Raw genomic sequence first — 72,089 nt, 5'->3', positions numbered from 1 at the left:
GGTCGACAAGCAGTCTTTAATGGCCGGAGGCGTCGCTGGACATGGGGGCGACGGACAGCAGTGGTCGTCGGAGGCTTGGTGGTCGACGGACTGGTGGAGCTGGAGTTCCGACGAGGGATGACTGACGGGTCTGCTAGGTTTCGGTTGAGGTCGACGGGACTGGGGCTGCGACGGGGGGTGGGACTGATTTTTCCTCGGAGATCGGTGGTTATGGCGTTGGGGAAGGTGGTGTTGAGTTGTGGACGTGAGGCAGTAGAGGTTTCACGATGGGAGGGTCATTGACGGAGGTGGTTCAAGCGTTGGGGGGAGTTGGTCGTAGTGTTGGGTTGTGACGGGGTGATGTTTGGGAGGAGGAGGGTGGTCCGGTTATGGCGGGTAGCGGGCAGCAAACAATGGTGGTGTTTGGACTGGTGGTTTCCGGCGAGGGGGAAGTGGGGAATGGAGTTTGGGAGGAGGAGGGTGATGGTTTGTTGGTGGTCGTGAGGGTGTGGGACTGGTGGGTTTGGGTAGGGTTCCGCTAGGGTATTTGCTTCTTCTTCTTCTTCTTGAAGAAGAAGCGTGAACAGTAGTATCGTTTTCAAAATTTCCAAAGTCCTCCCCCATGCTTTTGCCTTTGTCCGTGTTTTGTAATGCTTTGCCAAGAAAAATGAGCCCCACGCGTGGTGGGGTTCAAGGCATATGTCCCCCACGCGTGGTGGGGTTCCCCACGTGTCCTGGACACGGTTTATTATGGGTTAGGTCCGAAAATTAGGCCTAAAACCGGGTAGTTTGAACCCGAATATTATTCTTTTGCCCGGACCCGAGAAATAGGAACACGTTGCTTAACTAGTCCTATGTAAGCAAAATAACTACCAAAAATAAGACTAGTATTTAAACAAAACTATATCTTTTTTTTTAAAAATATTTTTCAAGATTTAAAATAGCTACAAAATATTAATAAAACTATTTTTTGTAATTTTCGTTCTTTAATAAAGACAAAAATATGAAGTAATATTTTTTGTATTTTCAAATTATAATGACTGCAAACATTAATAGAACTATATTTTTTTGTAATTTTTGAATTTATATAAAGTACCAAAATAAAGTACAATTTTTGTATTTTTCAAGTTTATGAGAGATACATAAACTAAAATTTATATATGTATTTTTGTGATTTTTCTTTTGCGAGAAAAATGAAGTAAAAATAGTTAAAATAGCTATACTAGACCCAATTTCACATATTCATGCTAAAAATATGAAAATTCTCGGGGAGGGTCAAAAATCACGTGCTTACACATCATATAAGGAAAGCATAAAGATTACACATAGTAGCGCTTGACTGCATGAATTGATCGGCTTTGGCCATACTTCTCCGTCCATTTCTGCAAGTATGAGGACTCCCCTTGTCAAAACTCGGTGAACCATGTATGGACCCTGCCAGTTGGGAGAGAACTTCCCTTTGGCTTCATCTTGATACGAAAAAATTTTCTTTAACACTAGCTTCCCCGGTGTGAACTGTATTGGCTTGACTCTTTTGTTGAAGGCTCTGGACATTCTGTTCTGATAGAGTTGACCATGGCAGACTACGTTCATTCTCTTCCCATCTATAAGGGCTAGTTGCTCATAACAAATTTTTACCCACTATGCTTCGTCGAGCTCAGCTTCTTGTATGATCCTTAGGGAAGGAATTTCTACCTCAACGGGAATGATAGCCTCTGTACCATAAACCAGCGTATAGGGGTTTCCTCGTTGATGTACGGATTGTGGTGCGATACCCCAATAGAGCAAATGATAACTTCTCGTGCCATTGTTTATGCTTCTCTTTCATTTTCCTCAATATCTTCTTGATATTCTTGTTGGCGGCTTCTACAGCTCCATTCATCTGAGGCCTGTAGGCTGTGGAATTCTTGTGTCTGATCTTGAAAGTTTCACACATATCTTTCATCAAGTCGTTGTTGAAGTTGGAGCCATTATCAGTAATGATTGACTCTGGAATTGTGAATCGACAAATAATGCGGTCACGGACAAAGTCTGTTATGACTTTCATAGTTACTGCTTTGTAAGATGCTGATTCGACCCATTTGGTGAAATAGTCTATGGCTACCAGGATAAACCTGTGTCCATTGGAGGCGGTAGGCTCGATTGGTCCAATAACGTCCATTCCTCAGGCGGCGAATGGCCACGGTGAGCTTGGAGGTACCTTTATCATGTCTACATGAATATGATAGCGATGGCATTTCCGGACATACTGGATGTAGTCTGTTTCCATAGTCATCCAAAAGTAACCAGCCCGGAGTATCTTCTTTGCTAAGACAAAACCGTTCATATGTGGACCGCAAGTCCAAACATGAATATCCTCTAGTATCTTGGATGCTTCCTTTGCATCAACACATCTCAATAATCCCAAATCGGGAGTCCTCCTATACAGGATTCCTTCGCTGTGGAAGAAGTTGTTGGACAATCTCCGAAGTGTGCGTTTCTGAGTAGGATTTACAAGTTCTGGGTACTCTCCTTTTGCCAAATATTCCTTGATATCATGAAACCAAGGCTTTTCGTCTGTTTCCTCTGTGACATGGGCATAGTAAGCTGCCTGATTATGGATTTTCACCGGAATGGGATCAATGAAATTATTGTCGGGATGCTGTATCATAGATGATAGGGTAGCCAATGCATCGGCAAACTCATACTGGACTCTGGGAACATGATGGAATTCCGTCTTCGTGAACCTCTTTCTCAATTCCTGTACATAATGTAGATACGGGAGTATCTTGGAGTTCTTGGTTGCCCATTCCTCTCGTACCTGATGTATAAGTAAGTCTGAATCTCCAATCACTAGCAGCTCTTGAACGTTCATGTCAATGGCCATTTTGAGCCCTAAGATGCAGGCTTCATACTCGGCCATATTGTTGGTGCAGGGGAACCTAAGTTTGGCAGACACCAGCTAATGTTGACTGGTTTCTGATACTAGGACTGCTCCTATGCCAACTCCTTTGAAGTTTTCTGCTCCATTGAAGAACATTCTCCAACTGCCATAGGATTCTGCAATGTTTTCCCCTATGAATGATACCTATTCATCAGGAAAATACATTTTCAGAGGTTCATATTCTCCATTCACGGGATTCTCAGTGAGGTGGTCTTCCAGTGCTTGTCCCTTGACTGCTTTCTAAGTTACGTAGACAATGTCGAACTCACTCAACAGGATTTGCCACTTGGCCAGCTTGTCGGTGGGCATGGGCTTCTGAAATATGTACTTCAAAGGATCCATCCTCGATATGAGATATGTAGTATAGGCACAGAAGTAATATCTCAGCTTTTGAGCTACCCAAGTCAAAGCACAATAGGTGCGTTCCAATAGAGAATACCGGGCCTTGTACGGGGTGAACTTCTTACTGAGATAATAAATGGCTTGTTCAATCCTCCCCGTTTTATCATGTTGTCCCAGAATGCAACCGAAAGCTCCATCTAACACTGCAAGGTAGAGTAGTAAGGGTCTACCTGGCTCGAGTAGAACTAAGACTTGTGGTGTTAATAGGTACTCCTTGATTCTGTCGAAGGCCCTTTGGCAGTCATCGGTCCATTTTGTAGTGGTGTCCTTCTTCAACATCTTAAAAATTGGCTCACAGATAACTGTAGACTGTGCTATGAATCAGCTCATATAGTTAAGCCTTCCCAAGAAACTCATCACATCCTTCTTGTTCTTTGGCGGTGGTAGTTCTTGAATGGCTTTGACTTTTGATGGATCCAGCTCTATTCCTCTACGGTTTACGATAAAACCAAGCAATTTCCCAGCAGGAACCCCGAATGCGCACTTTGCAGGATTCAATTTTAGGTTGTACCTCTGCAATCTATTGAAGAACTTCCTCAGATCTTCCATGTGGTCAGTGGCCTTCCTGGATTTGATAATAACATCATCTATATACACCTATATCTCCTTGCGTATTATATCATGAAAGATGGTAGTCATGGCCCTCATGTAGGTGGCCACTGCATTCTTCAAGCCGAATGGCATCATCTTGTAACAGTACACTCCCCACGGCATAAAGCTGTTTTCTCATCATCTTCCTCATCCATCCAGATCTGATGATAACCAGTGAAGCAATCTACAAATGACTCTAACTCATACTTGGCGCAATTGTCGATTAGGATGTGTATATTTGGCAAAGGGAAATCGTCCTTCGGACTGGCCCGGTTGAGGTCCCGGTAGTCGACACTAACTTTAACCGTCCATCCTTCTTAGGCACCGGTACAATGTTAGCTAACCATGTCGGGTATTCTACCACCCTGAGAACCTTAGCTTTGATCTACTTGTTGACTTCTTCCTTGATTTTCAAACTCATATCAGGCTTGAACATTCTGAGTTTTTGCTTTACTGGCGGACACATTGGATCGGTTGGCAGTTGGTGAGCCACAATAGACGTACTCGGAACGGTCATATCATCATACGACCAGGCAAATATGTCCTCATATTCTTTGAGAAATTATGTATATTCTTTCTTCTCTGATGGAGATAGGTGAATGCTGATTCGGGTTTCCTTGACATTTTTTGCATCTCCCAGGTTGACAACTTCGGTCTCGTCCAGGTTGGACTTAGGTTTGTTCTCAAAGTTCTCAACTTCTTTGACGATCTCGTCAGGTATGTCATCTTCCTATGAATCAATGTCCATTTGTTGCGTTGTCTCATTGCATATCACAGTCGTTGGTTCATCAAGATAAGTAATAGTAATGCTGTATTGATAAAGCAAGAAAAGAAAATGATAGCAATAACATTAACTCATAAGAAAAAATTAGATATGCTTTCGATAAATTGAATAACTATTTGAACATTGAATATCTTATTGCGGGAATTGAAAAAGCTAAAAGAAAATCATTTAGTAAAAACAATGAATAATGCTTGTTTTATCCTTGTTGCCCCGAGGCTCGTCGGGCTTTGGTTGTCCTGATGGTCAAATTCTTGAGATATGTCCCTTTTCTCATAGCCTGTATGGAAGGGCCTTCCTCCCATTCCTCCTCGAGAATACCATAACAGTCCATATCACTGTCCTCTAGAAACAAGTTCTTCACTGCTGCAAGTGGTTCTTATTCATCTGACCCATAAACAATGTTGGCATGTTGGAAAGTCAACTCCAGATGCGGTATTGGCTGCTCTAGTGGATAGTAAGGATCGCACCATGGTGGCGACCAGTTGTTGAATTCTTCCCAGGTATAATCATATCCCAGACCGAAAGTAGTGCCATGTTTCTTGAGTTTATAGGTTTAGAGATTCCTTGGAGGTTCTTGTTGAGCCCTTTCCCAGGTTCGTACCCACTCCAATTCAGTATACTCTCGATTTTGCTATCCCACCATTTGTATTTGTCGATAGCATTGACCCGCTCAATGTTGTGGTAAGTCCCCCCACCTAGTTTCTTTCTTCCCTCGATCGCCAGAATGGTCTGGCGACTGTATATAGGGTTGCTACCGTCGCCGTGAAGGATCACCTCCAAGTGATTCCATTCAAACTTTACTGCCTGATGCAGCATTGATGCTACGCCCTAATAGCATGAATCCTTGGCCATCCCAGCAGCAAGTTGTAAGATGCTGGCACATCTATCACCTGGAAATCGACCACGAACCATGTTGGTCCCATCTGCAAGCATAGAATAATCTCACCAATGGTGGACCTCTGAGAACCATCGAAGACTTTCACATTGATTGCTCCATCTTTTATCTCATGCAGCCCTTTACCCAGCTTTTTGAGTGTTACAAGTGGACAAATGTTAAGAGTGGAACCTCAATCGATCAGGATTTTGGTGATGAAATAATCCTCGCATTGCACGGTGATGTGTAGTGCTTTGTTGTGCCCCAACCCTTCAGGTGGCAGCTCGTCCTCATGAAAGGTGATCTTATGGCTCTCCAGCACTTGTTCTACCATGTTAGCCATTTCTCCGCCTGTGATGTTACTTGGTACATATGCTTCACTTAGCACTTTTAACAGAGCATTCTTGTGTACCTCAGAATTTTGCAGCAAAGAGAGAATGGATATTTGTGCTGGTGTCTTGTTTAATTGGTTGATGACCGAATATTCCTTGGCATGTATCTTCCTCCAAAGGTCGTTCGAACCTATCTCAATGAGGGGCGGCCGGTTGGAAGCCTGCTTGCTTGATTCAGCTAGGTGTTCAGGGGTATAGACTCTACTAGATCTTGTCATACCCTATGCAGCGACAGTTTTTTCGAACCTGACCTTGCCTTTCCTTCTTGTCTCATCTGTGTAGTCCCAGGGTACAGAATTTGTATGGAATGGTGTCATGGTTGACATCGCCACTAGGATTGGCATGGTTATCCTTACTCCGAATGGAACACGTGCCTTGGGTGGCAAGACTGCAACCTCAAATGGTGCGGGTGCATTTTCCATACACACGAATTCAACCTCAATTGGTGCTGGTGTCTTTGCGGATGATGTCGCTTCAAACTCAAGTGGTACAGATATATTCATCTCAGCGTCCTCAGTAGATTGAATCTGGACTATGATTGGATTGAGAGTAATTATTGGTTTCTTTGGGTCATCACCTTCTGCGATCAACCCGATTGATCCCTTGGGATCCCAGTCATCTTCTACTTCAATCATGTGGATACCTCCACCCTTATGGTCTGGCAGAGGGTTGTTGCGGACATTTGGAGCGGGTTCTTTTGCCACAATGATCTTGTTATCAATCAAAGATTGGATCTTGTCTTTCAAGGAATGACATTCATCGATGGTGTGCCCTTTCATGCCGGAGTGGTATGCACAAGATTTGTTTGGGTTAACCCACTGGGAAGGATTATCAAGGGTTGTAGCAGGGATGGGGGTGACATAACCAGCAGCTTTGAGTCTCTCATATAGCTTGTCACTGGGTCCAGCGATGGCTGTATATTATTTTGGAGGTCTACGATCAAAATTCGGTCGAGGTCTAGGGATATTTTGGCGTGCAGGGGGTGATTGATATTGGGATGGTTGAGCATTATAGGTTTGGTAGACATGAGTGGGTTGGGAGTATCTGGGTGAAGTAGGTTGATATGTAGGAGGTGAAGATGACTGATAAGTTGGTGGCGAAGCTTGGTATGAGGGTAAGGGTGCTTGGTAATTTGGGGTTAGCTGGTATGTGAGTGGAGGTATTGGATAAGTTTGGTATTTGAGGAGAGACTTGGTCCTTTGTGCAACCATCACGGCCCTTACGTCCCTCTTCTTGGACACACCACCGGACTGTAAGGCCTTATTTGTAGCTTGCAAGGCCTCGAAGTTTGTAACCATACCGCTTTTAATACCTTCTTCAATCTTTTCACCCAATTTGATAATGTCGGAGAACTTGTGGTTCTCAATCATCATCAGTCATTCATAGTACTGTAGGTCCTAAGCTCAGACAAAGAACTTGTTCATTAGCTCCTCTTCCAAGGGGGGTCTGACCTTAGCAGCTTTGGACCTCCAGCGAATAGCATACTCGTGAAACGTCTCTATGGGCTTCTTCTTCAAATTCTGAATATAGAACACGTCTGCCGCATTCTCTATATTAAACCTGAATCTATCCATAAAGTCAGATGCCATGCCTACCCAGCTGGAGCACTTTTTGGGATCTTGGCTGAAGTACCACGATAATGCATCTCCTTTCAAACTCCTCATGAATAGCTTCATGCAGATTCTCTCATCTTTCCCTGCTCCAACCATTTGTCACAGTATGTCCTCAGATGGACCCTTGGAACACCCGTACCATCAAACATTTCCTCGGGCAGTTCGACATCAGGTTGTATGCAAAGATCTTCATAGTTCAGCCCTTCGATTCCTTTGCCTCCCTCAACGCCCAGAATCCGGCTAGTCAATTTCTTAAGTTCCTCAGCCAGGTTCCTAATAAGCAGATCTTTTTCATCAGACTCATGTGTGCCTGAGATAGGTTGGGTGGGGTGTGGCATGGTCTCCATGCAGATAGGAGTGTTATGGTGGCCTGGTATGTAGGTGTGGAAATGGTAGTCAAGTTTTGGGGTTCTGGGATGAGTAGTTGAGTGTTGTTTGGGGTATGGCAGGTGTTGCATTGATTCTTTGGTGGAGCAACGTCATGGTGAGGAGTGGGATGATTCTGTTGTTTTGGGATATTTTGAAAAGGTGCAGGGTTTTGAGTGTTGGGGAAGTTGATATCTGGGGTGCTGAGGGAAAATGACAAGCTTGCTAGATTCCGAACCTAATCGAGCTCTTCTTGAAATTTTAACAGCTTCTACTCAAGTTGTGACACATTCTCATTTGGAACCTGCATACCCTGGCTATCAGTGGCCTAAACCCGTTCAGTTGGGTCCTCCTTCCTGACGTTGTTCAAATCTTCCATCTTACCTTTGTTCTTGCTTTTAACAAGACTAAGAGGAGGAGTGGGTGGAGGTCCCCTGGATCTCGTGGAATAAGATGATGATGCCAGAGTGCACAAACTAACCTTTGGGAAGGGTAATAATAAAAACAAAAGGTAATCAAGTTAGTGAGGATTATAAAAAGTACCGCAATATTTAAACACATAGTGTGGTAATGTAAATCGTGTCCTAATTTGGGAACCTCTTTGTGCCCGAGGTAGGCCTAGCGACAAATTAATTTGGAGAACTTAGAATAGTAAGTGCCTCATTTTATTGATAAAAACAGAAGAATCCCAAATCGACACTAAATAAGCAAGAAATAAAAGTCACTAATGGTCATTGGCCTTATTACATTTATAAAGCGAAAAAGGTAACCTCCTATCTACTTGATCCCAGAAGGACCTTCCTCAAGTTGAATGCTCTCATTGATCAAATCCTCCAGCTCGTGTAGGTTCACTAGTAAAATACCTTTGCCAGGTGTACTCCTTCGTTTCCCTCAGCATTCAGGCAGTCAGCGACTCTCTTCCTCACTTTTCCTTCCAATTCCAGCAGGTTGTATTCTAGATATTTCAACTTTTCGCTAGCTTTGGCGGCCCTCTCTTTCCACTCATTGATTTGGTCATTTGATGGAAGACTCCTCCACTAGTCTAGTAAGAGTGGGGGTGTGCTAACCATACCGAAGCTGGGGACCTTGTTCTTCATTTTCTGTAAAACAAAAGGGTTAAGACCATACCCCCACCGGATTCGACTATTTAACATCAACAATTATCATGAAGCATTTAGTTCTCTAAATAAATGCACAGAACGTGATGACATTCGTTTGGGTTTAGGGAAACCCAGTGGACTTTTGGACAAGGCTGTCTTAAAGGATCATTATGTGGATAACATAACTGACCCGGCTAGATTTGACCATGATGCATGCACAATTTAACAGAGTAAGGCTTCTATGGGGTTTTAGACTGGTACCCTTGAGCGGACAACTCAAGGGGGAAGGCACGGAACTGTTGATTGCACCGCTGATCGACCAGTTTTACTGCAAATATGCATTTCCGAATTTAGGGGGTAATGATATAGGAAGTGTGCAACCACTCATCAAGCGTTGCTATAGTATTTGTTTGGCACGAGTGGAGTATGATGTTGAACATGATTATGCAATAATTAAAAGCATGTTGACATGTATTTTCATGTTAAGAAAGTGATAAATACAGTTGTTTTATAATTTAAAGCAGTAATAAAGGAAGGAAACAAGAAAGAAATGTCAGTTTTGCTTTTGAAGAAGAAATTAAATGCTTAAAGAAATTAAACAAGTAATTGCACATAAGGGAGGGGTACAAATTCACAAGAACAATCTGAAATGGTAAAAGCCTAAATATCCCCAGCAGAGTGACCATGCTACCGTGCCCACTTTTTCCCTTCACGGAGAGGAGTCCGGGTTTCAACATTCATGAGGTGTGATGACTCATTTACTTTGGGAATTGGGTATTGCGTTTTTTGAAGAGTCGCCACCTAAGATTTTTAAGGTGCGTTAGGGCACCTATAGGGTTTATCTACAACTATATTTGATAACCAAAGATAGGGTAAGGGCTTGAAATTATCCTAAGGGGAAGGTGTTAGACACCCCTCAGGATCCACTAGTGTGGTTCCCAGTCTGACAGATTTTGCGAATTTGTGCAATTAGCAAATAAACAAGTAAGGCTCAAGTAATAGGGGATTTAAGTTTAAATACACAAGTGTTTGAAAACAATTATTGAAAGGCAAAATTTTGAAAAGAGTTATAAGCTAAGGCATGCTTATGAATATAAAAAGGGGGTGTCCTAGGTTTGTTTGTAATATGGATCACATCAATGCAATACCCGGTATAACATTCCTCAGAAGAGGGGATACACGTGGTATTAGCACACCGGTCATCATATCCATATCTACCCTTTTCCGCCCCATTAAGGTAATTAAAGCGAGAGTTGGTCTCGATCTCTATTGCATGTTGTTACTCGTCCCATTCGTGTCAGTCCCGGAGGGATTTAGGACTCCTATTCCTATGGGAAGGAAGTTCTAGGCAGACCCCCTCAGGTTTAAAGGCAAAAATACTAAAGCGATATACAAAACATATAAGACTGCAATTAGGGGGGAACATATAAGCAAGTAGAAGGCCCAGTTATACCTCCACAAACAGTGCACATAGACAGCATGACTTATACACAGTTAAGGTATGAATTTAAAATCCTAAGCATGGTGTTTAAGTCAGAACCAGATTTATCACATGACTTAGAAAAGAAGTCCGAATCAGGCCTGCCTGCTGGTTGTGACAGTCGAGAAAGGCAATTCCAGTTTTATTTAAATAATTACCTAAGGCTTCCCTGGGCATAAGCAGTATTCAGAATTGTTAAGATAGTTTGGAGATTATTATTCCCTAAAACATGTTGTTCTAGCTGCAGAGATTACTACCAGTTATTTAGAAACTCCGTAATACGAAAACTATTACCTTACTACCCTTTTCATGAATCAGTAATTAACTAGGCATTTTTAAAAAAAATGCAAATAGGATCCTAGAACATGATATCTAATATGCACATGTAGACGGAAGAGTTCCTAAGGCATGATTTCTAAATATACGAAAGAGTTGCAGAATTATTAAGAAACAACTTTATGAGGAACAGTTTTTATTTATTCGTCTTAAAAGTAGGATTTCTAAGTGTTGGACACGAAGCATGGATTAATGAATGAGATGCTGAAGCAGGAAACATGAATCCTAAGAACAAGATTCCTAATGCATTGTATGAATCCTAAACATGATTTCTATTGCACAACTTGGAATATAAACCTAATAACATGTTTTCTACCTTTTAACTATAGTATGTATATTTCCCCATCCTTTTTCACTAACCACCCCAATATTTGTCCGTGTCTCGTTAATGAAAGCATTAGGGTATTTATAGATTTTAAAATGAGTAGAAAAATAAGGTAACAAGTAAAGGTTTAACACAAATATGAAAGTAATCACAATCAAAATCAATTAATACAAGTATTCCCTTTAATCAAGGGATTACTGCTCAAAGGATACTAAAAATCAAGTTGAGGAAGATTGATTTCTGACTACATAAGGGATAGTAAGACAATAGAGTATACAATTGAGTCTAGGTACAAAATATACTTAATTGGGGAAAGGATTCAGCAGGGGTGAAACATCATATCAAATAAAAGAAGGGAATCAATCTATTTAAACAAATGAGTAAAATTATGGGTTTATAAGAAAACCTTGCAACCAAACCGTAACTTAAGGAAATCAAGATCATCAAGAAAGAATCATGATTCTGCACTTCGCTATATAAATAGAGAAGAATGAACAAGAGTATCAGACATGCAAGGCCAACCATATTGGCAAAAGAAGCAACTAGATAAACATACGGCAGTAACACAAGTAGGCTAAGGATTTAGTAGTAAAAGAACCCATTCGAAACATGTAAATCAACAGGTCAAGTAGTCACATAGAACCAAAAATGAAGGAAACAGTCTAACATATAGCAACAGGTAGAGGAGATTAGACCAACACACTGAAATAAGTAAAGGAAGTCTCCAAAAGCTCACAGTAACAAGTGGGGAGAGTTTTAAGAAATTAGTGTTTTAATAAAAATGGTAAGACCTCAGAATCAGTCAAGACAAACAAAGGAAAGGATTTAACCATGAAGAACTTAATCGAAACAGGCATACATACAAAAAGACATTTTCAGAACCCCGGATAAAACCAAAAATACTTAGGGTTTTAACACGATGAACTAGGTAGAACAAAAACATAAAAAAATCGTTTAAACATAGTTAAATCATAAAGCAACACTGAAAATCGGAGAAGAGATCTTTTTAAAAGAGGATAAGAAAATCCTAATCGTTGAAGACGAAGAGTCACTTTGAAAAATCAGAAAACCTTTAAGGAAAACACTTAAGAGGTTCATAACATACATAGATCTAAGACAGATCTGAAAGAAAAATCGAAAAGCCTTTAGAGTTAGGGTTTCAGAGAACCCAGAAAAATGAGAAAGACTTCAAAAAGTTAATGATCTAGCCGGAAAAGTCAAGGATCTAACTCGAACAGCCATGGATGGCCTGAAAGAGACCATGGATAGAAGTTGAGCAAGGTATGGACTAGATCTCTTCGAGATCTTTCCATGAAATCACGAAAACAGGCAACCAGTAGACATAGGAGACCGGTATATATCTCAACAGCCTTGGGATTCCATGGATTGGGTGAGGATCGAAAGGGATTAGGGTTAGTTTTGGTGGCGGCATCTAGGGTTGGTTTTAGGTTTCAAAGATAGTTTAAGAGGAGAGGAGATTCAACGGGGCAGTTGATCTGAATGATCAACGGTCTTGATCAAATGGGTAGGTAGGGATCTGGTTTTGGGCTTGGTTAAAATTGGGTTAGGTTCGGATTTGAATTGGAATTGGGCTGGTGAATTGGGGATTCGATTTGGGCTAGATTTAAAAGCCAATTTTGGCTATAAGTTAAATAGCCATTTTTCCCTTTTAATTTTATAAAAATAATAAATAATTTCTAAAAACTAATTTAAATGGCTAAAATAATTTATAACACATAAATAATAATTTAAAAATACAGGATCCAATTTTATGAATATAAAACCTAATTAAACCTTAAAAGGGGCTAATATTGCAATTATATGCAATTTAGCTTTGAAAATACTAAATTAATATGTAAAAATTACCTTAGCCATATTTTGGCATAAATATAAAAATCCAATAGATGCATTATCAAAATAGTAATTTTGGAAATAATTATTGGGATTTTATGGATAAAAAGGGAGAAAATAAATTAATTTAAACCTTTAAAAATTATGGAAAATAATAAAACACTTGGACATGCTTATATATACATATATATGTTATTTTGAAGTTATTTTGCATATTGAAAATATATAGGAAAAATTGGGTATCAACAATAGTGCAGAGTGTAGTATCAGCACAACCGACCCCATGTGCTGGTAAGTGTCTGGCCTAACCCCAGTGAAGTAGTGACGAGGCTAGGACCAGACTACCACATAAACTTGTGCAGTTATATCATATACAGCGGAAAATAAACAGAAATAGACAATTAAAGATAGGAGGGGGACTTGCTGCGGGGAATATCATTTACCAACAGTAATTTAAGAGAAAAACATAAGGAACTAATTAAAATTCACAGCAAAAGAATAAGGAAATCGTTATTAATCAATAAACACTTTTATTATCTATTGTTGCGGCGCGCAACCCGATCCAAATCATAAAAATATTGTTGCGGCGTGCAACACGATCCATACCATTTATCACTGTTGCGGCGTGCAACCCGATCCACATATACAGTTCAACACCAATCACAAAGAGATTCCCGACAAGGGAACAATAAAGAAAACAACACTATCCCGGCAAGGGAATAGACGGTACAAGTAAATACGTCCCGGCAAGGGAAATTCAGCTATAACCAAACTTGTTCCAACACCTATCTTCACAAAAGAACCTCAACTAGCACCAATACCCAACCATAAGCAATTTCTACGAGAACAATCATAATCATTGCTCAACACAGAGAATCAACAACTTAGGCATTCTTAGTACTTATTAAGAACACAACAATTTCAATTTAAGACTCACGGTCATGCTTGACACCAATGTATAGATACTCGTCACCATGCCTATACGTCGTACTCAACAAGTAACACGTAGAAAATAGGATACAACTCCTAATCCCTCAAGCTAAGGTTAGACCAAACACTTACCTCGAACTTACACGGCCAACTCAAGCCTCAAACACTGCTTTTCCTTTAGAATTTGCCTCCAAACAACTCGTGTCTAGTCCAAATTGATTTAACATCATCAATAAATGCTAAAGAATTCATACCAATGCTCAATTATAGGTTTTCTATCATTTTCCACAAAAAGTCAAAAATCGACCTTAGGTCCACTTGGTCAAAACACGAGGTTCATACCAAAACCCTATCACCCATTCATCCACGAGCCCAAATATACAATTAGTTTCAAAATCCAACCCCAAAACGAGGTATAAATCCCAATTAATCAAAAAAACCCTAACTCTACCCAAATTCCTAATTTCTACCATAAAAATCCTAGATTTTAGGATGAAAATTGATGAAATGCAATGGGAAATCGAAAGAAAAAGGTTTAGAATCATTTGCCAATGTTTTGGGGAAGAAATTGCTCTTTGAAAATCGGCTCAATGCTCCCAAATTTCGAAAATATGAAGTAAATGGGTTCTGCCCGTTTTTGCTTTTATTTTAAAATCGTTGGGCAGACCTTTATCGCGTTCGCGATGGGTCTTTCGCTTTCGCGATGGGTCATGCCCAATTGACCATCGTGTTCGCGATGACAAGCTCGCATTCGCGGAGCTTCAGCCCCCAGAGCCTTCACGTTCGCGTTCGTGTGGCCGCATTCGCGTAGAATAAAATGTGAAATCCCTCCCCAAGCCACTAACCCTACGCGTTCACGAAGGCCTGGATGCGTTCGCGTAGGGTATTCCTCCCACATCCTCGCGTTCGCGTCCCAAGCTTCGCAATAGCGAAGAATAAATTTTCACCTGAGGGAGATTGCCTTCCGCATTCGCGAATGAAGCCACGCGAACGCGAAGCAAAAACTCCCTGTGCACCAGAAACTGAAAACCTGCAACTTTTTTCTAAGCTTAAAACCTTCCAAAACCTATCCGAAACTCACCCGAGCTATCGGGGCTCCAAACCAAACATGCATACTAACTCAAAAACATCATATGAACTTATCTGTGCGATCAAATCGCCAAACTAACATCTTTAAAAACGAATTTAGCATAGAAATCTAAGAAACCCCTCAAAACTTTCAAACTATCAATTTTTACAACTACGGGTCCGAATCACATCAAACGACTTCTGTTTCTTACCAAATTTTACAGGCTCAACTTAAACCACATATAAGACCTGTACCGGGCTCCGAAACCAAAATACGGGTCTGATACTAACAACTTCCAAACATTTGTCATTTTTAAAAACTCATAAATTTTCCATAAAATAATTTTATTTAAAAATTCATTTCTCGGGCTTAGGACCTCGGAATTCAATTTCGGGCATACACCCAAGTCCCATATTCCGTTTACCCAATATGTTGACTGAAGTCAACTTAAGCTCATTTTAAAGGCAAAATTCATTATTTTCAGCAATTTTCACATAAGAGCTTTCCGGCTACACATCCGAAATGCGCACACAAATCGAGGTGAGATAGAAAGAGGTTTTTAAGGCTTTGGGACACAAAATTTATTTTTAAAACAAGTTATGACCGTTTAGGTCATCACAAAGTCCTATGGAGTGGCTTAGGGCTACCAATCACTAATAATATCTTCTTCTTTTTGTGTGTGGGGGGGGTTAAAAAGGAGATTTTACCATTTCCAGATAGTAACATTACATAGACTAGATATCCCATTGGGATCATTAGTTGAGGTAGTCACAATATTACTGCTAATGTTACTAGTCACAATAGTTTACCAAGGGAGCCAACTTAATTATTACAAACAGAACTAGTAATAGACTTAGCAGATACTAATCCAGTGTTATCTGTTAGAACGCGTCTGCCGCATATTCTGGAGGAGAGGATACAATAACTAGGTTGTTGACAATGGCTTGCTTGGCCCCTTGTTTGCGCCAAAAGATGTGATACCATATGTTTCCTTCCCTGAAATAATGTCGGTTCATTGAATTCCCCAACCTCCTCAATAAGCACTTGCAATCAAGAACTAAGTTTGTATAGATAGGATTATAAGTTTCCAGTATGCGGAGAATAACAGTGGACTTTGTTTCAATTTCCTGTGATGTAAAGTTATGGTCCCATGCTAATTGTAGGCCAGCTCTAATTGCTTGAAGCTCCATGTATGATGGATTGTATCCAAAGGTACTCATTTGAAACCCCATGAACCAATTGCCACGGATAACTAACATCAGTTATAGTACTAAACCTCGAACTTTACCAAAATGTTTAAAAATACAGGAATATGTTTTTTCTTTCCTTTGAGTGAAATGAACAACCTTTTTTAGCATTAAGGATTATAAAGTTATACAATTAATGAAACCAACCTGTATACGGCCAAAATCGAGGAGTTTGATTTTGGGGCTATTATGGCACTCCACGATCGACCTCGGGAAGCTCGAAGCAGAATTTGAAGTGTGACCCCGAGGTGCATCCCTCGAGGGAGCATATAGAAGGTTCATTGTGGTCAATCTCGGAGCAGTACAAATCGATGATCGTCATGGAAAGGCAAGAAAGCTCTCAAAGACACGTGGTTAGAGTTGACCAGGTCTGTAAAAATAGTACAAATCCGTACTTAACCATTATACAGTTGTACCAATAGCATTTTCTCGTTATTAGTAGACATGTATTATGTTGGAATTCCCCCTCCTATATAAAGGAGACCCTCGTCATTTTGTAAGGGGAAGGAATATGGAATACAATAGAACATTCTCTGCTTTTCTTGCCTAAATGTGCTCAACAATTACTCTACAGATTTATTGCTTGTTCATTTATTGCCCATTATTAACCGCAAAAGGCTATCTTCGAGGCCTTCGATATCATTATTTCTTCATCAATTGTTCATTGCTAACTGCCTAACTAGACCATGAGCCCCCGAGGCCCCCGTTCCAGTCAGCTCGAGGCCCAATCTTGAAATAGCACTGGTTTGCATATCTTATTCTCTTTACTTGCACTTAGCATCTATTGCCCAACAACTAGTATTGAAATAAATCGCATATTTTCGGAATCACAAAATCAAATATAATTGTTAATATCATTTTCAAGGTAAACAGTTTGGCACCCATCGTGGGGCTAAAAATAATAGTGATTGTTTTGGTGCTAGTCTTCTCATAACACACGTTATTCTTCACACTTTTTCTTGTCAATAATTTTTTGATTTCAGGCCAAAATATGTCTAGCACACAAAATGCACCTGCTCATGACAATGAAGGACTTGGAGAAAACAACGGCATAGGGATCGGTGTACCACCTGTAAACCCTGAGGGAGAGTCAAACGTGGAACCAGTTGATATCAGCTCCTACAACGCTCTAAACACGGAAGCAGGCGCAGACCCCGTAAGGAATGGACGCAGGGAAGCCTAGGCTGGAGGCCAGGAAATGCGAGGATCGAAAGAAGGAGGAGTCAGCCTCCAGGTGATATTCGAGATGCTGCAAGCTTAGCACGTTGACATCGCTCGGCTTCAAAGTCAGAACAGGACCTCTAACACCACCGACCAGTAAACATGCAGCACGAGCCAGTGCTAGAAAGACCCGATGAAAGCAGCTCAGTGACTGACCCCACAATCATGAATATGCTCAAGGACCTCACCAAAAGGATTGAAACAAGAGAAAAGAAGATAGAGGCTAACGATAAAAAGGTGGAGACATATAACTCAAGGATCGATCAGATCCCGAGCGCACCCTCAATTCTAAAGGGTGTAGATTCAATAAAGTTCGTGCAGAAACCATTCCCATCAAGTGAAGCTCCAAAGCTCATCCCGAAGAAATTCAGAATGCTCTATATCCCGAAGTATAACGGGCCATAAACCCCAATGAGCACATTACCGTTTTTACTTGTGATGTAAAAGGGAATGAGTTAAAGGATGACGAGATTGAATCTGTCTTGCTGAAGAAATTTGGAGAAACACTATTAAAGGGGGCCCTCAAGGTTACTACAAGGAAGTTTGATGTCTTCAAGATCAAACAAAGGGAGAACGAGATGCTGAGGGAATTTGTATCTCGCTTCCAGATGGAGCAAATGGAATTACCACCTGTCTTCGACGACTTGGAAGTGCAGGCCTTCACTCAGGGCTTGAACGAACGAAGCTCGATAGCTTCAAAGCAGCTAAAGCAAAATTTGATTGAATATTGCATAGTGACCTAGGCAGATGTGCACAACAGGTATCAATCGAAGATCAGGGCCGAAGACGACCAATTAGAAGCCCTATCGGGCTTAGTGTATCCTAGCAGGCTCTTAACAAAGTAACAAAGTTTTACAGAAAGGGAGTCGATATCAAACAAAGAAAGATACCAGTCGTATGTAAAAGATCAAAGAAATGCCCCGAGGCGCAATACACCTCGAGGCGATCGAAGGACAGATCGAGGTCAAAGTTCCTGAGGACTCATGAGTAAATCCAGGTTCGATAGGCACACTAGGCAGGTAGAGGCACCCCGGTTATATGAGTACAACTTCAACGTCGATGTCTCGGACAACGTATCGGCCATAGGTAAAATCAAATATACCAGGTGGCCAAAACCCATACGGACAGATCCTTCACAAAGGAACCCTAACTTGGTATGCAAATATTATGGCACTCACGGTCATAGGACCGAGGATTGCAGATAGCTTTGAGAAGAGGTAGCCCGGCTGATCAGCGAAGGGCACCTTCGAGTGTTCCTCAACAACCGAGCTAAAAACCAATTTCGAGAAGGAGAGTCGAACAGGAAGAACGAATCAAATGAACCACAACACGTCATCCACATGATCATTGGAGGGGTCGACGCCACATAGGGACTCATTGTCAAGCGAATAAAAATATCCATCACCAGGGAAAAGAGAACTCGGGGTTACATACCAGAGGATGCTCTCACATTCAGCGAAGAGGACATTGAGACCTTGTCTCAGCCTCATAATGACGCACTGGTAATTTCTTTTCTTTTGAATAAATTTCAAATTAAACGTGTGCTCGTGGATCAAGGTAGCTTGGCCAACATAATCAGGTCAAGGGTGGTGAAGCAGCTTGGACTGCTCAACCAGATCATACCCGCCTCTCGAGTCCTTAATGGATTCAACATGGCGAGCGATACAACGAAAGGGGAGATCATCCTCCCGGTCAACGTGGCCGCTACAATCCAAGATACCAAGTTTCATGTCATCGAATGTGACATGAGATACAATCCCTTACTTTGAAGGTCGTGGATACATAGTATGAGGGCAGTGCCATCAATCCTTCATCAAATGATGAAGTTTCCAACCAAGGATAGAGTAAAATTAGTGTACGGGGAGCAGCATACAACAAGAAAGATGTTCGCGGTGCATGATGTGGCACCGACATCGATGCCCTCTACATCGAAGAAGACAAAAGACAAGCAAACAGCCAAGTAGCAACCATAACCTACATTCTCGGCTACACCCGAATGAGTGAATAAAGGACCGTGTCGCGTCCTCGGAGCAAGCAATTGAAATGTATCGAGGCTCAAACGCTATCATTGCTAAGTGAAACCCTCTCCCTTTTCATTTATGTTTTATACTAACTTATTGCAGGTGTTCGATTGAGAGGAATCGAAGCACCCTCCAGCTTGAAGACCTTGGGTTTTAAAGCACGTGTTGTGGTCTTTTTCCCTTAGATTGGGTTTTATCCCAAACGGGTTTCACCGGCGAGGTTTTTAACGAGGCAACATCCAGATGCTACCTAAGGAGAAATCATCAAGTATTTAAGCTTCTCTTCGATCAACCTCAAATACTGGGGGGCATCACCTCGGGAGGTCACCCCTTCAAAGAAATCGAACTATGCATAGGAGGACCTCGATAGGAGAATGTTGTACCGGGCCAAATGGTTAAATGAACCGTTTCCATGTAGAATAATCGAGCCTCCAAAGGAAAAAAATATGTACGCATATATCAAGTAATTGAGGAAGCCTCTTGCTTATCAAAGCACTTTCTGCCTCGAAGAAGCTCACTACTTTCTCATAAGACGGCTCAAGGGCCAAAAACTCTTGAACACTCGGGGACTATCATCGACAGTCAGCTCATCAAGCCATCGAAAACATTGAATCTGTAAGACCTCAACGAGGCATGCCCAAACTTATAAGACCTCAATAAGGCAATATCGAGCTTATAAGACCTCAACGAGGCATACTCAAATTTATAAGACCTTAAAAAGGTATAACCCTGATATTAAGGCCAAGGCTATATATCCGAACTTGTAAAATCCCTAAAAAGGCATACCCTGGATATAGACGCCAAGGTCACCGCACCCGGGGATTAAAGGCTACAGCCGAACATAAAGAATACGGTCATATCAAAAGGCTCTGGCCGAATTAACGCGGCTCGGAGACGTCCGACCGTCGCCATAAAATTTAAGGCTTTCAAATACTTCGAAAATACTTCGAAAAGAACCGTTTAATCAGGCTACCCCCGGCATAAGCAAAGGAGCTTCGATTATATCAGCTCCAAACAATGAAAAGGCTTCGAGGCAATCATCCTTCAGCAAAAAGGCTTCGAAAAATCAGCCTTCAAGAGAACCTCCCGAGGTACTCAATTGTCGTCACATATCGACTCATAATCAAGGTACTTATTTGAGCCGTCGAAGAGTCGGACGAACACAAAACATGCCAAGGCATAATCAAAACTTCAAAGTCTTCAGCCAAAATGGGGGAAAACTATAGCCAAATTAGAGGTCGAATCGACCCAAGCTAAAAAGAGCCTCAGGGCCAATCTAAAAAGCCTCAGGGCCGAGCTAAAGAGCCTAAGGGCCAATATGTTGAAAACCTAAGGGTCAATCAGCACAAGACAAAACTTGATTCGAGGTTTGAGGCCTAAACGGTCAACTACTATCAATTACTCATGAAGCACAACCTAAGGGTTCCTATCTTAAAGTCCAACATATCGGACTAATTATCGACAAGCATCAAAACTCAAAACATAAACAAAGACACAAGCAAGTGGAAATTTATATAAAGGGAAAACCAAAGGGTTCCTTTTTTATTATAAATAATGGTACAAAGGTACATTTACAACACTCCCACAGGGAGCCCTATACAAAGAACAAGAAAGAAAAACCTAGTCTACCCTCGAGAACTTAGCCTTTCGCCCCCTTGGGGACTATGCCTCCATCGGCTCCCTCGAGACCAGTTCCCTCACTGGCCTTTTCCTCATTGTTTTCAGCATCGGAAACAAGGAACTTGGCATCGAACTCATCCGCCTTGGCCTGCTCTATCTCCTCTGAGAGATCAAAGCCCTTACAATGAATCTCCTCGAGAGTTTCCCTCCGGGATCTGCATCGGACATATTCATTGCTTTTCCTCTCTCGACCGGAAGCCCCCCTCAACTTCGCACGAGCTTCAGTAACATCTTCCAGATAGATGGACACCTTCTTATTGGCCTTTGCTCGGACCTCTTCGGCTTCGGCTCGAGCGTCTACAACTTTGGCCTTCATCCTCAAACGATTTGTTTCAAGCTTAGCAATCTTGCTCATCTGGACCAAGTTGCTTTCTCGAGCATTAAGAATTTGTATCTCGAAGGCGGAGGCCTTAGCCAAAGTGCTCCTTTTGGCCTCAACATGAGCATCTATCTGTGCCTTCAATTCGTTGCATTTAGAATTAACCTGGCTGGCTTTGCCCCGGAGGCATTCCAGCGCCTCTGTTTTTCTTTGCAACTGAGATACCGAAACATTAGTTTCTAAAGATGGGAGAAGAGGCATGTATTCCCTCAAAATAGAGGTTACCTGTTTCTCGAGGTTGTCTTCGTAATCATGACTTCGGTTCAACTAAGATCGAAGATGTATCAGCTCTCTTGTCTTCTTATCACAAAGAAGCCTGAGAGATTTCCCCCCATTCTAGGCTTTATGCAACTTAGCCTCACAGTGAAGCATCTCAGACTTGAGCTTATTGAAGGCCTATGAGAAAGAAGGTCTAGTTAAAAAGAAGAAAGTATGAAGTTAGAAAAGTTATAATAACTTCAAAACTCAACATAGAGCAGAGTTGCTGAGCTTCCTTGAAGGTAGATTTCGCATCTACTAGCTCGGTCTCATCGGCCCTAGTAGAGCAACCTGAGGCGCTCTGATTGGGTGGTGATACGTCGAAGCCCATTTCCCTCGGAGTACTTCCTAACGTCCAAGAACCAGCTGCCAAATCAGGTAATGAAGGACCTTCGCCCCTCCTCTCTTGTGGAATCTCTCCCTCGAGACTAGGGGTCTCGAGCTCAGCAGGCTTAACAGTCTCGAGAGGCCTTCTAGTTCGAGCCATAAATGTTCTCTCCAGGTGCATTGATGTCCACAGAACAACTGATAAATATGAGATCTTCATCAGCGGCAACGTCCTCCTTGCGCCCCCGGGTGAGTCCTGCTTTGCTATGGGAATCCTCATCCTTCAAGGATCGTTTTCTTTTATTATCCTTCCTTGTCTCAGAAGTCGAAGGTCATTCTTCATCCTCGAAAGGGGACGGTCTCACCTAAAAAAACTCGCTGATGCCTACAATAAAGGAGAAAACTCCTCGAGAGAAGGACTACAGAGCACAGCCTATGGTGTTTAGCCTCCTATTTGCCCTTCAACAAATCTCTCCATTTGCGCTCGTCATAAGTCGAAGAGGCCGCCAGTTTGCAGGCCCAATCCGCAAGATCGGGGACCTCATATAGCATCCACAGGATCGTTGCAGAAAGGGAAAGAAAACATCCTTACAGAGTCTGGCTCCACCGAAAACAAAAATAATAGAGTATAGTATATCACTTACGCTTGAAATTCCATTTCTCGGGAAACTGCAGGAACTCTGCAAGAATAACATTGACAGTTCTCACTCGAACAAACTGACTCATCCACCCTCGATCCATGTCCTCATCATCACTGGCAATAAAGGGCTTGGTGGTTCGGTGTCGTAGTGTAATTAGACCTCGATGATGCAAAGTCCGATACAATCTGATGAGATGGCTAAGAGTGAACTCGAGCTAGGACTTTTCATCGAAATATCCTATCATCAACATGATCCGCCAGAAAGACAGATGGATCTGAGCCAAAGTAACTTGATATCTTCGACAGAATTCAAACACGAGCTGGTCGAGAGGACCCAACATAAAAGGGTATGTGTACACGTTCAGAAACCCCTCTACGTGGGTCATAATATCCTCTTCCCGGGAGGGTATCTGTAGCCTCACCTTTTCTCTCCATCCGCAGTCTCTCCTCACAGCCTCGAGGTGTCTCTCTTCTATTGATCGAATGAACCTCGATGCATGTTCTTGATGGGACGGAACGTCGAGAGGTTTCTCTATCATAAAATATTTCATCGAGACGAAGCAGTTTAAAGTTAGCTCACCAAACACGGTGTACCACTGGCCGGGAGAGAAGCAGAGGTAGGACTTCCCTCTTTTTAGTGAGTGGATTTGAGCATGGTGGCCATGATTCCTTCAAAACAAGAAAGGGAAGATGAAAACTCAGGCGAAAGCTTTGATCTGATGTGGCACTAGAACTAGCAAAAAAAGGAACTCTATAGAGAAAGGTAGTTGCACAAAGCGGCAAAGCCCTCAATGAAAGGAAAGCAAGTATATATAAGAAGAGTGGCAATTATTCATTAACTCAATCAGCTCTGACAAAGCAATTATGACTTCTTGGGAAAATGTACTGACGGGGCCATTTCGATCACTTCACGGTCATGTCACAGGAATGACATCACCACATAGCGTTTGAGGGATCGAGGAGTCAAATCAATTCCTCACCAACCCGACCTAGGTAAGGTATGTGATTGAAACCAGAACAACCCGATCTCAAGGGTCTCTGTTACTCCAAGACCGAGCTCGAAGGAGTTAAAATTCAAATTCGAAGCTTGACTTTGGCATGAACACTAAAAGGCAAAACTTTGAAGACATTAAACAAGAAAATTCTTTGCATTCCAAAAATATTTACAAAGGTGCATTTACAAAACTCCCACGCGGAGTCCACATACAAAAGAAGAAGAAGTAAAAAGAGCAAAAGTGGCCTAGTCTTCATCTTCTCTACTCGCAGAGCCCTCGTCCAAAGTAGTCGTACCTGCTGACTCCACTTCCAAAGCCTTTTTCTTGGATCTCGGCAGAAAGATCGAAACCCTTGGCATGTGCTTCCTAAAAGGCCTGCCTCCGAGCTTTTAATCAAGCATGTGTAAGGGCGCGAGCCGGTTTGAGCTCGGCCTCTTCAGATATCTCCCTGGCTCAAGTATCACTGTAGCAATATCTTCCCGATATGAGAATATGAGTGCATCGGCTTCAGACTTGGCCATAGATAACGCGGCAGCCAACTCAGCATGAAGCACCTTGAATTTGTGAGCCTCCTCTTCAGCGCCTTGAAGAAGACTCTGAGTCGAGGCCAGCTCCTCTTGGAGAGTATCCCTTTTTGAGGCCATGCTATCCTTGTACCGCTTTAGCTCAAGGATCTCGACATCTTTGGCCGCAATCTCTTCCCGAAGCTGCCTTCGCTAGGGCATCCTTTCGCTCAATCTGCAAATGCCGAGTCAAGGTAATAAACACCAAGTTATGAAAACAAAAGGCAAGCTCATGAATACCGAACTACCTGCTCGATGAAGTTCGCCCACTCTTGGAGCACTTTCTCCGAGCTTGCTCGAAGGTTGTTCAGTTGCTCCTCCCTTCAGGCATATAAAGTTTTTAGCTCATTCGACTCCAAAGCGAGCTTCTCGAACTCCTCACAATGAGTCAATTCAGCTCGTAACTTGGAAAAGGCCTGGTCGTACAGCGTCATGACCTATAGCGCGAAGGAAAGAAGTTAGAAAAGCAAAGATCAAAACTCAAGGCACAAAGGTTATGCCAAAAATCACCTGTTTTTGGAGTTTTGCAGCCTCCTCAAGAATGGATGGGCCATCGAGATCAGCATCCTCTTCAACACCTGCAAAAAAATCTCCAAAAATGCATCATCCTCTCCCTTGGATGCCCCCACATCAGGAGTCTCCTTGTTCTAGGTGTCCCGTATTTGCCCTGGGGAAAACGATGGGCCTGGTTAAAGATCGCCTATAACATCAACCTCTATCAGGGCTTCCTCTCGCCCTCGAAGAGCCTTAGAGCCGTATCCTCCGAATGTGCCAACCAAGTGCTCATCGGCACAATTTGTATCCTGTTCAATGGTCAGATCGGGGACTGCGTCCAAACCCTCCTCCATGGTCTCCTCAATACGAGGTGGGACCGCATTAGCCACCTCTTACCCAGCAGTCTTCTGCCTGGCAACCTTCGAAGCATCAGCACTTCGTCTTGCCTTATGTACCAGTGGGCATCCGTCATCGTCTTCGTCTTCAGCACGAAGACTCTCAGCAACTGCAGGAGTTAGGTCTGTTGCATCGGCCTTAGGCTTTCGAGCCTTATCTCTATTTGGTTTTGGGGACTCCGCTGGCGTCTCCTTCTTTCTCTTTCTATCTTTTGCGAGTTTTTGGGTCTCCTCTTCTCCAGAAGGAGGCTGTCTCATTGAAACGGCTTCCTTGAGGCCTGCACAAGCATAAAATGCCAAACATGCTGCCAAGAAATTTATTTATAAGGAATTTAGAAGTGACAGTGGTGAGGTCGTACCATAATTTTTGGCCTCCCGTCGAGTTTTGGACAAATCACGCCAAACGTGCTCGTCATATGAGGAGTCGAAGTCTAAGAATTTAACCCAGCCCGGGAGGTCCTTGACTGCACCGGGGAACCACACGGTGGCTACCCAATCGGAGGAAAATCAATTCAAAACAGAAAGGAATTAGTTCGAAAGAGGAAAGAGGACATTCATATGATAAAACATGCTCGGGGTAATGACCCTCACCTCTCATATTCAATTCCTCAAGGAATGGCATCTTCTCAACAGGAATGAGGTACAAAGTCCTGACTCGAATGAAGCGTCTCATCCACCCCCAGTCTTTATCTTCGTCGATGCTAGCAAACAATGCTCTGGTAGATCGACATTGCAATTTGACTAGGCCCCCTCGATAGAGACGAGGGCTATACAATCTAATCAGATGATCAAGGTTGAAAGTCATCCCCTCGACCATGTTCGAAAAATATCTAATCAAATAGACAATTCTCCAAAAAGAGGGATAAATTTGACCAAGCATCACTCGATATTGTCGACAAAAATCGAGGATCACCGGGTCTATCGGTAGAGAAAAAGAATCTACAGGACCTAAGGTAAAGGGATACGTATATACGCTAAGGAAACCAGTTCTGTGTGTAGTTATATCCTCTTCCGATGAATGGATCTCTACTTGTACCGCCTCTCCATAGCGGCAATCTATTTTCACTTTCTCTATGTCGGTTATTAGACTAATGTACTGAGACATGGGCTCGCATCGGCCCGGTACCGAAGAAGGTTTGTCAACTTTGAAATCGGAGGATGTCTTGAAGGGCCCAGGAATGCACTCCTCAATACGAGGAGGCACTATCTTTTTGCTCTTAGAAGAGCGTGACGAAGAAGGGACTCCTCTTTTTGAGGTGCTGTCTTTTAGAAGTTTTGGCCATGGTTATAATAAAGTTTCAAGGTAAGTTGATGAAGAAGTGAACAGAAGAAGGATGAAGACAGGAAACTATTAACAGAGATTTGAAGATGTTGTAAAAGTTTAAAAGATAGGAAATTAGAGTATGTATAAGAGTCATCTAAGTGTTTTGGAGGAGTTGAAAGGGCGACCAATAGCGGTTCGTGGGCTTTTCGAGAACCGTGTTGACAAGACCTCTGTACAACTTTTTTGTCACATCATTTAATGATCTCACATGGCTGACAACACAATGGGGGTATCGAAGAGGCAAGAACTCAAGATCGTTTCTTATCATTTTATTCTAAGAAACGCGGGGACTATCTGTATACGGCCAAAATCGGGGAGTTTGACTTTGGGGCTACTATGGCACTCCACGACCGACCTCGGGAAGCTCGAAGCAGAATTTGAAGTGTGACCTCGAGGTGCGTCCCTCGAGGGAGCATATCGAAGGTTCATTGTGGTCAATCTCGGAGCAGTACAAATCGATGATCGTCATGGAAAGGTGGGAAAGCTCCCAGGGACACGTGGTTAGAGCTGACCAGGCTTGCAAGAAATAGTACAAATCCGTACTGAGCCATTATACAGATGTACCAATAGCATTTCCTCGTTATTAATAGACATGTACTATGTTGGGATTCCCCCTCCTATATAAAGGGGACCCCTGTCATTTTGTAAGGGGAAGGAATATGGAATACAATAGAACATTCTCCGCTTTTCTTGCCTAAACGTGCTCAACAATTACTCTACAAATTTATTGCTTGTTTATTTATTGTTCATTTATTGTTCTTCATTTATTGCACATTATTAACCGCAAAATGCTATCTTCGAGGCATTCGATATTATTGTTTCTTCATCAATTGTTCATTGCTAACTGCCCTAACTAGACCTCGAGGCCCCCGTTCCAGTCAGCTCGAGGCTCAGTCTTGCGATAGCGCTGGTTTGCATATCTTATTCTCTTTACTTGCACTTAGCATTTATTGTCTAACAACTAGTATTGAAATAAATTGCATATTTTTAGAACCACAAAATCAAATATAATTGTTAATACCATTTTCAAGGTAAACACAACCATAAAACGAAGTAACCAAATTCGGAAAGACCAAATGAACGACATAATGACTTTGATTCCAGCACATGAAAGTTAAGTAATCATTAGGAATTTTACAAGCGAGCATTCCTAGAGTCTGATTTAAGTTGTAATTCACGGGTTAACAATACAATTCTAGGGATAAAATCTTCATTCCACCAATAGCTCATGACAACAAAATCACCAGAAAAAATCACGAAATGAAAGCAAAATTAACCAATAAAATATGAAGAGACTCGAAAATGCTGATCTATAATGCGAGCTGGCCTCACTGATCACCATCTTTATATATCAGGTTGATAAGGCATACGAATCAAAACTAGCGTTAGAGTAACTGAATCGAGTTTTGAAGACTAGAGGGTCCTAAAAAATCAGAAAGAAGAAAAAAAACAATAAAGAAACTACTTTTGAAAAAGAATAACAATAACAAATATTGCGAGAGCATGGTGTTGAAACACATGCAAACAGTCAGTCAATAAACCAACCCTACAAATACATTCAATGGGTGAATAGATTTTTCACCTATTGCTTATATCCATGAAAAGAAAGAAAAGAAAAAAATAAGGAACGAAACAATTCTAGGCTTCTTTGGATTTTGCTCCATGCTAGCTCTTATGCTTCGCGTTCACCGGCCATTAGACCTTTCACATATGCCCACTTCACCTCACCTGACTTTCATATGAAACCTAGCAAATGTGGAAACCTTACCTCCCAGCCTACGGCAATGTGGCAGATCACATAGTTAATGGTGCATAAAACCGCACCACTTTCATTTGGTCCTAAATTACGTTAGGCCTTTTTTTTCCTTTTTGTGGGGGTGGGTCGGGAGGTAGGGCAGGGGCTAGGGGTGGGTTGGGAGGCAAGGGAGGTAAAGGGAACAAGGGTGTTTATCGGTTGAGAATTGGGTCATGAAACATAGGTACATTGACATGTAAGTCTATAGAGTTGGCGAAGATCCTCCAGAAAAAGAGGGTCAATATAGCGTGTGTCCAGGAGACAAGGTGGGTAGGGTCGAGTGCGGGGGACGTGGATGGATATAAACTTTGGTACTCAGGAACCTAGAAGGGTAAGAATGGAGTGGGTATTTTGGTGGATAGGGAACTTAGAGAGTCTGTGGTTGAGGTTAGACAAGTGAATGATAAATTGATGACTATTAAGTTGGTGGTTGGACAGTGCACCCTAAACGTTGTTAGCGCATATGCGCCACATGCGGGCCTAGATGAGGAGGTTAAACGATGCTTTTGGGAGGGGCTAGATGAGATTATGCGTCAGGTACCACCTGCTGAGAAGTTATTCATAGGAGGGAATTTCAATGGTCATATTGGGTCGACCGCAGGTGGGTATGACGAAGTGCATGGAGGATTCGGTTTTGGGGAGAGGAACGGAGGAGGAACCTCGTTACTGGACTTTGCTAAGGCTTTTGGGTTGGTAATTGCAAACGCTAGCTTTCCGAAGAGGAAGGAGCATTTGGTTACTTTTCAAAATGCGGTGGTGAAAACTCAAATTGACTATCTCCTCCTCAGGAGGCGTGACAGAGGGTTGTGCATGGATTGCAAGGTGATTCTAGGTGAGATATTCGTGACGCTACATAGGCTCTTGGTGGTGGACGTTGGTATTATGGTGAAGAGGAAGAAGATGTCGTCTCGAGGAAGACCGAGAATCTGGAGGGAGCCTTAACTAAGGATAAAGCCCAAGAGTTGGAGGGGCGGTTGTTGGCTATAGATCTTGGAAGAGCAGTACTGACACGAGCACTATGTGGTCAACGACAGCAGACTGTATAAGGGCTGCAAGAGAGGTGTTAGGGGTCTCGACGGGCGTCTCTGGCAAGCACAAAGGAGACTGGTGGTGGAATGAAGTGGTACAAGGTAAAGTGGAAGCAAAGAAGGAGGCGTACCGGACGTTAGTGGGGAGCATAGGTGAAGAGGATAAGCGTGCGTGCATGGAGAGGTATAAGGTAGCTAGGAAGGAAGCGAAGCTGGCGGTCACGAAGGCTAAGACTGCCGCTTATGGTCGTATGTACGAGGAACTAGGGAAAAAAGGCGGGGAGAAGAAGTTATTTAGGCTTGCCAAGCTGAGGGAGAGGAAAGCTTGAGATTTAGACCAAGTGAGATGCATCAAGGACGACGATGATAGAGTATTGATGGAAGATTCCCAGATTAAGAGGAGATGACAGACTTACTTTCAAAAACTTCTTAATGAAGTAGGGGATCGGGATATTGTGCTAGGTGAATTGGAGCATTCCAAGAGTCACGGTGACTCTGGGTACTGCAGACACATCAAGGTGGAGGAGGTCGTGAGAGCTATGAGTAAGATGAGTAGGGGCAGAGCAACCGAGCCCGACGAGATTCCGGTAGAATTTTGGAAGTGCGTGGGAAAAGCAGGTTTGGAGTGGTTGACTAGGTTGTTGAATGTTATTTTTAAGGCGAAGAGGATGTCGTATGAGTGGAGGTGGAGTACGGTGGTCCCATTGTATAAGAACAAGGGTGATATCCAGAGTTGTAACAATTATAGGGGTATCAAATTACTGAGTCATACTATGAAAGTGTGGGAGAGGGTAGTTGAAGCGAGGTTGAGGATGACAGTGTCCGTATCCGACAACCAGTTTGGGTTCATGCCGGGTCGTTCTACTACAGAAGATATACACCTTGTTAGGAGGGTGGTTGAACAGTACAAAGATAGGAAGAAAGACCTGCACATGGTGTTTAGTGACCTAGAGAAAGCGTATGACAAGGTTTCTAGAGAAATTCTCTGGAGAAGCTTGGAGGCAAAAGGCGTGTCGGTTACCTACATTATGGCGATTATGGACATGTATGATGGGGCAGAGATTCAGGTTAGGATAGTAGGAGGCGACTCTGACGCTTTTCCGGTTGTTATGGGGTTACACCAAGGTTCTACGCTCAGCTCATTCTTATTCGCCCTGGTGATGGACGCGTTAACACACCACATTCAAGAGGATGTGCCATGGTGCATGTTGTTCGCCGATGACATAGTTCTAATCGACGAGTCGCGAACTGGTGTTAACGAGAGGCTGGGGGTTTGGAGACAGGCTCTTGAATCTAAGGGTTTCAAGCTTAGCAAGACGAAGACGGAATACCTGGAGTGTAAGTTCAGCGTTGAGCAGGGGGAAGTGGGTGTGAATGTGAGGCTTGAATCATATGTCATCCCGAGTAGAGGCAGCTTCAAGTACCTTGGGTCGGTTATCCAGGGGGGAGGGGATATCGACGAGGATGTCATACACCGTATTGGGGTAGGATAGATGAAGTGGAGGTTAGCATCTGGAGTATTGTGTGACAAGAGAGTGCCATTGATACTCAAAGGTAAGTTCTATAAAACGGTGGTTAGACCGGCCATGATGTACGGGGCTGAGTGTTGGCCGGTTAAGAACTCACATACTCAGAAGATAAAGGTAGCAGAAATGAGGATGTTGAGGTGGATGTGCGAGCATAGTAGGATGGATAAGATTAGGAATGATGATATTCGGGAGAAGGTGTGTGTGGCTCACATTGATGACAAGAAGCGGGAAGCGAGGCTTAGATGGTTCGGGCATGTTCAGAGGAGAAGCCTAGATGCTCCGGTAAGAAGGTGCGAACGGCTGGTTGTAGAGGGCACGAGAATAGGTAGAGGGCGGCATAAGAAGTATTGGGGGGAGGTGATTAGGCAGGATATGGCGAGACTTCAAATTTCCGAGGACATGGCACTTGATAGGGACATGTGGAGGTCGAATATTAGGGTTGTAGGTTAGGAGGTAGTTGAGTCTTGCCTTATGTCATAACTTTATGAGACTAGTGTGGTAGGGATACTATTTTACTTTTGCTTTGTACCTTTCTTCTTGATTTCATGTTGTCCCTGTTTTTCATATTATTTATGTGGTGTTACTGATAGTCTCCTTTTGTCTTTTTGTCTTCTTGAGCCCAGGGTCTTTCGGAAACAGCCTCTCTACTCCTTCGGGATAGGGGTAAGGTCTGCATACGCACTATCCTCTTCAGACCCCACTAGTGAGATTTCACTGGATCGTTGTTGTTGTTGTAGAGAAAGAAAATTCACCAGAAGTTTTTCTATTTTTTTTTAACGAGCATGGCTTTTCTGGGACAGCTAACATGAACTTGCACACATTGTTTGCCAAGAATTTTGTCGAAACACATTGATTTATCTACTCCAGCTATATTTTTCTTTGTTCTTTATGTTGAGGATATTCACTGAAAATTAAACATTTTGACCCTCACATTTTGAATCTCGTCAAACAATACAATCCAATTCATTTTCATAACTCTATATGTGAGAAAAACATAATAGCCTACTTACTAGCAAACTCGCAATTATCGATATGGACCATCGAACAAGAATTATGCTGCGGGTGTGATATCAAGGAATGAACCGAGTGACCACAAATGCTTACTTGCATCCTTGGCCTCCATACTTGTACTTGTGGTCCAATTCTAGAGATACCCAGATTAGTTCAGCTTTCTCTTTTGGAATCTCAACCAAGACTACGATATCATCAGATAAAGTAACTAGAATATCAATAATAAAAGTACCATTTTCCTCAAGTTTGCTTAAAAGCAAATCCATGTCTAACTAATAAGATTCTACCATGTGCAGAGTAAAAATGGTAAAGGAAAAGGGAATACCAGATGGAGATATTATTACACTAGCCGAAACAAAGTAGAAAAAACAGGGAACTGGGGCAGGAGAGCATCTTTTGTCTCCAAACTGAAAGCGCAACCTCCCCATCCACCCCCCCCCCCTCCCAACCCCCAAAAATATTAAACCCTTGTATGCATTACCAAATAGTATTAAAATGAAAATTTATATGCAAAGAAGAATATCAAAGAAATGTTTTTTGGTGGAATAAACAAATCTACTGAAATCTCTTTCACCAAGTGTATTTTCTTGCTTACGCCAATCACGAGCTGCTGATGTACAGGTAAACTGTCGTGCTACAAAATAGCAAGCACGTGTAGCAAATTGCGTCTACACGGCATCAAGATAAACATCTGGCAATTACTTCAAATATCCAACCCCATTTGCCGCCATGTAGCAAATTCCCCTAGATGCACAAATGCCTTGCAGTGCCATCAGTGGTCATGCAAAATAGTTGTGACAAGAGAAAACAATTTTAGCTCCTCTGCAACCAACTCCAACAGTTATGTATCCTATTTGACCATTTCACAAAGTCGAGCTCGGCCAGGATTAAGTAGTGATTCCGACATCACCCAGCCCTGCAAGAATGTAAAATGCTCACTAACCTGCATAATTAAATAAAAGAAGCAGCCTCCTGCTAGTCATGATAATTAAACTGGTAAGGAAGACAAACAACAAATCCACCATTGCCAGGCCCACTGTGTTTATTCCAATAATATTCTGCAATATGAATATTAAAACATTCACCCAAAAAGATAATCACAATCCAACGGGGTTAATTTGTTGGTAGCCAACAGACCTCACCCTTCTGGAAAGAGGGAATGATCATGAGTTAGACAGTGTACAGTTTTTCCACTAATTCCTTCATGTAAGATAACTCCTTACGACCTCTTTGAAGTTTGAATTAATCCAGCCAGCTGGACAAACAGTGTTATCAAAGGCAAAAAGTGCAAAAAAACTCTAAGGTCTATTAGGCCTTTAAGCGCAAATAAAGCATGGACTTTAATGAAGAAAGGCGCAAATGGAGAAAGACTACAAATATGTATGTGTAGTCCAAGACTAATATCAATAAGCATGAATACCATACATAAGGACAACGAAATTGAAGAAAATTTACGATAAAGTATAATATTAATTGCTTAGTGTCGCCTCTTTAGGACTACGCTCATTGGCAAGGAAAAGTATGCCTTAGAGCCTTGATGACACCGCTGAAGTGCTCGATAAGCGAGGCGAAGCACTCAACATGTTTTGAGCCTCGCTTTAGGCTTAAGCTTGATAACACTGTGAACGAATACAGCTAGTAGCACCATTTGAAGGAGTTCAAGCCTTCAAGGTAACGAAAAACAGAATGGATGCGCAAGGAGATTATAAGAAAAACACTACAACTATTGGAGTGATTTTATTTGTAATTGCATTTAATACTGAATGGCACTCACATCTTATAAGTTGGAATCAACCACTATGAATGTTATGGAGGCAATTCACAGATATAACCAATTACAAGAGAATCCATTTTAAATCCTTTTACAAGGCTAGATGTAAATCCTTTTACAGGAATCTTCCACTTCCACAAAAAGAGTAATTCAAAGGGAACTGAGGCTAAGAGATTGCTACACGTCCTAATTATGTGGATTCTAGAATGAGAAGCATTTTAACATAAGTCATAAAGGTTAGGAGTATAAAATTTTCAGGGGGCAAGCGATAAAAGTGAAACAGAGCTCATGAATCCATGTCAGGGCCTTCCAGAGGAAAGCACGTTTGCATGGTGCCTTGGCAATCACTCTAGGACCATAGCGATTTGACACTAGCAATTTATGGTGAATCTGGATAACCTCCACATAAGAAAAAAAATAGCAGCCCAACGTTCTTTCTTTAAGCTTTCTTCTTTCACTGTTAGATATTGTTGCACTTTTAGAGCAGCAACAAGCAGATGGCTGATCGAAAACGAAAAATACATGATGAACACGCCAGAGTAGACAAATAGCAATCCGTTAATTGAAACCAAGGCACACTTGAAGAGAAATAAGGTAATTCATATGTCCCTGTACTCTAACCAACTGTATGTCTGTTTCAGTTAGCTAGATAACCATACATACCCCACCCACCCACCCTCAAGAAACCAGTTCAATCATGATGGAGGGAAGTTGATTTATGGACCCAGCCCCTATCCTTTTCAAGACACTAACAACTTCAGACAAGGCAAAACATTGTCATCTGGCTTCTTAAGAAAAAAGTTCACTTGCAGCAATACCAAAGAAACAAATCCTAATTGTCAGTCGTGATGAACATGGTTGTAAAACCATAAACGCGCAATTATATTCCAGCTCTTATTTCCTTAACTCTGTTTTCCTTTTCTTATTCAGGGAAGGTGGAGGAGCAGGAATTACAGGGATGAGATTGAAGACTTAGAAATTCTGGTCTCTTTCATTTTAGCCTTCCTGATAATCCTCAGCTTTGCACGTGATTTTTTTTTTCCAACTGTAATATGTGATTATAGGTAATAACAAACAGAAGGCTCACTTGCACTCAGACAGTAACATATCATCTCTATGTTTTAGCTTGTTTAAAATTTAGAAAGAAAAAAGATCTATCAGAAATAGTATCATTAAGCGGCAAATTTCGCTTCACCTGTTCTTTAGCTTTGCTCTTGAAAGGCATATATAAAGCTGAGACCATCTTATAAGATTCTATAACATTAAGCGGCAAATTTCGCTTCACCTGTTCTTTAGCTTTGCTCTTGAAAGGCATATATAAAGCAGAGACCATCTTATAAGATTCTATAACATGAGCTTGAAGATCAGCAGTTGATAGCAAGGATGCTGAAAGTTCATCTTCCCGCTGTTTCCTGGAGGAAGACTGTTTGTCGGTCGATGAACGAATGATGTGCAGAAGCACATGGCCCTGTATTTTAAAGTTAATGAGGTAAATGTCAGTTTTTAAGAGTTTCATGTTCATCAGACGGGTAAGTCAGATGTCTTACATGAAATGCTGCTTTCAGCACATCATCAGACTTAGCTTGATCCTTGAGCAACACATATATATTTCCCTTGAAAGGATTGTATGACACTATATATTGCTCCTTCTGTTAATCAAGATCGACATGCAATTACAAGCATGAATACGAGAAAATAGTAGAAGAAACATTTAGCAGCATAACAAGAAAGCAAGGGGATGTAAGTGTGCCATGTGCAGGAGAGCTCCCCTTGACATTCATCCTCCCTTGAAAACATACCTCAAAGATGGGCTTGACAGCAAGATATGAGTTTGGATCTTGGAAAGCTTCTCTAAATCTTGGTCCTGCAAGCAGTTAGTTAAAATCTGCAATGAATATGTCTGATGATGTTATGTTCAGATGACAAACGAAACAAAGTGTATTTTCCTTGTAATTACCAAGAACAATAGGTCTGTGCTTTTTCCATGGAAAGCTGAATATGTTTTCCCTTGAATTTCCATCCTGCAGGGTTGGAACTCTTCCTGAAGAGCAAGTAGCAGGAAAGACATCAACTCAGAGAAAAAGATTAATGACTGTTAACTTATCTTACCTTTCCTTCTCCGCTTCACTCCTAATAAGTTTTTCTTAACTTCAGATAATTCCAAATAACTCTATGAGAAACTAAAATGGAGAAGAAAAGGTACAAGAGGACAAAAAGCACATAACTTTGCTACAGTTGAGTTAAAGAAAATGTTGGCATGTCCTAGTTTTACCACAAATTTGTAAGCTGAATCATTCAGTTGTGCTGACAGTCAGTTAACAATATCGGATTGAGAGTGACCTCTTCCGCTTACTAAGGTGTTTCGTTTGTGCGTTTGCAACATCCGAAAGGAAAGCCGTCTCTCTTCCATTCGGAGCAAGCATCGTAATCGTACAAAATCATGGTATGAAAGAGACTCAATCATAACAGAAAAAGTGGAGGGAAGGAGGAAGAGGGAAAGACTATTCCTAACCTGTCCTTAGGAAAGATTCTACTGCTACTGTAAATCTTGCACGGTTCAGGGTATGCAGCACAACAGATTTCACCTAAGATATACAAAAGCAACAAGATATGTCAGTCAAATGGGAAAAAGAATAAGGAAAGAAATCAGACTAGTATGCTAAGAAGTGCAGTGAATTAGAAATTAATGCACACTCTTAACCTCTTGATAAGAGCTGAAGACATATCCAAATGAGAGGAGGGCAAATGTCTTGACCAAGGATGGATTCCTTTTGGCAATCATGATACTTAACCCTGTCCCAAGCTTCATAAGAAAAAATTAACATAAGTTATTCTAGCTCAAGTACATTAGTAGTCAGATACATGGCAGAAACCACTAAACAAATAAATATAAACTCCTTGTCAAGTAGGAAATAAGCCCTTCAATTCCCCTGAAAGAAAAAAGGCAACATTTTAAGGATCGTCAAACTTGCGGCCTTTGTAATTATTCTTTTGCTTCTTTAATAGTTTTCTGCTCATAATTCTTGTTTCACTCTTGTAGATTCTTTTTCTTTCTTCCCCTTTTTAATATAGAGAACTCTTATATATTCTCAACAACAACAACAACAACAACCCAGTGGAATACCACAAGTGGAGTCTGGGAGGGTAGTGTGTACGCAGACCTTACCCCTACTCTGGGGGAGTAGAGAGGCTGTTTTCGATAGACCATCGGCTCAAGAAAATGAAAAGAGACAGTGGAGCAGTAATAGCAGAGTAAGAATTCTTATATATTCTCATTACCATTAATTGATATGTTGCGAAGAGGAGTGCACCTTATGAAATGAAAAGACAGTAAAATTAGCGTTTCGATGTGAATAATATTTTAGCTTCAGAATTGTGAATAATCAAGGCCCAGACGATGAGATTTTATTGAACACATGGATTGAGAAAGAAGTCTAACCGTTATTTTTGATATCTGAAGATAACAACTCATGTTCTCATCTTCCAATTAATAATTCCAGGTACTTTTACACCAGTTACTCAATGGTTTCAAACAGTTTTACCACCTCATTAGACTAAAACTCCTAACTTAATGATAAAATTGATCTTAGAGAAAACTCCTAACTTAATGATGAAATTGATCTTAGAGAAACTAGAAAAGTTATTAAAATACCCATTCCAGAAGGTTCTCCCCCTTGAAGATGTGCAGTTTGCTGGAGCTATTCACTTGCCTCTTTTTTTTCCTTCTCAAAAAAAGATAAGCAAGTGAATAGCTCCAGAAAAAATTTTCTTTTGAAAATGGTAACATTAGCTCCAGCGAAATTCTTTGAAACAATATGAAGATACAACATAATAGCAGATCACAAAGTCGACTGCAGCCTCCCTACAACGTAAAACTTAACTGCCATCATAGAATATGGCCTTTGTTTCAGTTTCTATTCTACCAAAACCCCTCATAAGGGAAAAGAATTGAGTGAAAAGTTAGCGAGCAAATGAGTAGTTACCCAACAACATCACTTTAAGAAACCTGCAACAATTACCATAAAGTACAGTGACTTCTTCTTCTGCCACTTATCCCTTTCAAAAGAAGGAAATAATAGACTTCTTGTGGAAATGGCATTTGAGACAATAATGCAATCTATAATATACTACCACGACCAGACCAGGATACATTTTTATTTTTTTTTTGAAAAGTGGTCTCAAGAGGCCATGCAATTGAAATCAGAATTCTGCATACTTCCAAATTCAGAATACTTGTTAAGATCAGATCAATATCTTCATCACCAGGAAAAGCGAAAAGAAAGAAAGAAAGATTAGAAAAGCATACCAAATCAGCAAGATTGCCAACGCATTCCCCCTTAGCAGTTACATCCCCAATGTTTTCCCCTTTAGCGAAGGCCTTATATATAGGAGTACGAGTTGAAGTAGAAGTGACAGCACCTACATTCTGTAAGCAATTCAAAATAAATCTTAAGTTCTTAGCTAACTGTTTGTGCATGCAACATGAATAAATAAGGAAAAGAAGAAGGCGACAAACCTTGGCGACATTCGCTGCACAGGCTAAAGGAAGAAAAAACTGCGGCACAACAGCAGTTACCAGTTCAACACCAGCTCCCAACTCCATCAAAAGATCACCCGCGAACCTTAGCTGATGGGCATCATAAGGAAACAAGAATTGTAAGGAAAAATGAACTAGGCCAACAAAAATCACAAGTTGAAGCCATTAATTAGATTTCAATCCTTACCTACCACAGCCCAAACCAAGAAAACAAAATATAAACAACAGAAAAATGCAATACAAACCAAAAGAAAATTAGAGAGGAAACAATGGAGAATACCTGTTTTAGATCATAATCAAATTTCTTTCCCTGTCGTGCATAAAGCATCTTCCCTACACGGCCAGCACCATCCTGCAAATTGCAAATTCCTTCCGGTTTGTACTCATGGAACATGAAAGGAGCTGTTTCTAAAGTTCCATTTTGAGCTCTCAGAATGTCATAAAATACACATAGTACATATGTTGAATGATAGAGGATTTCCGGGAAGATATTCTCCATATCAAAATCTGATCCTCCAAGATTTTAGAGATAATTGTTGTAATCCAGAATATCAAATTCTGATTCTTTTTTTATTTTATTCTGTATAATCCCAGATTTTATGGGATTTAGATGATTCTGTTTCTAACCTCTTCTTGTATATAAAGCCATGTAGTATATGACATTCAAAGATATGAATGAAATTATTCAAGTTTCTTACTCTTTCCACATGGTATCAGAGCCTCTTATTACTGACTGATTTTTTTTTCATTCATCCATCTTTTCATCACATTTGTCCTCTTTATCCGCCCAAGGGTTGAAATCATTTGAAAACCATGTCAGAAAAGAGTACTATTGCGAATACTCCGGTCTCTGAAAATGTTTCTGCCACTGTAGCGCATAGCTCTACAGTTTCAACTGGAGATTTACAAAATATTCACGCCTCTTATCGGTTGAATGGGAAAAATTATCTAAAATGGTCTCAGCTTGTTCGTACCTTTCTAAAAGGTAAAGGGAAATTAGGACATCTCCTCGGTATAGGACCATCCAAAGAAGACCCCAAGTTTGATGCATGGGATGAACATGATTCAATGGTGATGACATGGTTATGGAACTCCATGCTTCCACAAATTAGTGATACCGTTATGTTTCTGAATACTGCTAAGGAAATTTGGGATGCAGTGAAGGAGACATACTCTAAAGTTCATGATGCTGATCTATGAAATAAAAACAAAATTATCAGCAACAAAACAGGGAGCTCGATCTATCACTAAATATTCTAATCTTTTACAAGGGTTATGACAAGAGATGGATCACTATCAATGCATTCAAATGCGTTGCACAGACGATGCTGTAATTTTGAAAAGATTTATTGAAAAAGAAAGGATTTCTGATTTTCTTGCAGGGCTAAATGCAGAGTTTAATGTTGTATGAGTGCAAATTTTAGGGAAAGAAGATCTGCCATCATTGAATGAGACAATGGCCATTATACGAACAGAGGAAGGACGGAGGAGTGTTATGCTTGAAACTCAAATAAATGAAGGATCAACTCTTATGACAAAAGGGACAAATAAAAAGGAGTCTGGAGTTTCACAATTGGAGAGCACCGTCAAGCCCGCAAGTTCATTCAAACCGCTTGTCAACAGGGACAATCTTTACTGCACTTATTGCAAAAAGTACCGGCACACGAGAAAGATGTAGGAAACTCAATGGTAAACCTCCAACCAAAAATACTTTTGATGGAAAGCAGACACACATTGCTAGCAGCCCTCAGATTGATGAAAAAAGTCCATTAGTCCCAGAATTCAACAAAGAAGATATTGAGAAATTGAAGACATTGCTGGAATCTCGGGAGATATCATCTTCAGCAGGTAGTTGTTCAATGGCCTTTGCAGGTATTTCTTCCACTTTTGTTGCTAATGTTAGAGACAAATTTTCTCCAATGTGGGTGGTTGATTCCAGGGCAACTGATCATATGACTTGTTTCTCCCATCTCTTTATATCATATTCACCTTGCCCTAGCTATAAAAAAATAAATATAGCCGATGGTTCAGTTATTACTGTAGCTGGCCAAGGAGACATACAACTGGGAAAGTCTTTGATACTTAAGAATGTTCTTCATGTCCCAAAGTTATTTGCAAATCTCATTTCTGTCCACAAAGTCACCAAAGATTCCAAATGCAAAGTAACCTTTTTCTCTTCATATTGTGCATTTCAGAAACAGGACACGAAGGAGATGATTAGGCGTGCTAGTGAGAAAAGTGGTCTTTATTTTCTGGATTTTCACAATGGTGGAGATACAATTAAGAATTCCTTATCTAGTTCATTCTTGTATGAATCTGTTATGTCCAATAAAGAGAGAGTTTGGCCCTATCATCGTCGCTTAGGTCATCCTTCTTTTTATGTAATCAAGCTAATGTTTCCATCTTTATTCAAAGATTTGGTTGTTGAGTCTTTTCATTGTGAAGATTGTGAAATTGCAAAACATAAACGTGTTTCCTTTCCAATAAGCAACAAAAGATGTCAGACTTCATTTTCTCTTATTCATAGTGATGTATGAGGACCCTCTTCCATTCCTAATATTTCCAGTGCTAGATGGTTTGTGTCATTCATTGATGATTGTACAAGAGTAACATGGATCTATTTGTTAAGCAAAAATCAGATGTCAGCCATGTTCTTCCTACCTTTTTAAATCTGGTTAAAACCCAATTTGATGTAACAATTAAAAGATTCCGTTCTGATAATGCCAAGGATTACTTCAATCAAAACCTCTCTGTTTTCTTCAAAAAGGAGGGAATTATTCACGAATCTTCATGTGTCAATACTCCTCAACAAAATGGGATAACGGAGAGAAGAAACGGTTTGTTACTTGACATTACTACATCACTATTGTTTCACAAAAGGGTTCCAAATCAGTATTAGGGGGAAGTTGTGCTAACTGCTGCATATCTTAGTAACAGAATACCATCAAGAATTCTGAATTTTAAGAGCCCACTTGATACTCTTAGGAGCTTCTTCCCGAATTTCGAAAATTCCAGCAAATTGATTCCTAGAATCTTTGGGAGTATTGCCTATGTTCACATTCATTCTCAGAATAGAGGCAAATTAGAACCACGCGCTCTTAAGTGTGTTTTCATTGGATATTCTCCTACTCAAAAAGGATATAAGTGTTACCAACCATCAACCAAGAAGTTTTTTGTTTCAGCAGATGTCACATTTGATGAAAGTGAGCCATTTTTTAAAAATTCTTACATTCAGGGGGAGTCATTTGATGGAAAAGGATCTCTAGACTTATCACTACTTGATTTGTCTATTCCTAGCCATGATAAATCCTTATCTGTGTCCTTGCCTGAGTCACCATCTCTTCACTCATCTGAGTCTCTAAATCCTAATGAACATATTGAGTCTTCTAAGCTTGATATGGATAAAGGAATTCAAGAAAGTAATCCACCATTGCAGGTTTATTCCAGAAGAAAGAGGCTAGCTGATCAAACTACTAAATCACAATTATCTCCTCATGTTACTGCCCCTAATACCTATCCTGAACCTGTTGAACCATCAGAAACACCAAACCAAACTGATCATGAAGAAGAACATAACCAACCAAACGACTTTGACCTTCCCATTGCACTTAGAAAAGGAACCAGAACCTACACACAACACACTTTGTGTCTTTCCTTGACATATCAAATCCTATCCCCAAACCATAAAGCTTTTATCAGTAACCTCCACACAATTCCTGTTCCAAAAAATTTGTCTGAAGCATTAGGTAACAAAGAGTGGGAAGAAGGTATGAAGGTGGAAATAGAAGCATTGCAGAAGAATAAAACTTGGGAAATAGTGGAATTACCAAAAGGAAAAAAGTCGGTAGGGTGTAGATGGGTGTTTACCGTGAAATACAAGTCAGATGGGTCTATAGAAAGATTTAAAGCACGTTTCGTAGCAAAGGGTTACACACAGACCTATGGAATTGATTATTTGGAGACTTTTGCCCCAGTGGCAAAAATGAACACAGTGAGGATCTTATTTTCATTGGCTGCGATTTTTAATTGGAACCTACAGCAATTTGATGTTAAAAATGCTTTTCTACATGGAGATTTAGATAAGGAGATCTATATGAAGGTACCACCTGGTTTGAAAGCAAGAAGGGAATGGTATGTAGACTGAAGAAGACACTCTACGGACTAAAGCAATCACCCCGTGCATGGTTTGGGAGATTTACAAAGGTTATGATCAAGCTAGGCTATCGGCAGAGTCAAGGAGACCACACCTTGTTCATAAGGCACTCAAAAACAGGAAAGGTAACTGCTCTACTAGTCTATGTAAATGATATCATAGTAACAGGTAATGATTCAGAGGAGATACACAATTTGAAGAATTGTTTACTCAAGGAATTTGATATCAAAGATCTTGGAAACTTAAAGTATTTTTTGGGAATTGAAGTAGCACATTCTAAACAAGGAATCTTTATTTCCCAACAAAAATATGTGCTTGATTTGCTAAAAGAAACAGGGAAATTAGGGTGTAAACCAGTGGCCACACCAATTGAATATAATCATGGGTTGTGTAATGCTCCAGAAGATTCTGTGGTAGATAAAGGCTCGTATCAAAGGCTTGTAGGGAAATTGATCTACTTGTCCCACACAAGGCCAGACATTGCCTTTGCTGTAAGTGTCGTTAGCCAATTTATGCAAGACCCTAGAGAAATGCATCTCCAAGCGGCCAACAGGATTCTACAATATCTTAAAGGAAGTCCCGGGAAAGGAATACTATTCAGAAGAGGAGGAGACATGGTTTTAGAGGCTTATACTGATGCGGATTATGCTGGTTCATTAGTGGATCGAAGGTCAACTTCTGGATACTGTACTTTTTTAAGGAGGAAATCTTCTGACTTGGAGAAGTGAAAAACAGAATATTGTGGCCAGATCAAGTGCAAAATCCGAGTTCAGATCTATGGCGATGGTAGTTTGTGAGTTGTTATGGTTAAAGATAATCCTTGATGATTTGAAGATAAGATGGGAAGGACCTATGAGACTATATTGTGACAATAAATCAGCAATAAGTATAGCTCATAATCCTGTACAACATGATCGCACTAAGCATATTGAGGTAGATAGACACTTCATTAAGGAGAAATTAGATAGTGGACTCATCTGTACGCCATTTGTATCTACAAAAGATCAGTTGGCCGATGTTTTAACAAAAGGACTGCCAAACAATATGTTTCAAGACCTGATAAGCAAGCTAGGAATAGAAGATATCCATTCACCAGCTTGAGGGGGAGTGTTGAATGATAGAGGATTTCCAGGAAGATATTCTCCATATCAAAATCTGATCCTCCAAGATTTTAGAGATAATTGTTGTAATCTAGAATATCAAATTCTGATTCTTTTTTTATTTTATTCTGTATAATCCCAGATTTTATGGGATTTAGATGATTCTGTTTCTAACCTCTTCTTGTATATAAAGCCATGTATATGACATTCAAAGATATGAATGAAATTATTCAAGTTTCTTACTCTTTCCACAACAGATGAGCATATATCTGATATTGGTTAATTCCAGGCTGAGAGAATTAGAAGCGATAGAACAGTCTTAAACTAAAGATCTTGAACATTCTAAACTTCTCTAGAACTAAAACTAAGTGTTTTCCCTAGTTCATTGGCCTATCACAATTTCCAAGATGGATTTGGTTCAGGTTATGAAGCTTTCCTGGAAAATAATTCCACATGATTGAATTGGTGTTCCCGCTTCTCAGTCAGATAGAATTAAAGAAACATTTGTTTTTGGATGACACGGATTCTTGGATATTGTTTCATCTCATATGGCGACTCGGGACAGTGCAGACAGCCTACTATAGAGATATTGGAAAAACTTATGAAATTATAAGATTGTAAAAAGGATTACTCAAATAGAGTGTTGGTTGCTGGAAGAAAGAGTGCAAGAGAGCTGTTGAATTGTGTGAACCACCTCATCTAAAAGCTAACTTTAAATTGTTAGAGAACGGACACATTTATTTATTTTAGGTATGCAACACTCTCTAACAAGTGCAGGCCTGGTTCTTTTTAAGGTCAAGCACGTGAAAGTATTTTTGTAGATGGGTAATGCTAAGACTCGAACCCAAGACCTTTGCCTGCTCGTGCAACATTATCGAATTGTGTGAACCACCTCATCTAAAAGCTCACGCCCAAGAGCAAAAACATTTGTTTGTTTATTTATTTTTGATTTTTATATTTTTTGATGAAAAGGTAAAAGAGAGGAACACATTTGTTTTTTTAAGCCTGCAACCAAAACAATGCATGTTACTACTTACTAGGACCTTTAGGAAAATATTGGACCTTGTTAGCATGTAAATAGCTTCAAATACACATATATCTGATATGCAGACTGAAATGCCGAGCCAACAACCTAATCTCACAAAACCTATTCTAATTTTTTTGCATAATCATTTCCACATTCTTATATCAAGTCCCAACTTTAGGTAAAATATCAAGCAAAAGCATGTAGCTAAGAGTTTTTTTGTATCAGGTACTTGCTGAAACAATGATGAAGACTCTATTTGTACCTTGAGAATCCAGTTAATGGCTATGGCACCAGGGGTAGCTCTATGCTTGGAAACTCCTACTGAATTTAAGAGTGTTTGCGTCGTGAAAACACCCATTGCGCCACCAAAAAAGTGCTACAAGTGGCAAAAAAAGAGGCATTTGCTAATAACCACAGCAGCCTGTTACAAAACATTAGCTAAATGGTACCCAAGACAGAGCTTTTATTTTGTAGTTGCATACCTTCAGTGCCCTCCATGTCATGTATGGTACATAAGAAGGTGTAACGCTGCCAGGAAAACCTTCTGGAACAACGTAGGATCTTATGAACCCCATAAACTCCTGCGCCACATGTACGATAGGAATATAGAAAAATACATTCTTGATAAAGAATTTCTTATCTATTAAGATTCATGCACAATGTCTTACACAACAACAAAAAATTGTAACCATAAAACTTTGTGCACAATGTCTTACTCACACGGAGATCTTACAACATACTAACAGGCATTCCTCATAGACACGTAATTTAGTAGCTTCAAGGAAGTCATAAAACAGGAGACCGTGTTCTCCCGATTCACATTACAGAAAAGCTTTTCCATTTGCTGAAAATACACTTACAATGTTGGAATTTCAGAATCCTACACTTAAGAACTTTAAAAAAATGCTCATAACACAATTTACAGAATTATGTTTCTGCTATAGCAATTTGCTTTTTTAGCTCACTCACAGGTTCTCGACTTGATTTCTTAGGTCAATGAGGAAATTCTTCAACTTATTTCTCTGTCTAGTTGAATTCTTCTAGATAAGAGTAAATTCTTCACCAGAAAATTGAAACTAATAGTAACTTATGCAGTAAATGCCTAGAAAAGAGAAGCAAAAATCGCCAAAACGTTTTAATTTCACAAGCGTACAAATTAAAAAATATTTAAAAAGAAATTCAAGAGCAAGCAAAAGCGACAAACCTCGACAGGAGCTTGAGGAGACTGCAAACTAACAGCACGAATTGCGTTCTTCTTTAACGGCTGAGAGCCACAATTGACACTCTCATCAGCGAAATACTTCCATCGGCGACCGTCGATCTCCTCACAGCAGAGCAATCTCAAGCTCGAATCAACAAATTGCCGATCATTAAGCCCAAAGCTCGCCATTTCCGGCCGCCGCTCAGCGGAAACCGACGGTGACGGAGGAGCGGAGGCGAGGTCGGCACTAATCCGGAGAGTTTCACGGACAAGCAACGTAGCGTCGTGAGACGAGGCCGTTGAAGTTAGGGTTTGAGAACTGGAGCTAGGAGGGTGTTTCAGCTTCATTGCGGTATTGAAGAATCAGAGCATGAGAAAGTTGAAGAGGGAATTTTATGGATGAAATTTTTGGAGCTTTGGAAATGTCGTTGTGAATGAGTACGAATGCAGGTAACGGACGTTAAGAGGAAAGCAGGTGGGGCCCTGCTGTTTTGGGGGGGGGAGGGGGGCAAGGAACTTGGCATGAGATGAACACGTGGGGTGAGAGAGTCGGTGCTTTTAGATATATATACGTCCAGCTTGCCATACTGTAGTCAGCTGTTTTTCTTCTGTGTTCTTCAAAATATAAAATAGTAGTACTCCATTAGCTACTTTTTAAAATAACCACCAAGTGCTTTGTTTTTATTAAGTGAGAAAGAAGTACTCCCGCCGTTTCCGTGCCAAAAAGAATTACCATTTTCCTTATTTGAAAACAATTTACCTTTATACAATGATTTATGGTCACACAAAATATATGTGCCTCATTTTACACCACAAATTTAAAAGTCTTCGCTCTTTTCTTAAATTCTGTGTCCAATCAAATGAGTTCACATAAATTGAAACGGAGGGAGTACTACTTTTTTGGTAAGTAAATATATTACTATTTACCTAAGGGAAATATGTATAAGTATAATCATATTCTTTGTTGGACAGTTGGGTCCAACCTTGTTTCTGGACTATCTGTGATACTACTAAACCTATTATCATTCGCCTCTAAGCAGGCATGCAGCTATGGATATGCACTAAGATCTTGCATGAAACTAGCTAATTTTGGTCTTAGACTACTCCTGTAATGCACTTCCTGGACAATCAATCGTGTGATGTCTTCCATTCTCCTTTTCTTCTGGTTAAATACTCTGCAGTTCCTTTCCTGCCACACATAATAGATGGCAGCAGCAAGTACTAGTATGTACACCACCCCTCTTGAGTTCCTTCCATTAGAATGCATGATGATCCATTCAAGTTCCTCATTCCAGCCTTATACATCTCTATGGATATTCTGCCATGTTAATAGTTTTTTCCATACACTTGCTGAGAATTGGCATTTAAAAAACAAGTGTTGATGACATTCCTCTTCATCTTCACATAGCGGGCATTCTGGATTGGTGTTTATACCACATTTGATCAGTCTGTCCCTAGTGTAAAGTCTGTTGTGTATAGCCAGGTATAAAATGAAGAGCCATTTTGGACATTCTATGTTATTGCATATCAACCTTTTCCAAGATATTTTTGGAAAATCTCCTCTCAATTTGTTGTAGACATCTCTGATGGAGTATTTCTCTGTATTAAGCTCCTGTTCAATGTTCAAGGCGGCCTCATTCAGGTACTTTGCAACTTGAATAATCTTTTGGATCAGCCATGAGGCTTGTTTAGCATTAACAGACCAAACTTGCCTTCTTTGTATGTAATATGTGTGTACCCATTGGATCCATAGTCTATCCTTTTTCTTGTGTAAGTTCCACAAGTGTTTGACAATTGCAGCCTGGTTCCATATTTGTAAGTTGTGATGTTCAGACTCCCTGATGATTTTGGCCAGCATAGTTTATCCCATGATATCAAAGCTTTTCTCTTGCCTTCAGTTTCTCCTGTCCATAGAAACTTTTTACATATTGTCTCAATCTTTTAATAATTTTCTTTGGGAGTGGGAAAATCTGCGACCAAAAAGATTGAATGGCAGTTAATACACTTTTAATCAGCTGTAATCTTCCAGCATATGAAAGGAACTTGACTGTCCAGCTAGTGATCCTCCCAATCATTTTGTCCAGTATAGGTTGACACTAATGTACTCATAATCTCTTTGTGCTCATTGGTACCCCAAGATATCTGAATGGTAAATTCCCCCTGCTAAATCCAAGAGTCTGCAGAATATCCTGTTGAACTCCCTCTGGTACTCCTCCAAAATAGGCACAGCTTTTGCTTTGATTGGCTATCTGCCCTCATGCAGATGAGAATTTTTAGAAGCAGCTATCTAGCAACATCACAGAAACTTTATCACCTCTACAAAATAGGAGCAAATCATCAGCAAAGCTAAGTTGAATTACTCTTAGCTTCTCACACATTGGGTGATAGTTAAAGTTTGGTTTGCTCTTCAAAGTTCTCAGTAACCTTGTTAGATACTCCATTGCCAGTACAAAAAGAAAAGGTGACATAAGGTCACCTTGTCTTATCCCTCTCTTAGCAGTAAAAGGAGGGGTTGGGCTACCATTGATAATAATGGAGTATGTAACTGTGCTGATGCAACTCATGATCCATTTGACAAACTTTTCTAGAAAGTTAAGGCCTGATAGTACTTGTTCCAGGAACACCCATTCAATGGAATCATATGCTTTTTGCATGTCAATCTTGACCATATATCTAGGAGATATGCCCCTTCTACCATAGCCTTTTACCTATTCATGGCTAAGTAAAATATTATCTGAGAGTAGTCTGTCAGGTGCAAAGGTTGCCTGATTGCAATCCACCAATGAATCCATAACATGCTGCATCCTATTTGTGATCATTTTTTTAGATGATTTCGTACAAAGTAGTACAACAAGATATTGGTCTATATTCTCCAATAGATGCAGGATTTTTGGTTTTGGGGATGAGGGTAACTGTTGTACTGCTAATTGGTTTGTACATTGTACCAGTATCAAAGAATTAAAGTACTGCATCTGTTACTTCATCACCAAGCACATTCCAAGATTTTTTAAAGAGGCGGGAATTAAAACCATCTCTACTTGGGGCTTTTGAATCATCTATCCCATTCAAGGCTTGAGATACATTTTCTCTAGTAAATGGTGCTATGAGCTGCAATTGTTGACTTCTACTTAGCATTGATCCCCCTTGCATAACTCCAGGATTGATAGCATGAAGTTCCTGGGTACTGGAGCCTAGTAATCTCTTGTAGTATCCCACAATTTCAGCTTCTATAGAGTCTGCAGTCTTCAGTATAGTCCCTCCTTCTGTTGCTAGAGTTCTAATCTGATTTTGTGTTTTCCTACCTTTCATACTAGCATATAAATAAGTTGTATTCGTATCCCCTAGCTTGAGTCATTGAACTCTGGATTTCTGCTTATATATGTTTTCTTCAATTAAACTCCATTTCTCCAATTGTTGTTTGGTGTTGCTTGCTGCTTCAAACAGGTTAGCAATGGTAGTAGCATCTATCATTTGTGCTTGAATGTGTTGTATTTCTATCTCTCAAACTTTGTAGCTTTTTTGGGACCCCCAAGAACTCCCTTTTATTTAGGGCATTCAGTACCTTTTTTACTAGCTTCAAGTTCTGTCATATACTCTTCATTCCTCCATGTTGTGCAGGCCAATTTTCTTGTATTAGCTTCCCAAAATCTGGATGATTAGCCCAGCAATTATAGAAGGGAAAAGGTTTTTTCCCATGTTCTAGAGTGATGCTAATTGGGGAGTGATATGAAAAATAGGGATTCATTACTTGTACTTGTGAAGGAACCATTTCAAGCACCATTTAGCATTCACTACCCCTATGTCAATCCTGTTGTATATATGCCCATTTGTCCATGTGTATGATTTACCTACTATTGGCAATTCAGGCATCTTGCAATCTTCCATGAATCCCCTAAAATCCTTGACTTCACTGTCATGTACTTCATTCCCATTTATTCTACCCTCCAAGTCTAATATAGCATTAAAATCTCCCATGACTAGCCAGGGTCTTTGCATGTGTTCAGCCAAGTCCCTTAGGCTCTCCCATAAACCCATTATGTTCTACACAGTATGGAGTCCATAGACTGCAGTGAAGAGAAAACTCTTGTTGTTGTGTACTAGTTGAACTGATCCATGTATATATTGTGTATCTATCATAGTGAATTGAATGTTGTTAGGATCCCAAATCACCCATAGTCTGCCTCGATTTGTATTCACAGTATTAGTGCACCATTGCCATCCTGGTAACAAGTTATTTATTAGATTTCCAACTTTATCATTCTAGACTTTATGTTCACTTATTGCCATAATTCTTACTTTATTCTCCCTAATAAACATCTTTATCTCCTTGTGCTTATACACTTTATTGAACCCTCTTACATTCCAAGCGACTAGAATTCTGGTACTTTGGAATGTGATGTATTGCATTCTTTACTTTTTCCCTCTCTACTTGTGTTGCACTGCAATGTCTTGGGATGTTTAGCATTTTTCCGCTCATTGATAGACTTGCTTGGATCAAGAACTACAGTAGGACCAAGTACCACAGCTACCATTTTGTCATGTCCCTGCCTTTGAGTGTTTCTAGTTGCAGACCTACCCTTCACTTCCATCCAACCTTCCTCTCCTTTCATATCTGGAAGAATATTTGGTGGTTGTGCATTTTTTGCCTTCTTAGTTGGCTGATTGTTACTTGTTCCACCCCTGGAGCTCTATTTCCATCAACCCATGTAGGCTTCCATTCCGCCATTTGTTGTTGCTATTTGTTTTTTCCTAGTTGCACTTGCCTTTGTTCTGGTTGAGCACCTTTATTTGGAGGTGCTATGTGTTTTTTGCGAACCTTCTGGCAGTTATGACCCATTTGCAGACAATTCGGACAATATATAGGTTTCCAGTCATACCATACCTCTTGATTGATCATTTTTCCTTTAGGATCCTGAACTTTGATTGTAGCCGGCGGTTCTTTGGTTATGTCAACCTCAACAAGAATTCTGGAAAATGAAATTTTGCTATTGCTGGTAGTACAATCATCAGCATAAATTGGCTTTCCCAAACTACTACCCATTTTGCTAAGTGCACTAGCAGTCCAACAATTAAGAGGAAGGTTTGGCAGTTTAATCCATATATGAATGGTCTTAAGCACCTCATCATTAAGATTGAAATCTAGATTCCATGGTTTGATAATAACTGGCATGTTATTCAGTGTGTGTGGTCCTAAGCATAGAACCCAGTCTCTCTCCTCTTTGCTAAAAAATCACATAACAAAGTAACCCTCTTTATGTAGATAAATCTGAGATTTAGTTGAGAATTCCCCCTGTGCATTGATGAACCTATCTATAGTTCCAATTGTGGGATATCCTCCCACCACATATAGAATAACAACTGATTTCTATTTTTCATTCCCAGTAGCAACATCATCTTGGTATAGTTCTACGATTTTCTCACCCTCTATGATTTTAGGAGGAATAAATGTGAGATCCATACCTCGTGCGGCCAATTTGTTTCTTGCAAACAGATTAGCCCATGCATGTCCTCATGTCTTCCCCTGAATTCCGTTTTCGAGCTGTAATTTCCGTTGAGCACCACTGTTGGTTGCAATTACTGTTTCGTTGGTGTGTTGGGTCTGTATCTTTTCCTATGTTGTGTTCTCCGGTACATCCATGCTTCTCACTGGTGTGCGAGCTGGAAGTGTTGGTCATGCCTCAGTGGTTTCATCCATCTTGCCTTTGCCTCTATTCGTTGACGATTCCACCATCATCACTTCCATTGCGTTGGGTGTGACCTCCTTTGTTCCAATCACTATCCCTTTTGGAGTCGTATTGTGTTTAATTCTAGTGTTGAATCCTTTCATTTGTGCAATTTCATTTTGTTGCTCTTTACTCGTAATCTTTCACGGTCTTCCCCTCCACATTTCTGGTGAGGTGTAGGTTACCTGCTCACACTAATCGTGCGCCGAGAGGAACCATACTAACAGAGTATAGGGTAGAGGCAAAGCATTCCCACTATGCAAGTACCCATTCCATAATTTTTTTAATGACATATTTAGGAGCAAATCTAAAATTTGGGCGTTTGGACAAAAGAATTGTAAAATTTCAAAAAAAAAAGTAAAAAAAAAAATCAAGTAAAAATGATATTTAAAAATTAAAGGTGTGTTTGGACATGAATATCATTTTGGATTATTTTTGAATTTTTGTGAGTGATGTGAGTGAAATTTTTGAAAAATAGCTTTTTGGAGTTTTTCAAATTTTTGAAAAATTCCAAAATTTATCTTCAAGTGAAAATTAGAAATTTTATAGCCAAATACTAATTTTAAATGTTCATTTTTTATTAGAATCTGTTATGTGAATCTTCATTAATTATTTTTCTCTATGTAGTCCTAGTAATGTATATGTATAACGATCCGACCGGTTGTTTTGAGCATTTTCACTTTGCTCGATAGTTTGAGGGCACGAGTTTCTCCATATGATGAATTATGACTTGTGTGAATCGTCGGTTTTGATTTTCAGGTTATTCAGAATAGATTTGGAAGAATTAATTTCATGATTGAAGCTTTGAGTTGAAAGAGTTGACCAAGTTTGGCTTTTTAACATTTGACCTCAGATTGGAGTTTTGATGGTTCCGTTAGGTTCGGATGGTAATTTTGGGCTCGGCGTATGCCCAGATTTGCATTTGGATATTTCTAGAAGGTTTCGGCGCTAATTGGCGAAAGTTGAAAATTTGAAGAATTGGAAAGTTTATAAGTTTAACCGAGAGTTGATGTTGAGGATATCGGATTTGGATTGTGGTTCTGTGAATTTTAATAGCTTCGTTACATCATTTGGGACTTGTGCACGAAATTTGAGTTCATTCGGAGTTGATTTGATATGTTTCGGCACGAGTTTTGAAAGTTGAAAGTTCAAAGATCATTAAGTTCGATCCGAGTTGCGATTCATCGTTTCGATGTTGTTATGCGTGATTGAGGCCTCGAGTAAGTCTATGTTATGGTATGGGACTTGTCGGGATGTTCGGATGTGGGCCCGAGGGGCTCGGGTGTGTCTCAGATCAAATTCAGTCATTTTCCTTCATTTTGGCATTGCTGGTTCTGCTAAGCATCTGGTTTCCTTGTTCACGATCGCGATCGCATAGAGTTGTTTAATGGCTGGGGAAAAGTTGTTCATCGCATTTGCGAGTCCTCAGATGCATTCGCGTAGGTTGTTGCAGATTGACCATCGTGTTCGCACATGTGTGCACGCGTTCGCGTAGTGATTTGGGCTGAGCTGGGGAGAGGTTGGTTTCTTCTTCGCGTTCGCATTGATTGTGTTGCGATCACATAGTTCAGATGCATGTCATCGCGTTCGCATAGATAGTTACTCAATCGCATAGGGTATTTGTGGGAGGCAGTGATGGTTGTTCTTCGCATTAGCGAAGGTTACTCCATGATCGTGAAGAGTAATTCTAAGCAGTGTATTACTCCATGATCGCAATGATTATAAAGTACTCTATTTTGGGGGTTTCGACCATTTTATCATATTTGGAGCTATGGAGATCGTATCGAAGCGATTTTGAGGCGATTCTCACCACATGGATTGGGTTAAGTGTTCACTATTCGATTATATTTCATGAATCTATCTTCATTTTTGGCATTTGATTGATGATTTCAAAAGAGAAATTTGGGAGTTTTGTCTAAAATTTCATAAAGTAAATTTTCGAGTTTTGAGCATTGATTTGGAGTCAGATTTGAGTGAAACTAGTATAGTTGGACTTATAATTGAATGTGTTGTCGGATTTTGTGAGTTTTTTCAAGTTCCGAGGTGTGATCCTGGGTTTGACTTTTTGATTGACTTTAGATTTTTGATTAAAGATTCAACCTTTATCATTTGGAATTGTTTCCTTAGGCATTATTTGATGTATTTTAGTTGCTTTTGGCTAGTTTTGAGTCGTTCGGAGGTTGGTACGTGTGGGATGGTATTTTTGGAGCATCGTTTGGCTTGCTCGGTATTGGATTTGGCTTGTTCGAGGTAAGTAACATTTCTAAACTTGGTGATGAGGGTATGAACCCCTGAATATGCATGATATGTGTTTGGTGTTAAGGTGATGAACATGCTAGATGACGGGCGTGTGGGTGTGCACCTTGTGAATTGTGACTCGGTTATTTCTATGGTACTGTGTAGTTATCTAATCTTATCTGTAACCATGAAATCTTTACGTGCTAGAGTAATTGAGTTGTGATCCATGTTAGAAATCATGCTTAGACCACATACTGGTACTGTTGGGACCCACAGAGGTCATGTTACATGTTGAATGAATTGATCAATTTGAAATTTATACTCAGTCACAACTATTATTTGCATATCATATCTCAGTCTCTGTTGTCCTTTATTTATACATCATATCATCATTGTTTGGGCTAATTATCATAATTTTTGTGAGCCCGAGAGACTAGAGAGATTAATGACTGAGTGAGGACGAGGGCCTGATTGTGAGGATATTTATGGGATCAGGTTGCACGCTACAACATCTTTATTTGATTCATGCTATAATTGGCTTATTATAGCACTTCGACGGGAATTAGCCCTCCGAAGTCTGCACATCCACAGTGAGCGCAAGTACCTACTGAGTGCGAGTGCGAGTGCCAAGTGCGAGTGCTGAGGGCGAGTGCAGAATGATTGGGAGGTCTGAGTGACTGTGAGGATTGAGTGACTGGGACGACCGAGTAAATTGATACTCTAAGAATATGTATATGGTTTATTCACTGTGTTGTATTGCATTCGACATGCACACTCGGCATACAGGCATAGAGATCCATTTTCCTCAGGTTGTATGGTATCATGTCATTCATGACTTCTCATACACATTGACATGTAGCCATAGAGATATACTTTCCTTATGCCATTTGATAATGAAATATTTACCTGTTGAAAAGTTTTGGAAAAAACCACGGTTTTACAAACTTACTAATATTTTGGTGCTTTCGGTAAAAGACTTGGGCTTTAGTGTTATACTCTAAAAGCATGCCTATTTTTCCGGAATTGTGAATGAGCTGAGCATTATCTCTCTGAGTTACTTCTTTTAGCATTTTTATTATGTTGTTATGAACTATTGTTGGCTATCGGTGTTGGACTCCGACCTTTGTTTCATCTCGTCACTACTTTCAACCTAAGGTTAGGTTTGTTATTTATTGAGGACATGGGCCGGTTGTACTCATACTATACTTTTGCATCTTGCGTGCAGATGTTGGATGCTAATGTTGCTGTGTACGGTAGGAGCTGGATCTGAAGAAGTACCTATGTTTCAGTTATGGCTATCACTTGTCCTTGGTAGCATTAGATTCAAATTCTATTTATTTACATTTCGAGCATATGTTGTAATTATTTCAGCTTAGTCTTGTAAAAATTTAAATCTTAGAAGCTCATGATTTGTACTACCAGTCCTTGAGAAATTCTTGTATAAAAGCAGTTGTATTATCACTTCTTCTCTTAATCAATCTCATTAAATTGGATAGTTGTCAATTGTCATACCTAACGGGTTGGGTTAAGTACCATCACGACTAGTTATAATTTTGGGTCGTGATAATATGTATTGATGAAATATCGTGAATTGGCTAGTTTTACGTTTGGGGATCAAAATAATAAGGCGGCATGCGAAAGCAAACAAAGCAAACATTGGGACAATAAATCAGATGATAAAAGAAAAATATATCAAAGAAGACATTATAATTTAATGTGATTTGGTAAATTGACCTACATCAATCTTCTAATATAAAAGAGAAGAAAAACTTATCGAGAGAATAAATTTTCCACCAAAACAAGACTCTTTTAAGGACTATATTGTGGATAATATTATTGTATTTGAGTGAAGGAGAAATCCAAAATTTATAGAGGTCCACAGTATTTTCCTACAATATAGGAATTTGTCAACTATGGAAGAGATCTATTTTTTCCTTTTAGGAAAAGTAAAATTAGTTATCATAAATATTTTTTCTTTCCTTCAAGTAACAGGTAAAATCCAAACATGGCAAGAAAATCAAGGTAAACCCTAATAGTTTTTTCATTTGGCCCGAATATTTTTTGGCAAAACTTGATCGTCTTCTTTACATAATATTCATTACTGATGTTTGCTATATTTAAAAATAGATATGGATTAAAATTGTAATGTAACAACCCGGTCGGCCGTTTTATGAGTTACCACTCTGTTTCTCCCATTTCTGCTTCTTTATGTATTGTTCAACTGTATTTATCGTATCGTGTTGGTTGGTTTGGGTTCGGAGTAGTTTTGTAGAGGAATGAGACACTTAGTCTCTTTTGAGTAAGCTTAAGTTGGAAAAGTCAACTCGATTTTGACTTATGGGTAGAAGGTCTCGGATGTGAATTCTGATGGTTCGGATAGCTTCGTTAGGTGATTTGGGACTTAGGAGAGTGATCGGAATGTATTTTGGAGGTCCATGGTAGATTTAGACTTGAATTGGCGAAATTGAAATTTTGGCGTTTTCGGTCGGCAGTTAAAATTTTGATATCGGGGTCGGATTGGAATTTTGAAAGTTGGAGTAGGTCCGTTGTGTCATTTGTGACGTGTGTGCAAAAAGGGTTTTGCATCGTTTGCGAAATTCGGAAGTTTGAAAATCCTTAGGCTTGAATCCGATGGTGATTTGATGTTTTGATGTTGTTTTGAGCGTTTCGAAGGTTCGAACAAGTTTGAATGATGTTATGGGATGTGTTGTCATGTTTGGTTGAGGTCCCGAGGGCTTCGGGTGAGTTTCGGGTGGTTAACGGATCAATTCTTGGTTTTGGAAGTTGGAAGATTTTCTGGTATTTTGTTGTAGAGTAATCCTTTTTCGCGTTCGCGAGAGGGTCTTGCTTCGCGAAGGGTTAATGAGAGGGGCAACCGAGTTGTTCTTTGCGTTCGCGATGTAGTTCTCGCGTTCGAAAATGTGTATGAGTTAAGACAACGCGTTCGCGACATGGGCCTCACGTTCGTGTAGGGTTGAGCTGAGTGGTTTTCGCGTTTGTAAGTCCGCCCTCGCGTTCGCGAAGAAAGGAATTTTGGTCGGAGGAAGCTTGTGCTTCGCGAACGCGAGGGAGCTGTCGCATTCGCGAAGAAGAAAACACCTGGGCAGAATGTTTAAGTTCAAAATCAAGGGTTTTGGTCCATAATCTCAAAATTTATTAGAGAGCTCGGGAGAAGGCGATTTTAGAGGGGATTTTCAGAGGATTGATTAAGGTAAGTGTTCTTTACTCAAATTTGGTTAAATCCCATGATTATGCCTTGATTCTTATCAATTAATTTGGGAATTTGGGGTGAAAATTGAGGAAAATGAAAGAAGATTTGGAGAGTTGATTTTGGGGATTTGGATGGTTATTTGATGTCGGATTTTGGTGAATTTGATATGAGTAGACTCGTGAGCGAATGGGTTTTCCAGTTTATGATTTTTATCGGATTCCGAGACGTGGGGTCGGGGGTCGGGTTTGAGCCAATTTCGGAATTTTTAAGTTAATTTGATTATTTTCGCTTGGGCTTTGTTCCTTTAGCGTATATTGATGATAATATACTAGTTTTGGTTAGATTTGGAGAATTTGGAGGCCGATTTGAGAGGCAAGGCATCGCGGGCTAGAGTTTTGTCCGGTTTGAGATAAGTAATGATTGTAAATGTTGTCTTGAGAGTATGAAACCTTGGATTTCACATCGTTTCACTATTTTGAGGTGACGCACGCGCTAGATGACAAGCATGGGTTCGTACACCGTTGGGGATTGTAACTTGGTCCATCCCGTAGTAACTATAAGTTGCGTATTTGGTTGAAACTATATGATACTTATGTGTTTTAGAAAGAATTTCTATAAATTGGGCTAAACGCCATACTTGGGCCTTGGGCCAGAGTTGTTTGGACCCTGAGGGGTCTTTTTTTTTACTATCCTCTCACTGTTTTCGATTGAAAATCTATACTCAGTCATGTTATGCTTATTGTTTTCATAACTCAGTATTTATTACTTTATTTTGATGCATATAAAAATTGTTTTGGGCTTAGTACCCTGTTTTTATTGAGAGCCCGAGTGGCTTGAGAGGTTTATGACTGAGTGAGGCCGAGGTCCTGATTTATGAGGATATTTATGGGATCGGGCTGCACTCCGCAACATGTTTTACTAATGTATGACTGAGTGCGGCCGAGGGCCTGATTTGTGAGGATATTTATGGGATTGGGCTATTTACTGATTTATGATTGAGTGAGGACGATGGCCTAATTGATTTATGCCATGAGGTGGCTTGTTATAGCGTTTGGGCTATAGTGGCCCCTCCAGAGTCTGAACACCCCCAGTGAGCGTGAATACCTAGTGTAAGTGATGTGATGCTACCCGAGGGGCTGTTATTGATTCATGTTGTTGTCCGAGGGGCTGATTACGAGTGATTGTGAGGTGGCCCGAGGGGCTGGTTCTGTTGATATTTTGCCCGATGGGCGGTTTATGGTACAAGTTTTGCCCGAGGGGCTGTTTACGTTTCTATCATTCTGACTCACTATTTCTTCACTTATTTGAAACTATTGAAAGATGTTTTAAAAGAAAAGGTGTAAGCACGTGATTTTTGCCCTATATGAGAATTACTCCTAAAAAATTCAAAAATAAAATAATTTTTCTTGGTGTGCAATTTTTGTGATATTTTGTGGTATTTTTGTGTAATTATTTGTATGTTTGTCTGTGCATGTTTATTTGTTAAATTAATAAAAATAAAAAAATATGTCGCATTTTGCATGTAGGATTTAATTCTACAATTGTTAGTAATTAAGTTTGTTTTACAAAAAATAAAAATTACAAAAATAGGCATCGTTTGCATTTTTAGCATTTAATGTCCGAATATACAATTTTATGCTTAATTATTACTTAATTGTGCGTTAATTGTTATTGGGAGTTAATTTGCGCTTTTATAACTTAATTTAGTTCTTAATAATAGTTTAAGTATTTTTATAATTTAGTTTTAGAAAAATAAAAGAAGAAAAGAGAGCAAAAAATAAAGAAAGTCGGAATTGGGCCTCTTCTTCAAAATTCAAGCTACAGGCCCAAATAATTGCCCAACTTTCCCCATGACCCGGTCCACTTCAAACCGGATCGACCCGGTCCGCTCCATTAACCCAACACCCCTTCTTCATTTTTGTCCAACACAAAACAAAACCAAAAAAATAAAAAATAAAAGGTGAATTATCACTATTAATAGTTTTATTTTTTGTTTTTTTATATATAAAAAATCCGAAAATATTTTTTTTATTAAAATATATAATAATTTCGGGAATGATTTAAAAAAATAAATAATAAATAAGAAAAAGGTAAGTATTGAATAAAAAAATATAAAAGTAAAAATAGGTGAAATTCTCTTCTTTTTTTAAAAAAAAAAAGTAAAAGAATGTAGAAAATTTAAAAAAATAAAAAGTTTTGTGGAAATTTTTAAAAAATTTAAAAGTAAAAGAAGGTTGGGATTAAATAATAAATATAAAGGTATCTGAAAATTTAAAAAATTTAAAGTAATTGAAAGTAGCATTTTTGAAAGAAAAAGAAAAGATAGTGGTTTGTTTTTTAAAGAAAAGTTAAATAAAGTGAGATTCTCTTTTAAAAAAATAAAAAGTGGGATTTTAAATAAGATAAAGTAATTAAAGTTGGAATTTTAAAAATAAAAGTAAATAAAGGTGGGATTTCTTTTTCTAAAAAAATAAAAGCAATTTGTAAGTGGGATTTCTTTTAATTAAAAAAATAATAAAATAATAAAAAACAAATCTGAAAATTTCGAAAATTTTGCTATAAATAGAAGAGAAAATTTAGGAAGAAGGATGTGGGAAAAAGTGGAAAAACTAGATAGAGAGAAGAAGAAAAGAGGGGGCGGAGAGAGCAGTATACACTCGATATACACTCTGGATACACATAATATACAGGGACAGAATTCATTTTGGAGATAGTAAAAAAGATATAACCAAATTTTCTGAAATATTGAGAGCGAAAGAACACCATAGAGAGTTCAAATCTAGAAAGAAAAACAAAGAGAGATTTCCGCACTATTTTTCTTCTCCATTTTTACTAGTTTTCTCCGTGTTGCTGGGATTTCTGGATTGAGGTGTTGAAGCTACTGTGTTGGGCTTTATGCTGCTGTATGTTGATGTGTTACATACTACTTTGCTGACCTTCTTCTTCTTGTATTGACAATACCAGGTACACAAACGATACACTGGTTCATCTTGTAAGCTACTCGAAACATGAATGCAAAAAATGAGAAAGATTTGAAGTTGTAGTTTAATGTAGTCTTTTCTTTCTTTTATTGTATGTATGTAGAACATTCTATGCGCTGCCCATGTAAACTCTTTAAACGACTCACTTTCGAAACTTAACTATAATAACTCGAAAGTATGTAAATAAAGTAGGACATTTTTCTTCATTTATTTTAGAGAAAAACGAAAAATAAAAAATGTAGTAATTCTAAGATTATTTTTTTAAAAAAATAAATAAATAATGAGACGAGCCTCGCCAAATAAAAATGCAAATTGCGGGGCCCTCAATAATTGGTCATAATAAATACTTAGAATTCGGGATGGACTGTTTAGTGAATTTCACTGCCTTCCCCAAAGATAATAACGCGTTAGACTCTTTAGACGCGATTTAATTAAATTACTTTCTTAAACTCGGGTGCACATTTATGTGACCCAAATCCAAATCTCAACGGAGTCGAAATGTGTCTCTGATCACGGGTACATTGATTGTGACGTGATCCGAGATGCATGTCCATGACGTTGCAAATTCCTTTAAATAAGAATGAGATGAGCCTCACCGAATAAAAATACAAAATTGTGGGGCCCTCGGTAAATATTTGCTTTAAAATTGCTTAGACTTCGGGATGGACCGTTTAGCAAAATTTCACGGCCCTACCCAAAGTAAATGATACGCTAGTCGCTTTAGGCACGCCTTTTAATAATTTAATTTTCTTAAAACTCGGGTGCACATTTATGTGACCCAAATCCAAATCTCAACAGAGTTGAAATGTGCCAACAACCACGGGTGCATTGATGTGACGTGGTTGGAGATGTATTTCCATGATGTTGCAATTCTTGAAAAAATATATAAATAATGACGAAAGCGGTTAAAAGTTAAAACTTGCACATTAGCTCATAATTGTATAAAATCAGATAAACAAGCCGAATATGACAGTTGAGCGACCGTGCTAGAACCACGGAACTCGGGAATGCCTAACACCTTCTCCCGGGTTAACAGAATTCCTTATCCGGATTTCTGGTTCGCGGATTGTAATACAGAGTCATTCTTTTCCTCGATTCCCGCGAGGGTACAAGGGAGTTTTTCCAATTAAAGGACAATCGAAACGGGATTTGTTTATTTATTTCAGAGTCGCCACTTGGGAGATTTAGGGTGTCCCAAGTCACCAATTTAATCCCGAATCGAGGAAAAGAATGACTCTGTATTACAGTCCGCGAACCAGAAATCTGGATAAGGAATTCTGTTAACCCGGGAGAAAGTGTTAGGCATTCCCGAGTTCCGTGGTTCTAGCAAGGTCGCTCAACTGTCATATTCGGCTTGTTTATCTGATTTTATACAATTATGAGCTAATGTGCAAGTTTTAACTTTTAACCGCTTTCGTCATTATTTATATATTTTTTCAAGAATTGCAACATCATGGAAATACATCTCCAACCACGTCACATCAATGCACCCGTGGTTGTTGGCACATTTCAACTCTGTTGAGATTTGGATTTGGGTCACATAAATGTGCACCCGAGTTTTAAGAAAATTAAATTATTAAAAGGCGTGCCTAAAGCGACTAGCGTATCATTTACTTTGGGTAGGGCCGTGAAATTTTGCTAAACGGTCCATCCCGAAGTCTAAGCAATTTTAAAGCAAATATTTACCGAGGGCCCCACAATTTTGTATTTTTATTCGGTGAGGCTCATCTCATTCTTATTTTTTAAAGGAATTTGCAACGTCATGGACATGCATCTCGGATCACGTCACAATCAATGTACCCGTGATTAGAGACACATTTCGACTCCGTTGAGATTTGGATTTGGGTCACATAAATGTGCACCCGAGTTTAAGAATGTAATTTAATTAAATCGCGTCTAAAGAGTCTAACGCGTTATTATCTTTGGGGAAGGCAATGAAATTCACTAAACAGTCCATCCCGAATTCTAAGTATTTATTATGACCAATTATTGAGGGCCCCGCAATTTGCATTTTTATTTGGCGAGGCTCGTCTCATTATTTATTTATTTTAAAAAAAAGATAATCTTAGAATGACTACATTTTTTATTTTTCGTTTTTCTCTAAAATAAATGAAGAAAAATGTCCTACTTTATTTACATACTTTCGGGTTATTATAGTTAAGTTTCGAAAGTGAGTCGTTTAAAGAGTTTACATGGGCAGCGCATAGAATGTTCTACATACATACAGTAAAAGAAAGAAAAGACTACATTAAACTACAACTTCAAATCTTTCTCATTTTTTGCATTCATGTTTCGAGTAGCTTACAAGATGAACCAGTGTATCGTTTGTGTACCTGGTATTGTCAATACAAGAAGAAGAAGGTCAGCAAAGTAGTATGTAACACAGCAACATACAGCAGCAGAAAGCCCAACACAGTAGCTTCAACACCTCAATCCAGAAATCCCAGCAACACGGAGAAAACTAGTAAAAATGGAGAAGAAAAATAGTGCGGAAATCTCTCTTTGTTTTTTCTTTCTAGATTTGAACTCTCTATGGTGTTCTTCCACTCTCAATATTTCAGAAAATTTGGTTATATCTTTTTTTACTCTCTCCAAAATGAATTCTGTCCCTGTATATTTTGTGTATCCAGAGTGTATATCGAGTGTATACTGCTCTCTCCGCCCCCTCTTTTCTTCTTCTCTCTATCTAGTTTTTCCTATTTTTTCCACATCCTTCTTCTTAAATTTTCTCTTCTATTTATAGCAAAATTTTCGAAATTTTCAGATTTGTTTTTTATTATTTTATTATTTTTTAATTAAAAGAAATCCCACTTACAAATTGCTTTTATTTTTTTAGAAAACGAAATCCCACCTTTATTTACTTTTATTTTTAAAATTCCAACTTTAATTACTTTATCTTATTTAAAATACCACTTTTTATTTTTTTAAAAGAGAATCTCACTTTATTTAACTTTTCTTTAAAAAACAAACCACTATCTTTTCTTTTTCTTTCAAAAATGCTACTTTCAATTACTTTAAATTTTTTAAATTTTCAGATACCTTTATATTTATTTTTTAATTCCAACCTTCTTTTACTTTTAAATTTTTTAAAAATTTCCACAAAACTTTTTATTTTTTAAATTTTCTACATTCTTTTACTTTTTTTAAAAAAAGAAGAGAATTTCACCTAGTTTTACTTTTATATTTTTTTTATTCAATACTTCCCTTTTTCTTATTTATTATTATTTTTTTAAATCATTCCCGAAATTATTATATTTTTTTAAAAAATAAAAAATAAAAAAATATTTTCGGATTTTTTATATATAAAAAAACAAAAAATAAAACTATTAATAGTGATAATTCACCTTTTATTTTTTATTTTTTTGGTTTTGTTTTGTGTTGGATAAAAATGAAGAAGGGGTGTTGGGTTAATGGAGCGGACCGGGTCGACCCAGTTTGAAGTGGACCGGGTCATGGGGAAAGTTGGGCAATTATTTGGGCCTGTAGCTTGAATTTTGAAGAAGAGGCCCAATTCCGACTTTCTTTATTTTTTGCTCTCTTTTCTTCTTTTATTTTTCTAAAACTAAATTATAAAAATACTTAAACTATTATTAAGAACTAAATTGAGTTATAAAAGCGCAAATTAACTCCCAATAACAATTAACGCACAATTAAGTAATAATTAAGCATAAAATTGTATATTCGGACATTAAATGCTAAAAATGCAAACGGATGCCTATTTTTGTAATTTTTATTTTTTTGTAAAACAAACTTAATTACTAACAATTGTAGAATTAAATCCTACATGCAAAATGCGACATATTTTTTTATTTTTATTAATTTAACAAATAAACATGCACAGACAAACATACAAATAATTACACAAAAATACCACAAAATATCACAAAAATTGCACACCAAGAAAAATTATTTTATTTTTGAATTTTTTGGGAGTAATTCTCATATAGGGCAAAAATCACGTGCTTACAGCTGCCCCTCTTTGCCCGAAGACACGAAGGGTTTTCGTGCAAAGATAAAGCGAGCGATTTTTGCCCATCCGAGTACTCCGTGTGAAGCATTTTTTTGAAAAAGATTTGACCGAACCTTTGCTTCAAAGGTTTCCTACATATCCTAGGCTAAACAGGAATCAGGTCAATGTAGTTCGGGAAGTTTTGGTAGCTGGGACTACCGTGGGACTGCAATGTTACTGTTGTTGCATGCTATTACTACTGCTTACCGATCTCCTTGTTACACCGTGCTTAAAAGAAAACAAGAAGCTAGGCTAGACTGCAATTTGTTTTTGTTGCCTTGCTTTCTTGTCTGCTTGCATTTTTTTTCCGGTGCTTTTCTTCCGATGCTTTTCTTCCTTTAGACACATGCATTTGAGTTTTTGCTGGGACCTCTTATTGCAACCTTCTGCTTCCCAGTGTCGGGGAATTTTATTGTTTCCTGCTGGGGATTTCTATTGTAACCCTCTATTTTATTGTCCTCTGACTTTATCCTGAAATGTATGCCTCTGTTGTATGGGCGGGCTCCCAACTTTAATACTTGAAAATTAATGTTGAATGTGTTCCTCTGTTATATGGGCGGGCTCCCAACTTCAACACTTGAAATGAAAAGACTGAAATGTATGCCTCTGTTATCTGGGCGGGCTCCCAACTTCAACGCTTGAAATATAAAGACTGAAATGTATTCCTCTGTTCTATGGGCGGGCTCCCAACTTCAACACTTGAAATGAAAAGACTGAATGTATGCCTCTGTTATCTGGGCGGGCTCCCAACTTCAACGCTTGGAATGTAAAGACTGAAATGTATGCCTCTGTTATCTGGGCGGGCTCCCAACTTCAACACTTGAAATGTAAAGACTGAAATGTATGCCTCTGTTATCTGGGCGGGCTCCCAACTTCAACAACAACTTTAAAAATGCCACTCCTTTCTTTAGGTTGGCGAGATTTCAACCAATAAATCGTCATTCTATTCTTCAGGGGGGCTCCTGACTACTTAGAATTTGAATTGTATTCCCTTATTCTCCAGGTGGGCTCCTGATTGCTAACTTTGAAATGGAATGTCTCTATTCTCCAGGCAGACTCCTGACTTTTAAAATTTAAACTGTGTGTCTCTGTTCTTCAGGCGGACTCCTGACATCAAACTTGAAAAGTATGTCTCTGTTCTCCAGGCGGACTCCTGATTGCTAAATTTGAAATTGAATGTCTCTATTCTCCAGGCGGACTCCTGATTTTTGAAATTTAAACTGTATGTCTCCGTTCTTCAGGCGGACTCCTGATTTCAACAACAACTTAGGAGGAAATGCCTCTCCTATGGGTAAAATAAACTTAGGAGGAAACGCCTCTCCTATGGGTAAGACTAAACTTAGGAGGAAATGCATCTCCTATGGGGTGAAACTAAAACAAACTTAGGAGGAAATGCATCTCCTATGGGTAAAACTAAACTTAGGAGGAAATGCGTCTCCTATGGGTAAAAGTAAACTTAGGAGGAAATGCATCTCTTATGGGTAAAAATAAACTTATGAGGAAATGCCTCTCCTATGGGTAAAACTAAACTTAGGAGGAAATGCCTCTCCTATGGGTAAAACTAAACTTAGGAGGAAATGTCTCTCCTATTGGTAAAAATAAACTTAGGAGGAAATGCATCTCCTATGGGTAAAAAAAATTTTAGGAGGAAATGCATCTCCTATGGGTAAAACAAACTTAGGAGGAAATGCATCTCCTATGGGTAAAAAAAAAACTTAGGAGGAAATGCATCTCCTATGGGTAAAAAACAAACTTAGGAGGAAATGCATCTCCTATGGGTAAAAAACAAACTTAGGAGGAAATGCATCTCCTAGGGGTAAAACTAAAACTTAGGAGGAAATGAATCTCCTATGGGTAAAACTAAAACTTTAGGAGGAAATGCATCTCCTATGGGTAAAACAAACTTAGGAGGAAATGCATCTCCTATGCGTGAACCATTTCCTTCTTCCTGAATTATTTACTTACCTGTGTTGTCTTCCCTCAAAACTGCTGGGGATTATTTTGATGGGGATGACTCTTCCTTTTCTTCCTTACCCACTCTGGGTTGCCCGAAACGCTGTCGAGGATGCTTCTGCATCTCGATGAACCACTGGGGATAACACTGCTGGGGATAACTCTACTGAGTAAATATGTTATCTTTCTCCTTCCAAAATTACTTCCTTTTAAGTAGGATGTTTCATTCCTCTGCAAACTACTTCCCTTTTTTTCTTTTTTTTCTTTTTTTTTTCTCTTTCTTTTTCTTTTTTTTCTTTTTTCTTTTTTTTTTCTTTTTACATAGCTTCTTCCTTCGAAGACTACCTCCCTTACGACTCGTTTTGCCTTTCCCCGAAAGGAACCGCTGAGGATACCGATTTTCACTAAACTTGTGTTGGACTCCTCGAGACTGTTGGGGAATAACACTGTTGGGGAATTATTTACTTACCAGTTGGGGAGTAAAATGTTATCAGCTGGGGATAATGCTGTTGAGGATAACACTGCTGAGGGATTCTGATTCCTTCAGAACTAGTGCTTCACTCTTCGGAAGGCTGTTGTGAAAGATGCTGGCCTCTTGCTTTTTCTGAGCTCAAGTTTCATCCCTTTGCTGAGGAACAACTTCCTCCATTGAAACTTATTATATTTGGGGAAACACTGGTTCTAAGACCACTTCCCTTGAGACTGGCGTTATCTTTATTCTTCCCCGAATGGGTACCTGACTTCCAGAAAATTTTCTAAATGAAAGGAAAATTTTCTGCCCCAGTTTGACAATATCCCTTGTGGCATGCATTTTTGTCATCAATGCCATTTCCTTTACATGTTTCAAATCAAACAAAATTTGTTAGTTTAAAACGCGGTGGTTGGTTGTGATACTCCTGCTGGGATGATTTTCCCTTTCTCCTTCCTTGCTCTGTATTCCACAACTTGTTGGAGATGACATTATTTGCTGGGGATAATCCCTTTCTGTTGGGGATATCCCTCTTCTTTTGTGACATAGCCTGGAAACTTGCACTTCACCGATCTTTTAGTATCGTATGAATTTCCCAAATCATGCTCACTGCTCTCCTTGCTTTGTCCATGGGCCTTGGTCTTGAGGTTTAACAACCTTTGATTTCGGCTGGGATATCCCTCTTGACACTCGTCAATCCTTTTGACAATTCCCTTTTGCTGGGGATATCTTTCTTGACACTGGTCTTGCGCTTGTTCCTTGCTGACTATACCACTTGGATATACTAGCCAGATCTCATCTTGCATAATTGGAAAACTGATGGCCTATTTTGAAATCATTTCCCATTGGTTCTGACCAAACAGACTCTACTGGGGAATTTTCTATGAAAGGAAAAGATAAAAGGGAACAGAATAAAAGACAAATGAAAAAGATGACTCTGTAACAAAAGAAACTATAAATAAAAACCTATCAAACGCAGACACCGACTCTAATGGTCATGACATGCATATGTGGCCTATCCTCCGTCGTCAATCGTCTTTCAAGACCTTCAATTGGCAATTCCTCATCTGATTCTCAATCTTATTCGACTTGTAGTGCCCGAAGGGTTTTCACTATCAAGTCTCTCTCATTTTGGTTTTTCTCTCAGCTTTCATCGCCTTATGGTGTCCGTGAAGATTTTCACCGATAAGACTCTCTCATTTGTATCACTTTCCAGCTGGGGATTTGGAGTGTTACCGGTATGACTCTCTCTGCTGGAGATTAGAGTCCTTTATGTTGTGGAACAGAATGTTATGTTCGCCGGTAAGACTCTCATTTGTCTGACTTGGCATTTTTTGCAGACTGGTCAGAAGGTCTTTCTTTGGACCGTAATGTGGGTTTTGGATAGGCTAGAAAGAAAGGGTATTAAAGGCTAAAAATGCATCGATTTTGGGTTATTAATTACAACCTTCGGAACTAGATTTATTTACGACAAACGCAACATTTGCCCCAGTTTCGTGCTGGGGGATATCTTAATTGATTTTTTTTTCATTGTTCAAAACCATGACCGAGCCGTGAAGCGTCTACGTATCCTCTTTGAGGAATCAGGTCAAACGTAGTTCCCAATTCCTCTTTTTTCATTTGACTTTCCTTTGTTTTGTTTTTTTTTGTTAGCACTTTTCCTCTTCTTTTTTTTTTCTTTTTTTTTTTGTTTTTTGTTGATTTTTTTTCTTTACCTTCCAGGCTCGTATTTCCTAGTCGTTGCTATTGATTCCGAATGAGGGGTATGAAGGAAATAAATACGGCTCAAAAGGGGTAACGAAGGATAAAGTGTTTAGGTAGCAGAACAAAATGTCTTCGTTATTCCAGTCTTCAAAACATGTCAAGTGCAAACAACACAATTGAACATAGATTTGTAGCTTTCCCGATGGTGCTGGACTTGACAATTATATTCACACATTTTATTTTTCCTTTGTCATTTCTAAAGCACCGTTGGGCGACACTCTTACTCTCGTTATCATGAAAGGTGAATCTTGCTTTTAACGGTTTTCTTTGTGTTTTACTTGCCCCAGTTCCACATGACTCGGGATCCAAATAATCTCAAACCGTTCTTATTTCCTTTAAATGCTTTGATCACCTTCCCAGGGTTTTATGATTAACTTTTAAGATTAGGCCCAAACTGTGTGCGCATGTCATGTCCCTAGAATCGGCATTGAACAAAAATGATAAAAGGACTAAACAAAAAGATGACTGGAAATAATAAAAGATCGGCTTTTGTATTAGACTACCGACGAAATGGTTTGAATAATAAAACAAACAAAACAACCAGAATAAAATCCTAACACAGCCTCGACAAAACTTAAACAAACTTATATGACAAAATGGAAAGATAGGAAGGTTTGACACAAGACAATATTCGGATTACAACGCTAAGAATAATCCGGACAACAGAAATGACAACAAAATAAGCCACCACCAGCTTCTCTTTTGCTAACCAAGGAACGGAGCGTCCTCCCATTTTATCAAAATTGGCATCTTAGCCACTGAGCTTCGCATCAGTATTGCCTAGACCATTACCAGCTTCAATATCATCAACCTCCGTCAACAAGTTCCCAATAGGATTCGAGTGCTTTTGTTATCAGGCCTGATCCCCGCAGAGTGTGTATCATGAGATGCAAGTAAAGGATTCTGAGTGTCATTGTCCGGCTTACCACAAACCAACCACCTTAACTTTCTTTGCGAAACAAAACAGGTTAGAATGGACTCGGTCTGTCATCATTATTAACAACATCTTTTTTTTTTCTTTTTTTTTCTTTTTTCGATTTTCTTTTCTTTTTTTTCATCTTTTTTTTCTTTTCTCTTTTTCAATTTTTTTTTTGTTTGTTGTGGTCGAATCTTATGGAGATTGCCTAAATAATTGTTAAATAATTATTTCGAAATAAAGTTTTTAAATTTCACATGAATTTGGGTTAAATAAAGTGAGATTCTCTTTTAAAAAAATAAAAAGTGGGATTTTAAATAAGATAAAGTACTTCGTGTCTTCGGGCAAAGAGGGGCAGCTGTAAGCACGTGATTTTTGCCCTATATGAGAATTACTCCCAAAAAATTCAAAAAATAAAATAATTTTCCTTGGTGTGCAATTTTGTGATATTTTGAATAATTATTTGTATTTGTCTGTGCATGTTTATTTGCTAAATTAATAAAAAATACAAAAATATGTCGCATTTTGCATGTAGGATTTAATTCTACAATTGTTAGTAATTAAGTTTGTTTTACAAAAAAATAAAAATTACAAAAATAGGCATCGTTTGCATTTTTAGCATTTAATGTCCGAATATACAATTTTATGCTTAATTATTACTTAATTGTGCGTTAATTGTTATTGGGAGTTAATTTGCGCTTTTATAACTTAATTTAGTTCTTAATAATAGTTTAAGTATTTTTATAATTTAGTTTTAGAAAAATAAAAGAAGAAAAGAGAGCAAAAAATAAAGAAAGTCGGAATTGGGCCTCTTCTTCAAAATTCAAGCTACAGGCCCAAATAATTGCCCAACTTTCCCCATGACCCGGTCCACTTCAAACTGGGTCGACCCGGTCCGCTCCATTAACCCAACACCCCTTTCTTCATTTTTATCCAACACAAAACAAAACCAAAAAAATAAAAAATAAAAGGTGAATTATCACTATTAATAGTTTTATTTTTTGTTTTTTTATATATAAAAAATCCGAAAATATTTTTTTTATTTTTTTTATTTTTTTTTATTTTTTTTATTTTTTATTTTTTATTTTCAAAAAAAATATAATAATTTCAGGAATGATTTAAAAAAATAATAATAAATAAGAAAAAGGGAAGTATTGAATAAAAAAAATATAAAAGTAAAAATAGGTGAAATTCTCTTCTTCTTTTTTTAAAAAAAGTAAAAGAATGTAGAAAATTTAAAAAAATAAAAAGTTTTGTGGAAATTTTTAAAAAATTTAAAAGTAAAAGAAGGTTGGAATTAAAAAATAAATATAAAGGTATCTGAAAATTTAAAAAATTTAAAGTAATTGAAAGTAGCATTTTTGAAAGAAAAAGAAAAGATAGTGGTTTGTTTTTTAAAGAAAAGTTAAATAAAGTGAGATTCTCTTTTAAAAAAATAAAAAGTGGGATTTTAAATAAGATAAAGTAATTAAAGTTGGAATTTTAAAAATAAAAGTAAATAAAGGTGGGATTTCTTTTTCTAAAAAAATAAAAGCAATTTGTAAGTGGGATTTCTTTTAATTAAAAAAATAATAAAATAATAAAAAACAAATCTGAAAATTTCGAAAATTTTGCTATAAATAGAAGAGAAAATTTAAGAAGAAGTGTGGAAAAAAAGAGAGGAAAAACTAGATAGAGAGAAGAAGAAAAGAGGGGGCGGAGAGAGCAGTATACACTCGATATACACTCTGGATACACAAAATATACAGGGACAGAATTCATTTTGGAGAGAGTAAAAAAGATATAACCAAATTTTCTGAAATATTGAGAGTGGAAGAACACCATAGAGAGTTCAAATCTAGAAAGAAAAAACAAAGAGAGATTTCCGCACTATTTTTCTTCTCCATTTTTACTAGTTTTCTCCGTGTTGCTGGGATTTCTGGATTGAGGTGTTGAAGCTACTGTGTTGGGCTTTCTGCTGCTGTATGTTGCTGTGTTACATACTACTTTGCTGACCTTCTTCTTCTTGTATTGACAATACCAGGTACACAAACGATACACTGGTTCATCTTGTAAGCTACTCGAAACATGAATGCAAAAAATGAGAAAGATTTGAAGTTGTAGTTTAATGTAGTCTTTTCTTTCTTTTACTGTATGTATGTAGAACATTCTATGCGCTGCCCTCAATAATTGGTCATAATAAATACTTAGAATTCGGGATGGACTGTTTAGTGAATTTCACTGCCTTCCCCAAAGATAATAACGCGTTAGACTCTTTAGACGCGATTTAATTAAATTACATTCTTAAACTCGGGTGCACATTTATGTGACCCAAATCCAAATCTCAACGGAGTCGAAATGTGTCTCTAATCACGGGTACATTGATTGTGACGTGGTCCGAGATGCATGTCCATGACGTTGCAAATTCCTTTAAAAAATAAGAATGAGATGAGCCTCACCGAATAAAAATACAAAATTGTGGGGCCCTCGGTAAATATTTGCTTTAAAATTGCTTAGACTTCGGGATGGACCGTTTAGCAAAATTTCACGGCCCTACCCAAAGTAAATGATACGCTAGTCGCTTTAGGCACGCCTTTTAATAATTTAATTTTCTTAAAACTCGGGTGCACATTTATGTGACCCAAATCCAAATCTCAACAGAGTTGAAATGTGCCAACAACCACGGGTGCATTGATGTGACGTGGTTGGAGATGTATTTCCATGATGTTGCAATTCTTGAAAAAATATATAAATAATGACGAAAGCGGTTAAAAGTTAAAACTTGCACATTAGCTCATAATTGTATAAAATCAGATAAACAAGCCGAATATGACAGTTGAGCGACCGTGCTAGAACCACGGAACTCGGGAATGCCTAACACCTTCTCCCGGGTTAACAGAATTCCTTATCCGGATTTCTGGTTCGCGGACTGTAATACAGAGTCATTCTTTTCCTCGATTCGGGATTAAATTGGTGACTTGGGACACCCTAAATCTCCCAAGTGGCGACTCTGAAATAAATAAACAAATCCCGTTTCGATTGTCCTTTAATTGGAAAAACTCCCTTGTACCCTCGCGGGTGCGGTAAAAAGGAGGCGTGACAGCTCTGGCGACTCTGCTGGGGATAAATTTGTT

General features: G+C 39.2%; 3 protein-coding genes across 3 annotated transcripts; 2 read left to right on the top strand and 1 right to left on the bottom strand.

Annotated features, from left to right (window-relative positions):
* Positions 1-28,650: 28,650 nt before the first annotated feature.
* LOC138873491 (uncharacterized) lies at positions 28,651-29,297 on the top strand. The gene is made up of 2 exons (XM_070151961.1): positions 28,651-28,686; positions 28,794-29,297. The coding sequence occupies exons 1-2, from the start codon at positions 28,651-28,653 to the stop codon at positions 29,295-29,297; spliced, it is 540 nt and encodes a 179-aa protein (XP_070008062.1).
* Positions 29,298-29,373: 76 nt separating this feature from the next.
* On the top strand, positions 29,374-29,712 carry LOC138873490 (uncharacterized). Its single transcript, XM_070151960.1, has one exon. The coding sequence runs from the start codon at positions 29,374-29,376 to the stop codon at positions 29,710-29,712; it is 339 nt and encodes a 112-aa protein (XP_070008061.1).
* Positions 29,713-32,115: 2,403 nt separating this feature from the next.
* On the bottom strand, positions 32,116-46,144 carry LOC104230096 (protein root UVB sensitive 6). Its single transcript, XM_009782833.2, has 13 exons — positions 45,716-46,144; positions 44,994-45,092; positions 44,774-44,887; positions 38,512-38,583; positions 38,211-38,321; positions 38,001-38,120; positions 36,396-36,497; positions 36,207-36,279; positions 35,652-35,735; positions 35,494-35,558; positions 35,242-35,343; positions 34,980-35,162; positions 32,116-32,839 (listed from the first exon to the last, which is right to left on the bottom strand). Exons 1-13 carry the CDS (start codon positions 46,058-46,060, stop codon positions 32,774-32,776), a joined length of 1,536 nt encoding a protein of 511 aa, XP_009781135.1. The 5' UTR covers positions 46,061-46,144; the 3' UTR covers positions 32,116-32,773.
* Positions 46,145-72,089: the final 25,945 nt, after the last annotated feature.

The sequence above is a fragment of the Nicotiana sylvestris genome, chromosome 7 (genome assembly GCF_000393655.2).
Source record: "Nicotiana sylvestris chromosome 7, ASM39365v2, whole genome shotgun sequence".
Classification (NCBI taxonomy): domain Eukaryota; kingdom Viridiplantae; phylum Streptophyta; class Magnoliopsida; order Solanales; family Solanaceae; genus Nicotiana; species Nicotiana sylvestris.
This window is presented reverse-complemented; position numbering and strand designations above follow the sequence as displayed.

Excerpts from the sequence above, each read along its gene's own strand:
- LOC138873491 (XM_070151961.1), top strand. The coding sequence starts at position 28,651 with ATGGATATAAACTTTGGTACTCAGGAACCTAGAAGG. Across the intron at positions 28,687-28,793 it reads GTACTCAGGAACCTAGAAGG|TGCACCCTAAACGTTGTTAG; the intron begins GTAAGAATGGAG and ends GTGGTTGGACAG.
- LOC138873490 (XM_070151960.1), top strand. The coding sequence starts at position 29,374 with ATGTGGTCAACGACAGCAGACTGTATAAGGGCTGCAAGAGAGGTGTTA.
- LOC104230096 (XM_009782833.2), bottom strand. The coding sequence starts at position 46,060 with ATGAAGCTGAAACACCCTCCTAGCTCCAGTTCTCAAACCCTAACTTCA. Across the intron at positions 44,888-44,993 it reads TGACATGGAGGGCACTGAAG|CACTTTTTTGGTGGCGCAAT; the intron begins GTATGCAACTAC and ends TGCCACTTGTAG. Across the intron at positions 35,559-35,651 it reads GCACAGACCTATTGTTCTTG|GACCAAGATTTAGAGAAGCT; the intron begins GTAATTACAAGG and ends AACTGCTTGCAG.